Consider the following 70341-nt stretch of genomic DNA (forward strand, 5'->3'; position numbering starts at 1 on the left):
GTAAACGAGAGTTCTGGGGGCTGGCCTGAGCCCAGCAGTTAGGTAACCTGGCTTGCTATTCAAGCCCGATGGTCTGAATTCAATCCGTGTAACCCATATGGTGCATATGTGAGCTGTGGCACGTGTATATTTTCATATGCACACAAAACAAATACATAATTTAAAGTGAAAGCATTGCTTTAAAAAGCAGGTGCAGAAGCAGCATTGTTGCAGGTGAAACAGATCGAACAAATTGTTTCCGGGGTTAAACACTGGGATTAAATAATTGTAGAACAGCGTTGGCATGGTGGCTCAGTGGGAACTATGCAAGCCTGACTGCCTGAGTGCCATTCGCAGAACCCATAACAGAAGGAAAGAACTAATTCCTGAGAATTGTCCTCTGACCTCCGCGTGTGTGCTGTGGCACATGTGTGAACCAATTAAACACAATAATAACAATAACAATGATAATAGATCTAAAAATTAAAAAATCATAAAATGTATTGAGAGTTCCTTAGAATTTTGGATGATTTCAAATATCATCAAAGTTGTTTTTTTTAATTAAACTTTCTTCTTATGCCTGTTACAGATTGTAATTTAAAACTACTCTACTCATAGCCTGTAGCTGAGAAAGGAAGTCGTTGCAACTTGCTAATATTTCACTGTAGAAAAAATTTATTGGTAGAAAAGGAAAACATTGTTTTCTTTTATTCCTCCATTTTTTTGAGATCGGGTTCACTATATAGCCCTGGCTGTTCTGGAACTCACTCTGTAGACCAGGCTAGCCTCGAACTCAAAGAGAAACTCTGAGATCTCCCTGCCTCTGCCTCCTGAGTGCTGGGATTAGAGGCATGCTTCACCACTGCCCAGCAGGAAAACATTCTTATAAGTCATACTACTTAAAGTACAAAAAAATAAGATGTACTTATTTCTTAAGTTAAAAAAAAACAAAAGAAGAATCTTTTTCAAAACTTCAAACAATGATCAGCTTCCATATAAATTCCAAATTATATAACGCTCAAGGATTTTAATGGAACGCACAGTTAATGCTAATTAATTTACCAACACCCCTGTGGTAAAAGCCTTTTTATTCCCCCTCCCCCTTTAATAGGCAAAGAGGCCAAACAGTGCCCCTGGGGATGTGTGGAAGAAGTTGTGGAGCCAGAAATGGGGACCCAGGAGGTTGGAGCATGGAGCCTGTGTTATCTATAGTCTGGAGAAGAGTCCACCCCTCAGGTGTGAACTTCCTGCTTCTCTTCACATGGCGGGTTTGGAGAGGAAATGAGTTGTCTGGACTACCTGGGCTTCTCCTAATGTCACCTGCTCATCTGCTGATCCCAGAGTCACAAACTTACTTTCAGAGGTAAAACTTCAATCCTTCAGATCTGAACTTACTCAGTAAGCTTCAAGTTGTTTCTAAAAGGGGATTAAAAATGGAATTTAATAAGAACAAGGACTGAAATTCACATGGAAAGATGAAATGGCCTTCCCCGCTTGGCAGACAAGTCCTTTGTCTAGTTATGATTTTACACGCACACATGCACATTCACATACTACATGCACACCTTTTCTAATGTTTTACTTTTTAAAAGTGTGTGTGTGGGGGGTTGTGTGGTGTATGTGTGTGTGGTGTATGTGGTGCATGCTGTGTGTTGTGTATGGTGTGTGTGTTTGTGTGTGGTATGTGTGTAGTGTGTGTGTGTGTGTGTGGGTATCTGCAGAAGCTAGAGGGATCAGATCACCCTGAGACTGGAGTTACAATTGGTTGTGAGCATATTGATGTGGGTGCTGGGAACTAAACTTGAGTCCTCCACAAGATAACTACACACTCTTGAGTCATCTCTCTCTGCCACCCCTCCCCTCTTTCTGTGGTGTCTTTTTGTTAATTGAACCCAGAGCCTCATGCATATTGGGCAAGCACTCTACTGCCGAGATATGTTCCACATCCTTATCATTATTTTATTGTTATTTATTATTGTTGTATATATATATCATGTGTGTGTGGACACCCACAAGTCATGCATGTATGTGGAGGCCAAAGGGCAGCTTGGTGGAGTTGACTCTTTCCTTCTGCCTTTTCCTGTGTTTTAAGAATTGGGTGTAGGGTGCCAGATTTGCATAGCAACCTCTGTCCCTGCTGAGCAATCTCCTGGGCCGACTTTTATTTTTCTGTCCTAACAGTTAGCTCGTAAGGGAATCCAGAATCACGTTGTGATTTCCACCACAGTTTCAACTTTGGTATCTGTGGAGAGTTCTCAGTGAAGACTTACTGGCTGAAACATGACACCCCAGGCACAGACGGACGGATGATTAGCACAGGAGAATGTAAGAGGGGTCGCACAATTTTAAGAAAACTTCACTCACTCAAGCCTTTGTTAAGATGATGTACACATTCACTTAAGCATACAATTTGTGATTTGAAGAGTCTAGAAATGAACCAGAAGGAGCTGGGTTGATGTCTGTTCAGTTATTTTGGTGAATGAATACCTAGTACTATTTTTTTCTTCAAAAACTAAACTTACTGTTAGGTCTTAGGAAGTGCATATGTCCAGAAATGACAGTCTTGGCCCAGCTCAAGCTAGACTACAGAAGGATTTCTTGTGGCTAGATAAAAGCCAGCATCTCAGCAACTTGCGAAAGAGCTATCATCTACCAAAAGGAGCTATTTCCTTGCCTCTGGCAGAAGGGACACAAGGCTCTCCATTGACATGCTTCTGGGTTTTTTTTTTTTTTTTTTGGTTTTTCGAGACAGGGTTTCTCTGTGTAGCTTTGTGCCTTTCCTGGAACTCACTTGGTAGCCCAGGCTGGCCTCGAACTCACAGAGATCCGCCTGGCTCTGCCTCCCGAGTGCTGGGATTAAAGGCGTGCGCCACCACCGCCCGGCCGCTTCTGGGTTTTTATATCAAAGTCTGTGCTGGCTTCCAGGCTCCCTCAGTCCCAACTCCTCTCTCCTAAATTCCCAGGCCTGCTCCTTCTCCCAGTTACTCACCCTCCATGATTTTTCCATGCCCTTCTTCCCTAGCCCCGACCATGGCCACTCTGCTTATTTTTCTCTCTGTTCTGGACTCTTCCAGATGCCTCTGGATATTTTCGTTCTCTTATCCACAATAAAAACCTCCCCCCCAAATCACGAAGGGGCCATTTTGCCAGCAAATTTCATGATGTCATTGTTTTAACAGCTGAGTAATACTTCATTGTGTAAATGTACCATATTTTTTTGAATCCATTCTTCACTTGACGGGCATCTAGGTTGTTTCCAGTTTCTTGCTATTAAAATAAAGCTGTTATGAACAAAGTTGAGCTAGTGTTTTCATAGTATGATTGAGCATCTTTTGGGTATATGGCCAAGGGTACTATAATTGGGTCCTGAGGTTCATTGAGTCCTAGTTTTCTGAGAAACCACCATATTGATTTCCAAAGTGGCTATACAAGTTTGTACTGTCCCCAACAATGGAGGAGTGTTCCCCTTGCTTCACATTCTCGCTAGCATAAGCTATCTCTTGTGTTTTTGATCTTAGCCATCTGACAGGTCTAAGATGGACTCAAGTGTTTTGATTTGCATGTTCTCTGTTGAGAATTCTTTGTTTAGTTTTGTACCCCATTTTTAATTGGATTATTTGGTGTTTTGATGTCTAGTTTCTTGAATTCTTTATATATTTTGGATATCAGCCCTCTGTCAGATGTGGGGTTGGTAAAGATCTTTTCCCATTCTGTAGGCTGTTGCTTTGTCCTTTTGACAGTGTCCTTTGGTTTAAAGAAGCCTTTAGTTTCACAAGGCCCCATTTGTTAATTGTCGATCTTAGTGCCTGCACAATTGGTGTTCTCTTCAGGAAGTCGTTTCCTGTGCCGGTGTGTTCAAGGCTATTCCCCATTTTCTCTTCTATCAGGTTCAGTGTATCTAGTTTTATGTTAAAGTCTTTGATCCATTTGGGCTTGAGTTTTCTGCAGAGTGATAGATATGGATCTATTTTCAGTCTTCTACATGCAGACATCCAGTTAGACCAGCACCATTTGCTGAAGATGTTTTCTTTTTTCCACTATATAATTTTGGCTTCTTTGTCAAAAATCAAGAGTCTGTAGGTATATGCATTTACTTCTAGGTCTTCGATTCTATTCTATTGATCAACCTGTCTATTTTCATGCCAATACCATGTGGTTTTTATTACTGTTGCTCTGTAGTACGTCTTGAAATCAGGGATGGTGATACCTCTGGAAGTTCCGTTCTTTTTTTTTTGTATTCAATTTTGTTTTAGCTATCCTGGGTTTTTTGTTTTTCCATATGAAGTTGAATATTATTCTTTCAAGGTCTCTAGAGAATTGTGTTGGGATTTTGATGGGCATTGGGTTGAATCTGTAGATTTCTTTTGTTAAGATTGTCAAAAAATATACTACTTTTTTAAAGCAAGAGTAAATGCTAGAAGCTGCTTGATTACTAGTATTAGGTAAGATGAAACAACACCATTGGGTAGGCTTTTTTCCCCCATAAAATTGCTATATTGATTTAGTTACACCCATACAAGCTTTTCCTATCATTCTTTTGGGGTTATGATAAATAAAACAACATCCTGAAATTGTTGAGTGTAAGACAGAAAAACACATTTGTGTTTGGTTTTATGTCATAGATTTCACATTTGAGGTTTCACGTCAGTGCACCACTGAAAATAAGCTTTGCTATTTTGCATTTCCAGCAGAATACTTATGAATAACTTAAGTGTCATTCCCCAGAGCAGAGTATGCCATGCCAGTAGCTGAAAGAGGAGGGTAAAAATGAAAGTTTGCAGCTTCCAGTAGAGAAACACACACATGCGCGCACACACACACACGCACGCACGCACGCACGCACACATGCACACGCACACACCACTTCTCTCCTTCCCAGCCCCACTGTAAGGGAGCCACATGTTAGAAACTGTCTTTGTGGCTCTTTCCGACAGACTATATTCTTTTCTAGGTGAAAGTGAAATAACTCCCGAGATTTTAATTTCCCAAAGCAGAAGAAAACTGTTGAACTGTTATTTCTAGAGCCAAGAATTGAGGTCAAATGTATCAAAAAGGCAATCAATCCCAAGTTGACTCTTTTGTTTTGTAGGTTAATACTGGTGAAGAAGGGGTATGTAGTTTATGTTCTGTTTTGTTTTTTATTGGTTTTAGAATGATCAAGATGTAGCCAGTTTATTCTGAAGTTGTGAGTTCTTGCTTATGTTCTTAAAGAGATTTCAGATCAAATGAAAGGAGACTCATCTAACTATTAATCATACTGTTACTGGAGTTGTTTGGGTCAGAGCCTGAGCCCTGGCAACCATAACAAGGTAGATTCAGCCATCCATCCTCAATAGGCCAATTAAAGAGACAGAGTGTAATGAACAAGTAGACTTATTCAAGGAGACCATAGGAGGAAGAACAAAGAGTTTAGGGACACCTCCAAGTGCACTTTCAGGTTCCTTACACCAGATTAGGTTTAAATAGAGGTGGCAAGAGGTGTGTGTAGCTAAACAGTCCTGATGAAGGTGTGGTCCTGTCATTGTTGTCTCAGGCCCAGTCTCTCCTGCTAGGTGGTCTGAACATTGTCAAAATGACGTGCAATCTCTCTGTTGGAGTCAGGTCCCCTCTGGATGGTCCCAGGCCCATCCTTCTTCCTTTTCTCACCAGGAGACTTCTGGGAGATTCTGGTTTCTTGGGGTTTATTGTTTTAATACTCCACAACCGACAGGAGAAGTGCAGGTGTCCGTTAGCGCATCCTTGTTGTTGCCATGGCGCTTAAACTAGTATTTCCAGCTTCTACTTCTTTGTAGGGAGTAACTTGTGCATTCCAATAAGGCCTTCCTCCTCCTCTTCCTCCTCCTTATTATTATTTACTTAATGGTGCTGGAGATTGAACCCAAGGGTCTCAGGCTGACTTACAAATGTGCTACAGATTCAGCCCCAGTAATGCCCTTCACACACAAAAACTGGTGTTTGAAAACATGCTAGATGCTGTTGCTGCTGCCTATAGCTATCTCTATAATGGGGTTAAAGGCCATTAAAATACACTTTAAGAGTATTGCCAAGTTAGCATTCTTTTAATCATTATGTTTTGCAGACCATTCTAAACCAGGAGATACATGCAATTAAGAACCTAATTTTAAAAATTGGGCAAGATATTGTTTCATTAAGCTGTCCTTTGCCCCTCTGGGGCTTATTAAGTCCTGTATAAACAAGACTGTCTCTTACCCTGGCTGATTTGGCTTTGGTCCACACCTTTCAGGCAACTGTAGAACTAGAACTGGCTGGTTTGTCTTGGATAGCGTATCATTCAGAGTTGAGGGATTTTTTTTTTCCCACACCTGTTTGTAATTCCACTTTATGATCAGAGGATCTGATACTCATGAAATCAAATGAAGGTCGATTAGAAAATAAACTTTCAGACTCAGACAATAGTGTTGGGTTTATATGCATAGTTTTTAAAAAAGGACAGGAGGATTGGGTACTGTACACTTACTAACACAAGTTGTATGAAATGTGCACAGGAGAAAAAAAAACAACATTTAGAAATATCTCTTCACCTCCTTCCCAAGGCTGTAATTGATCCCAGGTCTAGCACTGAATACAGAAGAAATGCCTTTTAAAGGTGTTTTAGATAACATGTGCACATGTTAGCATTTCGTTGGCTAAAATTCTCATTCAGCATTTGTCCTAACATGGAAGAGGATGGTACCATGAGGCAAAAATGTGTTTCATTTGGCCTCACGAAATTTATGCCTGGGCTAATCTCAGGGGTATAGCGTTTTCTGAATGTTCATGGGTAATGCCTGTTACTGTTAATAAAAGATAACCACATATGCAGAAAAGAAAACATGCCCTTTAGTACTGAACTTGGACCCTGGGGATGGAAATATGTCCCTTGATAATATATGATGAAAATTATAATCTTGAGTTTCATCCCTGCTGACCTGACATCATTGAATTTGGAGTAGCAGAGCCAAGTTCATCTGGAAGTAGTAGAGGAAAAAAAATGTTTTGAAAAAAAAAGTTGTGTGTGTGTGTGTATGTGTTTGTATGTATGTATGTGTATGTGTTTTTTAAGATTTATTTATTTATTATGTATATAGAAGCGGGTGCCAGATCTCATTACAGATGATTGTGAGCCACCATGTGGGTGCTGGGAATTGAACTCAGGATCTCTGAAAGAACAGTCGGTGCTCTTAACCTCTGAGCCATCTCTCCCGCCCAATGTGTGTGTATATGTTTTAAGTCAGTCCTTTAAATTACCACTGAATTCTGTGCCTAATGATATGACAAAATGAGTCTTAGTTCAAAGTTTCTAGGAAAGAATTTTTGTGATGTATTTATCCTTGTTTACTATTTTCAGCTAGCCACTGTTGAACAGCTTTTCCTTATTTTTTTTTTTTTTGTTTTTCGAGACAGGGTTTCTCTGTGTAGCTTTGCGCCTTTCCTGGAACTCACTTGGTAGTCCAGGCTGGCCTCGAACTCACAGAGATCCGCCTGACTCTGCCTCCCGAGTGCTGGGATTAAAGGCGTGCGCCACCACCGCCCGGCTCCTTATTTTTTTAAAAAGCATTTATTTTATTTTTATGTGTAAGTGTGTGTGTGTGTGTGTGTGTGTGTGTGTGTGTGTGTGTGTGTGTGTGTGCTTGAGTATCTGTCTGTGTACCACATGCATGCCAAAGCCCAAAGAGGTCAGAAGAGGGTGTTGGCATGCTGGATTGGAGTTAACAAGCAGTTGTGAGCCAAGATCAGCTTTGTGGGTCCTCTGGAAGATTAGTTTTTCTTGAAATAATAAAAATTAACACATTAAATAAAATTAGCCTCAACTAATACAATATTTCCATTTTTGTTTACATTTAATTTCTGGGGTAATTAATGAGGAAAACATTAATTTTGAGGAAAATATTTTAAAAGTGAGGAAAAAAACCTTTGGCTTACATTACTTTCCATAGAAAACATGAGTAGGGGCTGGAGAGATGGCCCACTGGTTAAAGAGCACAGCTGCTCTTCCATAGGACCCTAATTCAATTCCCAATAACCACATGACTATTCACAGTTCTGTAACTCCATTTCCAAGGGGTCTGAAGCCTTCTTCTGACTTCTGTAGGCACCAACCAGACATGCATATAGCAAGGCATATATTAAGACAAAACACCCACACACATTTTATATATATATATATATATATATATATATATATATATATATTTTTTTTTTCCACATGCCATTTATTGAAGGAGGGAGGAGGTCTTAAATACAGGGTTACAGCACAATGGGAGAACCCCAGAGGGCAGAAGTTCGCTACCAATGTTTTACAATCTTGTATCTAAACTGTTAAGGCCCATTATGCAGGATACACAGACAAGGAACTTTCCTTAAGCATTCAGGAAGGTGGAACCCAGCAGGGAATTAGCATAGAGAGGATATTAAGGCTAAGGTCAGCAAGCAAGGCAACAGTTACCCAAAACAGGGGTCAGGACCCTACAGGTCCCCCTTTTACTAGAAAATGAGCTTCTGACTTAGGTTGGTGGGACATCAGCAGGTCACCTTACCCATCATGGAGACTCCTGCCCAGGCCACACAGGCACTCTGTCTTAGGTTGGTGAGCGCCCCCCAGGTATTACCCATCTCTGAATACTCATTATCATACAGGCTCAATCGTGTGTGAGCTGCAGAGTTAACTGTTGCCAAAGATCTCAAAGTGGCGCTGGGCTTGCAATCTGTGTGTTCGACACAGAAAAGACCATCAGAATTCCTAAACCACCCATAGCCAGTAGGCTAAAAGCAACTGAGCCATTCCTTTCCTTAATGAACCTTATTGCAAATTGGAGTCCTTGTAAGATGGTATCCCAAAAGCAAATGGATCTTGAGTTTATAAATTCATAGTTTTCAAAGTCAATTGAACTGTATATAACTATTGAATTAAATTTATCATGCCCAATAGAATGAAATACAAGGAACATTCCTAAACCTAATAAAGGCAATTTACAGCAAGCCAACAGCCAACATCAAATTAAATGGAGAGAAACTCAAAGCAATACCATTAAAATCAGAAACAAGATAAGGCTGCCCACTCTCCCCATATTTATTTAATGTAGTACTAGAAGTTCTAGCTAGAGCAATAAGACAACAAAAGGAGATAAAAGGGATACAAATTGGAAAGGAAGAAGTCAAACTTTCACTATTTGCAGATGATATGATAGTATACATAAGTGACCCCAAAAATTCTACCAGGGAACTTCTACAGCTGATAAACTCCTTCAGTAAAGTGGCAGGATACAAGATCAACTCAAAAAAATCAGTAGCCCTCCTATACACAAATGATAAAAGGGCTGAGAAAGAAGTCAGAGAAACATCACCCTTTACAATAGCCACAAATAATATAAAATACCTTGGGATAGCACTAACTAAACAAGTGAAGGACCTTTTTGATAAGAACTTTAAATCTCTAAAGAAAGAAATTGAAGAAGATCTCAGAAAATGGAAGGATCGCCCATGCTCATGAATAGGTAGGATTAACATAGTAAAAATGGCAATCTTACCAAAAGCAATCTATAAATTCAATGCAATCCCCATCAAAATCCCAACACAATTCTTCATAGACTTGGAAAGAAAAATACTCAACTTCATATGGAAAAACAAAACATTTTTTTAAAGTTAAAAGATAACTTTTAAAAGTAAAATATGTGCATAGGTTAACCCGCACCGCCCCCCCCTTTTTTTTTTGCCTTGACCTTGTCTTCTCCCTTTGAAAACGACGAGTGAGGAATAATGGGGAGAAAAGGTCAAGGCCCTCAATAGCCCATTAAGTGACATATCAAAAGGCCTTTGAATACTCAGAACCTTTAACTATCTTTAGATTAGGAAGACACATTTTGAAGCAGATAAATCTGAGCTGGGCCCCTTTAACTCTGTGCTTTTATATCTGTGAAACTAGAACAATAGTTCTACTTTACAGTGTGATCAAGAGCATCAAAGAAACAAAGCACCTAGAGCAGGGCATATCAATGAACAAGAATTTGAATAAACAGTAGCTTCATTGCTATCAATTATGGATAGTGGTTGTTCATTTAAAATTTAATATCCTTTGAATGGAATGCTCCTGACTTTTCTCTGAGATTATTGATGGCTTAACTGGGCATGCAGATGGTCAATTACTACTCTTTAAGAGACTAGTCAATCTCCTCTTTTGGGGTAATCTAAAAAATTGACTCAACAAATTACCCTGATTGAGTTGTGTGTGTGTGTGTGTGTGTAGCTTGAGTTTTCCTGCCTGGCCCACAGTCAGGACAAATCTCTATCACCTGCCAGTCCCACAGCCGCTCAAACCCGACCAAGTAAACACAGAGACTTATATTGGTTACAAACTGTATGGCCGTGGCAGGCTTCTTGCTAACTGTTCTTACAGCTTAAATTAATCCATTTCCATTAATCTATACCTTGCCACATGGCTCGTGACTTACTGGCATCTTCACCTGCTGTTTCTCATCTTGGCGGCTGGCAGTGACTCTCTGACTCAGCCTTCCACTTCCCAGCTTTATTCTCCTCCTTGTCCCACTTGCACTTCCTGCCTAACCAATGGCCAATCAGTGTTTTATTTATTGACTAATCAACAACACATTTGCCATACAGAACATCCCACAGCATGTGTGTGTGTGTGTGTGTGTGTGTGTGTGTGTGTGTGTGCAGGGAGGAGGGGTGAGGAATGGGCCATCAGAGGGCAGTATAATGCCAGCGTGCCAGTGCAGGCATCACACTTGGCTTTGTGTTCCCTGTGGCAGGGCAACTCTATGTGTGCCAGGCAGGTCTCAGTGGTGTTCCAAAGAGACTACATAAAAGCTTTTACTGCATCATTCCTATGCTAAACTTACTTTAAGACTGGGATGCTAAGGCTCTTGGTTTTACTATGAAGTATTGTTTTGGAGCAAGGGACAACATGCTAGCTAGTTCAGTTCATTCAACGACATGAAGAAATAGGCCCTTCTTAGAGAGAAAATGCTCTAAAATGAAATCATACATGCAGCCTCATAATAGGTACATGCAGACAGCAAGAAGATGCAACACTTTTACCACGCCCATGTCAGTTGAGGTGATGGAAGACACATTAGTTTGGAACAGTGAAGGGAAGGGGTCAGGAGAGGTCTAGTCCTGTAGTTGGAAAGTCAAGTGAAGGGTGCTGTCAGTTGTCCGTGTGCATGTATTTAGACTGTCATGGGAATATCATATAGGTGGGAAACTTCATCACGACATATGTACCTGAGCTGTGTCAATTAGATTAATGCAGAAAGTACATTAGAATCTTGCATCTCATATCTGCAGGAGAAGAAGGGGAAGTCCAGGGGCTCTCCGCTGGAAGCTCTGAAGACACACACCAGTAGTAGCCAGCAAAGGCATTTGTTTCACTCTATAGTATTGGAAACTTAGACCCACAGCTAGGCCCATACCCAGGTGTCATGGATGAACAAGGGACGCTTAAAATTCGTCCACTCTGTTCTACCACTAGTACCACCTAGTGGTAGCCAAGATGTGTAAGCATCTTTTTAAAACATTGCTATAAAAAGTACTTTTAAAAAATTGCATATTACATAAAAATTTACTAAAACAACTAGAAATGTATAAGAAATTAGAGTCTACTGTAAAATGTCCTCCAGTTCTTTCTCTCTCAACCCTGCTGCTCTTCCTTATTAACAGTTACTATGCTTTTCCTCTTCAGTCTCCCAATTCTCAACCTCTCTTTCCACTTAGTTTTTAAAAACATAGGTGGAAATATACTACATACGGTGGTGTCTTTAAACATAGTCTCTGTGGGGCTAGAAAGATTGCTCAGTGGTTTAGAACGCTTGTTGACCTTGCAGAGGACTTGGGTTCCAAGCACCCATATGATGGCTCACAACCATCTGTACCTCCAGTTCTGGGAGATCTGACACCTTCTTCTGGTCTCCACAGGCACCAGGCATGTAGTCAAAACATTCGTATGCATAGTGAAAATCTAGAATTAAAGACAAGAGATTGGCATTTCACAAGTAAAAGGCTAGCCGGTAATATAGTGCTGATGAAAAGGTCACTAGAGATCCCTTTATTCAAACCTGTGAACTTTGAAGATGAAAGGCCGTGAGAGTTTCCTGTCTAATCTATTAGCTCTAGAGAAAGTAGAGGCGACAGGAAGGGATGGGGAGGAGCAGAGAGCACCTTCAAGATTTTAGGGTAGAAGCCGCCATTGCTAAGGTGTTTTGAATCCCCAATGCACTGTTTCTGGGAGTTTCTCCCACAGTGTCTTGGGTTTGTCTCACACATTTTATGAGAAACTTAAGGGGGCTTAAAACACTGGGTGACCAAACTTCAACCGTTTTCCCAGTGTACAACAAAGTTCCATCCAATCTAGGACACCTTTATGATAGGATCTAGAAGATTATTTTCATCTTCAGTGTTAGTGGTACATGCCAAATACTAAATGGGTCTCTGGAGAGAACAGAAGCAAAGGAATCCAAGGCAACAGGCAAAGTATGCTTAGCAGGACAGACCAGCCAATGACAGGCAAGCTCACACTAATTCTTTAAGGTTGTTTTTACATGACCCACTGCCCCACACTGTTAGTGGTGAGGGTATGGAAACATAGCTCCATACTTTAGTAGCCTGAGGAATCCTCCCTGATTCCTGGGGACTTCAACTTAGGCTAAACTGGATTTGTGGCTTTGGTGTTGAAAATAACTTTAGGATTCATGGGCATAATATGATCTTTCAAAGCGATAAAGAATTTGGAGGAGACACTTAAATGTTTCTAAAAGAACATATTTTAAATCATCACATCAAGTCTGAATCTCAATTAACAAAGGTATGGCTTCATTGTATGATGAATTTTTCAGAATACAGACTTGTCAATAGCAGATATGATAAATTTTAGAGTAAAGGGTGTTTGTTTTAAGGGATAAAGTAGTATGGGAGGAGAATAAATATGAATTCCTTCTTATTGAATGATGTTGGCCATGTTCCTCATATTCAACATATTTCAGAAGTTGTTGCTTTTGGTTGATAACTGTGCATTCTGATGAAATCACAGCATGATGGTGACTCATCTTACATTGTGTTCACACAATCTGCCTGACTGGAAACGAAAAGGCCAGATTATCAAGAGAGAGTAGCCTTAATGATTGTAAGTGAGGGCACAGGGAAGCCACCGAATTAAAAGCTGGGACCACTCCACGAGTAAGAAAGAAACATTTATTGGGGGAACAAATTGCGGGTTTGCCTCCAACAATAGAGGACGGCACTTGGTGATAGACAGCAAGTAGATTTTATATGACAGTCAGCAGGATGGGAGTCTTGAATCTGATGTAGGATGTTCGGATGAGTCAGGAATGAGATGCCCTTGCCTGAAGTAGCTGACACTTGGGGTGGATAATGGATGTAGTGGCTTTCTTGGTAAACAGAAACCTGCCTGAGGAATGCTGGCTCTGGTCTTCCATTCATCAATAACAACCCTTCTGCTTACCCAGTCAGAGTCCTACTGTTTAGGGGGTTGTTACCAGCACTGGCATTTGGGGGGCCTGCTTTGGACTAAACAATGCTCACTGGCAGAATTAAAGGGGTGTGGGAGGACCCACTAAGATTTCTTTAGCAAATATCCAGGAAAAACCACATCTCAAACACTGTGGGATGCTCTAAATGGCTAATTAGAAGTCTGTGCTCCTTGCAAGAGGGGACCAGTTTAAACTCAGTTGCCATCTTATTTCCATGACTTACATATCCATATTTCACCGTGGCAAGTGACTTATAAACATAACTATGTCATAATTGCATAGTTAGATGAGGAATCTGTCAGTGGAGCGCATTTAATGCGTTTCTGGTGGGAAGTCAACTATTTTGATCACTGGATGTATAATGAGAGATTATATTTAGAAGTCTGGAAAACTCGTGGCCCAAGACATATAAGTTTCTTCTACAAAAGAGTGGCTTTGTTAAAATCACTATAGGAAATGATGTCTAACACATCATCAACATGACCTGCAAATACATTTCAATAACAGTGACTTCACATCAACATCCTGGTTACTAAAATTAATGAGGTAATTTTGGAATAACAGCCTCTCTTACTCTCTTCCCCCCCTTTTAATTCCTCAATGCTGAATTTCACATATCCTTAAGCAAGATGTAATATCAAGAAATAAGAGTATGTTTTTTGGTTAAAATCCTTCAATTACATAAAATGTCTTGGCATGTAACAAAGCTATTCCAAAATCTACCTGAAGTTTGAACTTCATTTCCCATCTTCCTCACCATCACATTCATATTTTCAATTATGCATTGACTTTGTTTCCATTTGAAACACCAACTGATTTCTTAGTTGAACATGAAGCCTACCCATTTTGAAGTCAAGGTAATTTTTTCTAGTTTATAAGAACAATGGAGACTCATTTTTCAAGATGTTGAAGGAGGGATACATGACGCCCATGCTTGCAGCTTTGCCTAGGCTTTTGCTTTCTTTGAACCAGGTGGTACCTCAAGTATAAAAAAGCAAACAGTGCATCATTTCATCAGCTTCAAAGAAAGCATCATGCACTGGCTTTCATTGAAATTCTAATGCGGCAGGGGGGGGGGACTCTGTGGCTTGTAGACCGTTTCCGGGTCATTTTCTCTCATCCATGTCTGGTTTTCTCTTTGTTAGCTGCGATATATTTTTCTTCACACCCTATTTATTGACTTTTCAGAAACGAAGCCTATCTTGCTGTTTCTTTTTAATTGCCTTAGAGCTCCAGGAAGATAAAATCTATACAGAGACCACCAGTCTGGGAACAACGGCTTGTGGTGGTTGGAGTACTGAAGGAGTCTGTCAGGCAGCTGTAGCAATGGCTGGAGCACAGCAATGGGTGAAGCAGAGCTTGAAAGAGGAGGAGGGTGTAGGTTGAAGAGGAACTGTCCAAAGCCTGCACCCACCCTCTGCTGCTTTCAATAGTGGGGTCTTAAAATAATCTTTTTACTAATTCTTGGAGCCCTTCTCCTCCCATCTCCTCCCACAGTCACCCCTATCTCCCCACCCATCCATCTTTGTCTACTTTAAGATTTTTTTTTTACAATTAACTTATTTAAAAAAAAAAAAAACCCTTGCAAATAAAACCATCAACACCAAAAGTAAATGAATCCAAAACCTATACAATTTAATGAACTTACATACAGTTAGACCAACACCATTTGGTGAAGATATTATCTTTTCTCCATTGTGTATTTTGAGTCTCTCTGTCAAAAAGCAGGTGGTTCTAAGAGCATGGGCTTATATATGGGTCCTCAGATCAATTTCAGTGATCGCTGTGTCTGTTTTTATGCCAGTACCATGCTGTTTTTGCCACTATGGCTCTGTAGGATAACTTGAAATCAGAGATGGTGATACCTCCCACAATGTTTTTACTGTTCGGATTTGTTTTGTTTATCCCGGATCACTTGTGTTTTATTAGGAATTTTAATATTTTTTTCTGCTGCTGCTGCTGCAGGATGTAGGACTCCCCAAGCACCAATAGTTCTTATGGTATGTCGGAGCTGAACCATATCCAGGGTCCACAGCTTCCTCTGAAGTCGCTGGGAGAGACAGAACTGCTCCAGTGCCAGTGGATCCAATACAGAACCAAATCAAGTCTATACCCTGGATCTATAGCTTTTACTGAGGCCCCTGCAAGGTATGGAACTTCCCCAGGAGTTGTCGATATTTGAATTATTTTTAGCATTATAATTTGAAAATTATAATTTGTATCATTTTAGATGTTTTTGAATTCCAATGAAAGCAGAGTGGTCACTTATGACTTCACTTTTATTTTATTGCTAAGAACTTTTGGTTAAACCAGGTGGTGATGGGGCACACCTTTCATCCCAGCACTTGGGAGGCAGAGGCAGGTGGATCTCTGTGAGTTCGAGGCTAGCCTGGTCTGCAAAGTGAGTTCCAGGACATGCAGGACTGTTACACAGAGAAACCTTGTCTGGAAAAAAAAAAGAACTTCTGGTTAAACCAATTTATAGTTAGTAAATGTTCTGCATTCAAAGAAAGGTAAAGCTAAGTTGTCTTTATTTGGAGTTAGATTTTTTTCCACTTTTAGACACACGTAAGTGGAAGGACAAGCTCATTAAGCATAAAGCCAGCCAGAGTACCAAACAATTTGTTTTTCTCTGAAAAGGAAAACACTTTCTGTGAACCAGGTGTGGGAGAAGTCATCAGAGGAGAAACAGAGCGTTAGCAAATTAATGAACCAAATGGCCAGGACGAAATACCTTCAAAGCAAGCAAGCAAACAAACAAAAGGCTACCTTAAACCAAACGCTTCAGAGGGAACCAAATAAAGGTACCAACAAATAGAATCTTTAAACAATCTTTTTTTTAGATATATGGATATTTTGCCTGCCTATATGTCTGAGCACACATGCGTGCTGTGTCCACAGAAGCCAGAAGAGGGTTCTTGATCCTCTGGAACCAGAATTAGAGGTGGTCGTGAATTGCCATGTGGGTCCTGGGCCCTCTGGAAGAGCAGGAAGTACTCTTAACCACTGAGCAATCTCACCAGCTCCACAACAAATAAGATCGTAATCAACCAGCTGAGAATAAGTAAATGCACCATCAATCAAACCAAGGGAGGGCTAGCATTAAGCAAGAACTCACAAAAGTGTACCTGACGAGATAAATGGTTTGGACACACTGGGCTCGTGCTAGCACCTGACTCCCTCCCAGGTGATAAGTGAATCATTCTTGAGGTTCCAGTTTGGGGCACCATAGCTGATAATGCAAGAAACATCTCTCAAATCCAAGGGACAAGAGACAGTTTATTCTGGAGCCAAATACGAGTGATCACGGCCCAGGAACACAGCTTCAGGTTGCCCCCAATTCCATGTTCCAGCATGTTAACAGCTTCATAACGTTTTATAGCAAATGAACAAAGAAAATCATAAATCATGACGTCTTTGGAATCCATTGGTGGAAACAGCAGATTGGCACATTATACAAAGGCAGGGAAACCTCTGTTGTTGTCCTCGATGCTCTCTGAGGACATCCTTGGCTTTTGGGTGGGTGGTAGACAATCATCTATGAATGCATCCCAAAGAGTTTCATGTGATGGTCAGGAGGACATCAAGAAACTACACAGAGGAAGAGGAGAACAATGGGTAGTCAAGGGGCTAAGATGGCCCAAGGTAATTTATATTTAGGCCCCTAAATTATAGTTTCCTAATCTCTCCTCAGTTATGGGACTTCTCATCAGCCTGTTGTAACGTAGGTGTGTCCCCTCTCTGGGAATTTTCAACTATAAACACTTTAAGCACATTGTATCATTATCGATTTTCTGTGGGCAATTTGGTTACTTACCATTACATTCCAATGCCATATTTTACCTCAGAATACTAGCCACAGCAATGCTGGTTGAATGAATAAATGCACATATGAAAGGGCTGTAGTGAATAAACCCTAGGGTAAAGCTTTCTATCCTATCATGTGGTGAGGATCCCCCAATGTGCTTATTAAAATGCAGGCACTTTGAACTTGTTCTCTGAAAGTCAACAAAGTGAAGCTCATGGATCTACATTTTAAGAAGCATCTAAGATAATTCTGATGATTTGGAGAACGCTTCCTTTAGAATACAAAGTCAGTCATTTGAAAGGGGTGGGGAAAGCAAAGAACATTTGTTCCTGGAGGTGGCACACACTGAAGAAAGTGCTTGTTCCCCCGAGGGAGCCCTGGAAGCGGTTGTTCTCTGCAGCCTGGAGAATAAATAGATACCAGCCTACTTAGAGGAAACCTCAGTGAAACGAAGCTCCGTGCTCTACGTACAAGGGCTTCATTGTTTCTTCTTCGGGCCAATTGCGTCCTTGGTTTGCCAGAACAGTCAGTGGTTGGCCAAGCCGGCTACCCCTGCCCCCGTGCAAACGATGGATGCGTGTGTCAAACTTCTCTTTGGATGTTCTCCAAGTATTTTTTTTAGCAGATGTAAGCCTGTCTTCCCTTGTTCCCTGAAAGAGGAACAAGTATCGGTTCCCGCCAACTCACTTGGAGAGGCATTGCTCAAGAGCAGCTCCCGGGGTACCAGATACAAGGAGTGAGGATGTGGGATCATTTCCAGCCCCCTCCCCTCTGCTCTGTCTCATTGTCACCACCCACCTTGCCAAATGTTCCTGTTATCTTCAGCAGGTGCTTCCCCAGCTGTTTCGATCATTTCCCTTTCAAGAGCGATACATCCCAAAGGATTCCTGGGTTCTGCTCAGAGCCAAGGAACCGCACTAGACAAGGGAGAGTCTTAGACAGAGTCTAAAATGGTTTCAGAAAGTGGTAAATAGAGATTGTGTTCTAGTTCCAAAGGCAGAAATTTCAGGTAACACAGCTGTCTTAGTTAGGGTTTCTACTGCTGTGAAGAGACACCACAACCACAGCAACTCTTAATAAGGAAAACATTTAATTGGGGCTGGTTTACAGTTTCAGAGGTTTAGTCCGTTATCATCATGGCAGGAAGCAAGGTGCTGGAGAAGGAGCCCAGAGTTCTACATCTGAATTGGCAGGCAGCAGGAAGAGAGAACGACACTGGGTGTGGCTTGAGCTTCTGAAACCTCAAAGTGCACCACCAATGACACACTTCCTCTGACAAGGCCACACCTCCTCCAACAAGCCCATGACTCCTAATCGTGCCACTCTCTATGGGCCTACGGGGGCCATTTTGGTTCAAACCACCACAACATCTCTGCTAGGTGCTGAGACTCAGTGCCCCCAGAGACCCAGGAGCTCCAACTGTAGCTACTTGGATACACTTGGACTTACCTTGGGTCCTCACTCCTATGATTTACCCCTTCCCCACCCATCTCAATTCTGAATGTTACATTTTCCAGACTCCTTTTTTCTGGCCTTACCAAAAAAAAAAAAAAAAAAATACACTTTAAAAAAATTCTCTGAGCGTTTCTTACAGGGTAGTTTAATCATATTCACCTTTCACTCCTCCTTCAGTCCCTCCTGGATCCACCTCTACTTCCCTACCCACAACTTTATGTCCTTCATTGTGTGTGTGTGTGTGTGTGTGTGTGTGTGTGTGTGTGTGTGTGTGTGTGTTCAAATAACCCATTGAGTTTAGTCTGTGCTGTCAAGTGGGAGGTTATGCACTGGAGGATGGTCAACTTCCAAGGGGCCACATGCTGAAAGAAAATTAACTCTTCCTCTCCCAGAAACCATCTACTGTCCCGAGCACCCCAGCTGGGGAGGGGGCTTCACGAGCCCCTTCCTCACCTCCTTTCTAGAATGGTGACTGTGCTGATGTTGTGCAGGTGACCACAGTTGCTGTGAGTCTGTGAGTGCAGTGGTTCTGTCAGGTCCAGGGGACACTGCTTTACTCTTGCCCTTCACCTCTGGCTCTCACAGTCTTCCCACCCCCTCTTCCATGACGGCCCTTGGGGGAGGGGTGGTCAGCTGTGGCTGAGCATTCTCTTCTCTCCGCGCTTTGACCAATTGTGAGTTTCCACCACGGCCTGCTGTATAACAAACATATCTGTCCTCAGCTCCAATGAGCTTAGCCCGCTTGGGTTAACCTAGTTTGGAGACAGTGTTTCTCTGACTCCAAATGTGCAGGTTTCCCACTTAGCTGTGATCTCCACAGCACCCTCATTCTTCAGTTCCTTAAGTCCAGACTGAAGAGGACAGAGGACCGAGGCAGCCCTCCTGCCATCATTATCTTCCCCTTTGATACAGAATCCACTCTGCTGGGTGATCAAGGAGGGAGAGGCAAGGTCATGAGAGAAGAGATGAGAATGGGGGAGGTGAGAACTGCTAGATTTCTCAGAATTTTTCTTTAGATCTTACATAAACCCTAAAATTGTCTTTTCTTCTCTATTTTATTTTTTTACATCTTTTTTTTTTTTTGGTTTTTCGAGACAGGGTTTCTCTGTGTAGCTTTGCACCTTTCCTGGAACTCACTTGGTAGCCCAGGCTGGCCTCGAACTCACAGAGATCCACCTGACTCTGCCTCCTGAATGCTGGGATTAAAGGCGTGTGCCACCACCACCACCGCCCGGCTATTTTATTTTTTTTAAAGATTTATTCATTTATTATGTATACAGTGTTCTGCCTGCATGTATGCATGCCAGAAGAGGGCATCAGATCTCATTATAGATGGTTGTGAGCCACCATGTGGGTGCTGGGAATTGAACTCAGGACCTCTGGAAGAGCATCCAGGTCTCTTAACCTCTGAGCCATCTCTCCAGCCCTTCTTCTTTATTTTTAACACTATTTAGCTTACATGTAGTGAGATCAGCTAGAATCTTTGTCTTTAATGGCTTATTATTTAAGCTTCTGCTTTAATATAGGTGTGTGTGTGAGAGAGAGAGAGAGAAAGAGAGAGAGAGAGAGAGAGAGAGAGAGAGAGAGAGAGAGAGAGAGACCTTTTGAGTGTGAGCTGCCTTTTTCATACTGTCAGGTGTGCACTTTTAATGTGGTGCCCTGGAGACAATCCACTTTTTACTGGAGGAGTCAGCAGGACCAGAGCCAGGTAACAGCCTGGGCCCCTTGTATAGACTGGTATAGACTCCCAGAGTAGAAGTTGGTCTGGGACCCCCTTTGATTGATGGTTCATTGGTTTATTTTGAGCTGGTTGTTTGTGATACTGTTTATGAGCTATCTTTTTTATTTATTTATTTTTTTTAATAATTTCCTTTCAGAGCATTTGGTTTATTTATCTGGTTTGAAAGTATTTTGGTTTCCAGCAATTCAAGGTTCTTTGTTTTGTTTGTTTGTTTTGTTTACCTTCAGACACCTGAAAGCATTTTGGTTTTTGACCATTCAGCTTGTTAATTTGTTACTCCAGCTGGTTTTATGTTTGATAAATCTGCTAATTTGTCTTCTAAGTATTTGGAGAAAAAATGGGGAAAAATCTAACTAAAAATAACTTGGCTTTGCCGTTCCCCTCACTTCGGGGGGGACATTTAGTATCTCTAAATTGTTGACTTTATTTTCTTGCATGGTTAATTAGAAATCCTAGGCAATAGAATTAAATATTTATATGTGGGGGTCCTTCCATTAAATTTAAAAAACACCTAAAAATGTAAATGATTAAATTAGTACTTTAAGCCAGATGTGGCAGTTTACTGGTAGCGCTTGGAAGTGGAGGCAGAAGGACTGGATTTGAGGCTAGCCTAGGCTACGTGGTGAGTTTCAAGTCAGCATGGACCATACAGGGATGTCTTGTGTCAGTGAAAAGAGCATGAATGCTGGGAGAAGGATCTGCGGGTAAAGCACTTGCCACACAGCCGTGCGGACTGGAGTTTGATCCCCAACACACACGTGAAAAGGCCAAGTGCAGCGGTGTGCATGGGAAAGGCAGAGAAAAGTGCATGCTTGGTACATGCATGGGAAAGGCAGAGAAAGGTGCATGCTTGGTACATGCATGGGAAAGGCAGAGAAAGGTGCATGCTTGGTACATGCATGGGAAAGGCAGAGAAAGGTGCATGCTTGGGGCTTGGTGACCTCAAGATTCAGTGGGAGGCTTTGTCTCAAAAGAATAGGGTGGAGAGCCTGCGGTGGAGGTGCATGCCTTTAATATCAGTACTTAGGAGGTAGAACCAGAGGACTGATGTGAGTTTGAGGCCAGTATGGTTTGCATAGTGCATTCCAAGACAACCAGGACTAACTACGTAGTTTGACCCTGTCTCAAAACAACAGCAGCAATAACAACAACAGCAACAAAAGGTTGAGAGTGATAGAGAAAGACACCAGATTATAGCCTCTGGCCTCCACACATGTCCACGTGCATGGTCGTATAAACGTGAACACATACACACCCACCAATTAGTGTTTTAAAATGTATCCTTCTGTTAGAAACAGCGACTATAATGAAGGTGAAAGGCAAGGCAGCTGTGTGAGCTTTGGAAAATTCACATGCTTCTATATTTAGTCCGTTGTTGCATTTTCCTGAGCTGGCAGAAAATCTTGTAATTTTGACATTTTAAATTTGGCTTCAAGTAGGAGAGAGGTTGCCTCCAATACCACTTGTACCTCTCAGGCCACGGCTTCATGGGAATGGCCATCTTAGGGTGAAGAATGGTCAGCTACTAGGTGTACCAGAGACCCAGGGTTTAGCAAGTTCTAGAGAAAGAAGGGTAAGTGTCTTGGACTCACACTGATTGGAGTTCTCCCTCTGCCTCCTCCGTGTACATTAGCTGTGTGGGCAGGCCCCTTCACCACTGGAAACTTAATAGTTCCATTGTTTTAGAGATTTATTCCTATTATTTTTAATTATGTGTATGTGTCTGTGTGTGTATGTGCACATGAGGGCCATCACCCACAGGGGCCAGAGTCATTCGTTTGGTTCAAGGCCTCTGGCCTCTGTTAGACCATCATCACTGGACCCTCACTGAAACGCCTCTTGGATATCCTGCTGTTGCTCTGAGTCCTGGAGACCCTGTGGCTATGGTTTTGTAGGACCAGTCCCTTCACACACTCCAGCAGGTCACAGATGGGGTAGGTATTAGGGTGGGACAACCAAGGCCTAGGATGTGGGCCTGAGGGGTAGCTGAGCTGGCTGGTCCTTGAGGCTGGGACTCAACCCTTCCCCTCAGGTGAGGGGCCGAGCCAGTTTTCCCACACCCATGGTAAGGGGTAGGGCCATGGGGAGAGAAGCTTATTCTTCATTTGTGCTATATGTCCAAGAAAGGTTGTCTGGGGGGCCACTTCTTCCATCCCAGGACCAGGATGATAGTCATCCATGGTTGTCATGAAGAGGCCAACTGGATCTCCCCTGGGCATTGGAGAGCCACCCTGATGACTCATACTGTATCTGCTGCTAACTCTTTGGCCTGAGCTACTGGCCCGTGTTCCATCACAAATCCTGTCCTGTGCTTAATCAGGGAGAGCTAGAAGCATTTGTTCAGTGACATTATCCTGACAAGAGTAAACACATACATTTCTTCAAGGACCTAATTATCATAAAACAGCAGGCTCACCGGAAGTGATTTCAGTAAGCGATCCATCCCCATCCACTTTTTTTTTCTTTCAAAAGTCTCTTTCAGATGGACCGGTTCTAGCCAGTTGAGGGCTAATCTTTTCCAAACTTCTCTGCTGGCGGGTGCTTTAGCCAGTGAGCCAGCCAGCTGGCTAGCCAGGCAGCTCTTTCTAGAATCGCGACACCTTTTTATTGAGTCAGCTAGTTTCCAGTGAGACAGTAAGGAGATAGGGATGCTGTCATGAGAGAGAGAAAAGCAGAAGTGAGGTGGAGGGAGGCTGGTGAAACTTTTAAGAAATGAAATAATAAAACCGAACACCTGAATAAACTAAAATTTGAACATTTCCCGACTCAACCGTTTACAGGAGTTAGTAAAGACTTCAAAGCAGCAGTGATATTTAAGCTGTCAGATGAAGGCATGTGCTAGGTGGGGCATTCCTAGCAGGGGATAGGCCGGCCGTATGATGACCAGAAAACTGCTGGACTTACAGTATCCAAAAGAGCTGGGGTGACTGTGCCCATCTGGAATACATTGAAATTCTAGTGTAGGACATCCAATATTTTCATTTGTTGGGAGACAGAGGATGAGGCACCTTATTTGCTAAGTAAAAATGCTTGATTCGTCATAGCCATCACTAATAGAGATTGTTTTCATGTGATTTGCTGTAGGACGTGTAATGATTTGTTTATTCTAACTTTTACTCTCTACAGTGTCAGTTACCCATGGCCAGTGGTGGTCCCAGAAGATCAAACAGGCGTTTCCAGAAATAAACAGCTCATACATTTTAAACTGCCCGCAGTTCTGAGCATGATGTGATCCCTCTGTGACATTAGGTTGTGCTTTTACTACTGTGCTATTTTATTATTGATCTTGTTAATCTCTTGTTGTGCCTAATTAAATTTTACCACATGAATAGGTATAGCAAGCAAATAGAATATATAGGTTTTGGTGCTATCCAAGTTTTTGGGTATCCACTAGGGGGTGGGTCTTAAAAAATATCCCATATAGATAAGAGAGGACAGCTGTATTATATGAAATGACCTCCCAGGAAAAGAATGCTTCTGTTCTGGACAAAATTTGTCAGGTTATAGGTGTTGTAACACACACACACACACACATACACACACACACACACACACACACACACACACACACACACACACACACTCACAGAGGTTTCTCTGGGGACCGCAGATGATCTACTAGGCTGAGTCAAACCAAACCAAACCAAAGCAAACTCAACAGGTTTTTAAGAAACAGTACAGGGGTGCGGGTATACAAAAACATATTTTAAAAACAAAACGTGTTTGTCAAGGGGAGAGTGAGGGGAAGAAGAAAGGCTTGTGGCCAATCAGCGTTTTATTGATCAATCAATCATAGCAATACATTCACAGCATACAGAACATCCCACAGCAGGCTTGCTCTGATCCAGTTTGTGAGGTAGATATTATTTTACTAACTCATAAAGGGCAAAACCGAAAGTCAAATAAAGGGGTTTCTTGTAGCAAAACAAACTTGAGTCTTATTTTTTTCAACCTCTGAGACTGTTTTTCTGTGCAAAATAGAAACAGGATAAACACTGCCTACCTCACAGGGACAAGATGATTAAAAGGAATAGTGAATAGAAATTTGATATAACTCTTGACCTTTACTGAATTGAACTGCTCTGATGCTGTTCTGATTTTGCACTTTATTAAAAACCGAGTCTTATTAGGTGTGATGGCTCACACCTTCAATCCCAGCACTGGGAGGCAGAAGTAGGAAGATCTACATTCCCTATTTCCAGCCCTGGATAAGGTTTTGAATTGAGGCATCTGGTTCTAGAATCTGAGCTCCCAAGCATTGAACTGTGCATTATACACTGATAAAAACAGTGGACCAGTTTCCTTAAATGAATCCATGTTGTGGGATGTTCTGTATGCTCTGAATGTGTTGCTCTGATTGGTTAATAAAAAAAGTGCTGATTGGCCAGTAGCCAGGCAGGAAGTATAGGCGGGGCAAAGAGAGGAGAATTCTGGGAAGTGGAAGGCTGAGTCAGGAGACCTACCGCTGCCACGAGAAGCAGATGTTAAGATATTGGTAAGCCAGGAGCCACGTGGCAACTTGTAGATTAATAGAAATGGGTTAGTTTAAGATATAAGAACTAGATAGCAAGAAGTCTGCCACAGCCATACAGTTTATAAGTAATATAAGCTTCTGAGTGATTATTTTATAAGTGGGCTGCGGGACTGCGCAGGGACTTGGCGGGACCCGGAGAGAAACTCTCCAGTTATAAACCCGAGCCATGATTATGTACATCCATTTTGATTTGGTACCAGCAACCACACCTTGATTTAGGATAGGGTTATGTCTCTACTATAGATGGAGGTTACTACATTTTGACTTACTATGATATGTGCCTTTTTGATAAGTGAAATGATACCTGAAAAAATTATTCTCCATTTAACTAACCTCTATAAATTGTCCTCTTCCCTCCAATTGTTCCTAAGAGTCAGACACTGGATCACTGCACATGGTAACAGTATGTCTGAGCTAGGAGTCACAGGCCATTGCAGAAAACTCGATCTGTAGTGAAAAGATGTGGCACATCTGCGGCAGCATCTGTATTTTTGTCATGTTTTATGTTCTTGTTGTGGTCTGTATATGTTACATGGCTAGACAGATGACTTCTCAAAGAACGAGGTGCCACACAGCATAAACCCGAGGCAGTTCTACCCTTCTGCTTGCCCCAAAGTGTTTTCATCATCACCCCAATTAAAAGGATGGCCTCATTCCTCAGGCTTCCAGGGAGCCATCTGATGCTGGAAGTAAAGAGAGAGGCTACCATGTATAAAAATAGCTCTCCCAGGTGGTTGAGGGACAAAGTTACAACTCAGCGTCTTGATACAGCTGAGCACTTACATTTTTGGAGTAGGAGAACCAGAGAAAAACAGCCAGAGAGTCTGGGCTGGAGTCCACTCCTAAACAGAACAGAAGATGCCAGGAGCCATCATTTAACATGCAGATCAGCTGTTAGGATTTCCTGTTGCTTCATTCCCATCACTGGCCCACCTCTTAGCGTCTACCTTGTCTCTGGACCAGCACGAATATCTCTCTCTCTCTCTCTCTCTCTCTCTCTCTCTCTCTCTCTCTCTCTCTCTCTCTCTCTCTCTCTCTCTCACACACACACACACACACACACACACACACACACACACACACTTTTTTTTAAAAAGTACTGAAAAGAGGCGCAAGCCATAGCTTTTAAAAGATTTTGAAAAAACTCTAGAATATAAGCTGAGGTGACCATAAGCTTAGAAAGAGCCGTAGTGGGACTCACACCCTGACTCTTCATCCAGGCTCAGCTTTCAACACCTCTGGGTGAGACTTATGCAGTTAGACCAGCCACATTTCCTCCAGTCTCCTGTTGACTAGTCTCCAATTTGCAATGAAGCCTCTTGCTTCAGAAAGCACAGACTATTTGTAAACATTATGACACCATTTACAATCTCCAAACAAATGCTAAAGCTCTGAGATCATGTACTGGTTTGAAACTTACATTTCACAAACACAAAATTGATGAATCAAGTATTTATAAAGACTGAATTGTGCAGCTGTCCCCTCCCCTTCTGTTGCGTTCAGATTGCCCCACATTCTGGAGGGAGACTGAAGCCCCTGTAATAAACCCACTTTTAGGAATAGTTCGACGTCTAGCCAATAATTGAAGTTAGACTTTCAAAATATGTTAATTGAAAACAGGCTTGTGCTTTTATGCGGCAAATGTAATAGATGCTATTATTTTTGAACAAGCTCACCGAGAAACACATTGAGCTCTTTAAAAATTTATTAGCCCAAACCCAGGGAATTGCTGTTCCCTGGTGGCAGTGCAGACTCATTGCAGGCCAGCTACTTATTGATGGAGGAAAGGCTTCCCAATTTAGTTCTATAATAAATAAATCAACTCTTTAAAATACTTCCATTAACCTTGCATGCTATTGGTGTTTTGAGACAGGGTTATACTGTACAGACTGGTTATACAGCACAGGTTGCCTTGAACTTACAATCCTTTTGCCTCATCCTCCCACGTGCTGGAATCGCAGGTATGGGCCATCATAATCTCATATGAAAGGTTTACAAGTATAGAGAAAATAAATGGAACCCTCAGCTGACTTTCCCCCAACATAATAGGATTTTTACTGGACAAGTGAGTGATAATATGGAAGGTAGGATATTATTTTTTTTTAAGAGGAAATTCCTCATGGAATCGTGAGGGAGCATAGACTTTGTGCTATGTACCTTGAAGAGTCCTGTGAGCAGGCACTGAAGTCTCAATGCTGGTGTCCATGCTCTGCTGCAGCACCAGCATCTCTGGCCATTGCGTTAAGTAGCTAACTAGTGCAGTAGGTGATATACAGGGGAAGGAATAAAGATAATGTCCAACCTATTCTGATTGCTTAGTAGGTGCTTAGACTCCTGTTGCCATGTTAGACCTTGCTGGAGGCTACCTGGTAGACAGGTATGGTAGTTTTATTCTCAGTATACTACCCTTACCCTTCAGCATAGAGATTTGGGTACACTGTCCTAGAAAAGAGATTGACCTGCTAGACAACTGTTGCACAAGTTGGGGCACGATTTTCAATGTCTTTATTAAGAAATATCAAAAGTTGATTACCATTCCAGACACGATTGTACAAAGTTCAAGTGAAATGGTATGTAGGGATGCCATCTCTATGCATGTTTGGTCTATGGTAGCTTGCCAAAAGGGTGATCCAAAGTTCCAGTTCCACAACAATGTCTTATCCCTCTTTCTGCTAGCCACAGCATAACACCTTGCTACTTGAAAGACTATTAATACATTATAAATGTTTCTTTATAGATTCATCTTTTTATTCTGCCATTTTCTTTCTTTCTCTTAGAAAGCTGGGCTGTTGATAGTAAGTTCAGCATTCGAATCCCATTTACTGCTGATTGTGTTACATTTCCACAAAGTCTGCTTTGGATGCTCACAAACATTGCATGCTACATGTTACAATATCACACACACGGGGGACTCAAGCACATTGTTATTTTAATTTGACAATGAACACAAAAGGGAGGCATTGCTTCTCTTGAAAACAAAACACCATGGTCCTGCGGACCTTTTGGGTCTAGGACAAACCTGCTAGTCCCATCAAGCTCCAGTCACACTGGCAGACAGTGTGATGGAGTGTGGATAGATGCAGGAACACCAGCATAGAGTAGTGGACGGAGAACTTTCAGGGATGTGACATCATCTTTCATGTCACAGCTACTGTATCAGAGAGGAATCACACGTTCAAAATAATTGGGGTTAGAAGGTCATTGGGAAACAGCCATGGTGTGGTGTGCCTTGGTTAAGGCTTGTGCTGGTCTGTTTAAACGTAGATTTCTGGAGATTGTCTAGCAACATCGAAGGAGCTGTATTCAGAGGAAGGACTCCTTGTTCACCCACATGAGGCTGCGTGTCTCGTTGGGCTTGCATTCATACTCAATGACAGAGAACGGGCTTCCCCACTGGCAGTGGTCTCGCTTGTGGTAATTGTAGAACTTGACTTGCCACACTGTCTCAAAGGTCCCAATATCTGTGAACTGAAGGAAGAGAGACACCCATCAAAATCTTATCCTGCCACAATCCGTGGGTGCCTGCTAACATCAGTGACACACACAAGCGGTGAATGCCTGCTAAAGTCAGTGACACACACAAGCAGTGGATGCCTGCTAAAGTCAGTGACACACACAAGCAGTGGATACCTGCTAAAAAGTCAGTGACACACACAAGCAGTGGATTTCCACTAAAGTCAGTGACACACAAGCAGTGGATTTCCACTGAAGTCAGTGACACACACAATGGATGCCTGCTAAAGTCAGCGACTCAGCCCCCCATAATCAGGTCTCAGTAGCCACATCTCTCTTAGTCAGCAAAGCTCACACATTTCCTTTTAGGTACTACATTCCTAAGATATTGAAGATGTTTTCCCCAAATCCCTTTGGCATTGGACTATTTCATAAATTTATCTTGTTTTCCAAGTTTAGTTTTCTGAAGAGCCAGCCTTAGACTCTCACAATTTCAGTGCTTTTTAAAAAATTCCCCTTGCCACAGAAGGGAGCTGGAAAGAGAAGAAAGGGAATATAGTGTTGACTGGCCATCTTCTGGGTTCTGTTTCAAAAGACAGTAGTACAAGAAAATGTCTATGTTATGTATCTAAGTGTAAGGTATAAATAATTGTTCTTTTATTGCTAGTTTCGATTCAGGGAAGGACATTTGACTGAAGGTGAAAAAAAACCACAAAAGATTTGCTTCAAAGTATTGGATTCATAAAGACTTATTTGTCAAATATTAAGGGTGTGTAGGTTAGACGTATATGCCCAAGTCTCAAGTTTAGGTCCTGTATCACTCAAACTATGAGTTGCCTATTATGTACCTTATGCATATACGAGTTGTGTAAGGTGTGATAATTGCTCTTAAGATGTTTGCATTCCAGCCAGGTATGTTGACTTACACTGAAATCCCGGCATATGGCACGCTGAGAGAAGAAGACTACTATGAGTTCGAGGCCAGCTTGAACTGCAAATAAAAGTTATCATTTTACTAGAAGGTTGGAAGGTAGGTTCAGTAAAAATCACTGTACAGAATTCTGAGCCATAAAGATGAGTTTGTCTTGTAGCCATAAAGAGGGCATTGAATGCTCTAGAGGCCACTGGGCAGATAGATGCTCAGGTGGCCTGGGGTTTGCCTGAGTACTGCCTTCTGTGGCTATTTAGAGGATCTGGCATTAAACAGCATTATGCCTGTAGTTATTTTCTCCACTGATCCTCCCATAATGGGAAGGGGCAGGGACTGACTTGGCAGGAATCTTAGACTCTCTTAGAGCCAGGAGACATAGAGAGAAGGGCAGTGAGCAAGGCAAGGGTGTATGCTTTGCAGTTGATATGAGAGGAGGGTAATCAGGTGCTTTGCAGAGAGCTTTCCAAGGTGCTCAGAACTTATTCCCTGCACCATTGCCTCACCCACTAACTTGGTCCCAAATCAAGACCTGGGCTTTCCTTCAGGAAATGTGCCTGATGTGAAACACAGGATGATACCATTAGAGTCTGCATACTTCCTAGGTATGAAGAGGAAGTATCTCTTTTTGGAGAGTCCTGGCCTAAAGATCTACGAGCCTACAGCAGCTTGTTTATAATAACCCAAGGCTGGAATAAACTCAAAACACCTCACTATTCAATTGATGGGAGGCAAGTTTTGGTATATGTGACATGTGACTGACCTATCGATAGGACATGCAGATTAAGGTTAAGAACAGGGATGGATCTTAAGACACTATAAACAAAACAATCTAGATTCCAGAGAACACATACCATATGGTTCCCATTACTTTAAAACTATATGATAAAATAAAATCTATACTAACAGAAAATATCTGTGGTTATCTAGGGACTGAGATGGGGAGATTGGTGAAAATGTGTAAGACAGAATTTTTGGAGGACAATGATAAAAATATTCTATATCTTGGTTAATGTCAGCCAAAACACATTGAACGGTATACTGATCTATTTATTATTTGTAATCATGTCACATAGTTGATTGCTTTTTAAATCAGTATCCATTTGCAGTAAGCCATGGGAAGGTAGGCTGCTGAGTACATCATTAAGGAGTTCTTTGACAGGCAGGTTAAAGGTGTGAGTGAACGTGGGTCCAGAAATCGTACTTCCTATAAGAATGTTATAAAGTTCAGAGCAGTGAAAACTGAACATGAAAATATTTATTTATAGAATAAATATATTATTATATAGAAATTTTAATGTAAAAATATATATTTATTCTCACATAAATCAAGTACAGTACAATAATGAATGCATAGTATTGGGACAGGGATATAGTTCAGTGGTAGAGTATCTTCTCAGAAAACTTGAAAGACTCTAGGTTGATCCTCATTAAAAGATAAATTCAGCCGGGCGGTGGTGGCGCACGCCTTTAATCCCAGCACTCGGGAGGCAGAGCCAGGCGGATCTCTGTGAGTTCGAGGCCAGCCTGGTCTCCAAAGCGAGTTCCAGGAAAGGCGCAAAGCTACACAGAGAAACCCTGTCTCGAAAAACCAAAAAAAAAAAAAAAAAAAAAAAAGATAAATTCTAGGACAGTATTATTCTAATGTCCAATTTAATACCACTTACCTAATTGCAACTTAATGTTGAAAATTGATTGAATACATTTACTTCCCTATGTGCTTATTTGTATTTTTAAAATTTAATGAGAAAAAAGCCCCCTGAAACCCAAACTAAGTATTGGCAGTTTTGGTCAAATAATAATGTAAAATGCATAATAAGTAAATAAAATACTACATGAATTGTATGAGTTACTGTTAGGATAAAGGACTGAATCATAGTTCATTAAAAGAAAACTATACGGGCAGGGAAGATGGCTCAGTGGTTAAAGACGCTTATTGCTCTTGCAGAGGACCGGGTCCAGTTCCCAGCACCCAAACGTTGGCTCATGACCATCTGTAAATCCCAATTCCAGGGGATCTTAGGCCTCTTCTGACCTCTTTGGGATCCTACATTAAGGCACACATGCATACACATAATAAAATATTTAAAAAATTAAAACAGAAAACTATAATTAACGTTTGAAAAATTTTCAAACACACTATTAACAGTTAAGCAAATACAAGCTTTTACAGAGATACCAGTTATCTATTCAATTACTTTAAATTTCTAAGTCCTAGAAGCACTGTTCTAGGTGTCTGTTATTAAGAAAATATTATGAAAATGGTGGTGTATTGGGATGGGGGATTTGCACAGCCATTATGGAGTGACAGGTTATTAATATGATGTGAGAACATGCATAGAACAATCTTAACCAGAAAGAGATTAGAACAGTTTATACACATGAGCTCAAATATGTAAAATCTAAAGTATACTAAAGCAGAGTTTTAACATCTAAGTAATCAGAGTTTTCTATTTTTTTATCCAGATTTTTCTGTGAAAAAGAGCTATTTTCAAAATGAAATGACTTATCCTACCTCTAAAGTTAAGACTGACACATTATAAATTATATTAAGAATATGTACATTCTAATGAAAGTATCACAGCTCTGTTCAAAATAAGATAGTAGTGCTATGTACAAATTGCAATCTTATTTAATAACTCACTTTTAAAAATGAAGTATTATTAGTTTTAGCTGACAGAAGGTATTTCCAGTGGTAGGCACAACTGAATTACAAAATTTAGCTGGAATCCGAATCCTAAATTACAATGGCTAACTTATTTTGAGATGAGGTCTCCCTGTTTGGGTCCATCTCTCTGAAGCTTGCTATGTAAATCCCGCTGGCCTTGAAATAACAAAGATCTTCCTGCCTCGGACTTCTGAGGGCTGACCTGCATCTCTGGCCAATAAAGGTATTTTATAAAGTACATAATTCAGTAGCAGAACATTTTAGTATGAAATTATCTTTCAAATAAAACTAGTCATCAGAGAGAGGTGGCAACCCAAAGCCATGTGCCAGGTGAGTGAGGAGAAACGCTGAAACACTGAAGCTTTTGGAAATAAGAAAGAGCTGGATATAAAATAAAAAACAAAAACATAAATGAATAATATAGCCACACATAAGGGAAAACTTCGGTGTTATTAACTTACCTGAAAAAAATTAAATTAGGAAAGTCATTTTTAAAAATTTGTTTTCAGTTTATGTGTAGGGGTGTTTTGCCTGCATTTAGCATGTTCAGTGCCCTCAGTGACCAGAAGGGGGCGATGGATCCCCTGGAACTGGAGTTAGAGGTGGTTGTTAAATTCCATGTAGGTGTCGGGGATAGAACCCCGTGTACTCTGGAGGAGCAGCGAGTGTTCCTAACCACTGAGCTATCTCTCCAGCCCCTGGAAGTCTTAAACTAAGAAGATTCAGTAATATTCAGTAACACAAGAGACCAAAACAGAAATATGCTGATGGCAACGGTGGTAGCAAATACACGAGACGTAATTTATAGTCCTCGTTTGGTTTGGCTTCTCTTGATTACTGCTAAGTCCAAAGTCACGCTGAAGTACACCAATGCTACCTCTGCACATCTTCCTGCCTCCCAGGCCTTAGATTTTTATTCTTCCCACCGATTTTCTGGAGTTCCACTTCCTGGTCCTTACACTGCCAGCTCAGACTTTCTCATCTGTCTGAGAACAGAAGCAACCACACAGGCTTGCCCCTCCCACCTTATTTATCCTATGAGAAAAAATAATGACATTAAAATTTAGTGTCTTGAAAATGTTTAAATTGATAAACTTTCTTCTCATCTTATTAGTATTTTGAGAATTTTGAACAATGTATTTTGATCATATTCACTTCTCTCACAATATCTCTCAGATACACCCTCTGCCACCCATCCAACTTGCATCCTCTTTTTTAGTTTTTTAATGCACCAAGCACAGTTTGTGTTGCCCGTATATGCCTGGATGTGTGTGCACTGGATGTGGTTGACACATCGGGGCCACACCTTTAAAACGACTGATTCTCCCTTTCCCAGCAGCTATCAATTGCCAATAGCTCTTCAACTAGGGGTGGGACTTTGTACCTTCCTCTCCTCTCCATGCTGGGATTTTGCCTGGCTTGAGTTTACATAGATCTTGTGCACATTGTCACAACTGCTATAAGAAATTAATACATTCTTTTTTTTTTTTTTTTTTTTTGGTTTTTCGAGACAGGGTTTCTCTGTGTAGCTTTGTGCCTTTCCTGGAACTCACTTTGTAGACCAGGCTGGCCTCGAACTCACAGAGATCCGCCTGGCTCTGCCTCCCGAGTGCTGGGATTAAAGGCGTGCGCCACCACCGCCCGGCCAATTAATACATTCTTAACAACTGAATAAGAAGAATAAAAATTACCAATGTCATGGGTAAAAAGTAAAACAGAGCAGAATTACACATTACATAGACCTTTAGCTGTGAAATCTTTATAGCAGTAATTTCAGTCAAGATGGATAACTTGGCCTGGCAGAATCACTCAGTGAGTAGAAGAAAGTAAGCAGTGGTGTGCAAGCCTAGCAACTTGATTTTGATTCCTGGAGCCCACATAAAGGTGGGTGGAAAGAGATGACTACATAAAGTTGCCACCTGATCTCCACATGCACACCGTGGTGTGCACACCTATACACATCCTCCCACACACATCCCTGCACACACTAGAAGTAAAAATTTCCCCTGGAAAGACACAAACTTCCAGTGGAGTCATAGCTCCTAAAGGCATTGAGTTGAGGGGATAGCTCCATTAGTAGGTGCCTATGGTACAAACACAGGGACCTAAGCCTGGGTCCACAGTACTCATGAAAAACATTGGGCACAGATTTCTAAGTCCAGTGCTGTGAGAGTGGAGATAGGCAGATCCCTGGGCTTACTGGGCAGCTAGCCTAGTCAAAATGACAAGCTCCAGGTTTAGTGAGAGACCCCATGTCAAAAAATAAGGTGGGGAATGATCAAGGGAGCCATCTGGTGTTAACTTCTGGTCTCCATAGAGATATGCACACAGATTCACATGAATAGAAACACCACATGCGCACACACACACACACACACACACACACACACACACACACACACAGTGAGACAGAGACAGAGAGATAGAGAGAGAGACAGAGAGTGTTTTTGAGATTGAATCTAGGTTTAAATCTTTGATAAATCATTCATTCATTAATAATTTCAGAAACTTAAAAAATATATGAATTCTACATAAATTCCTTCAGATAAGAGTGGGAAAACTTTTCTGTTTTATGCATCTGACATCACCTGTCTTAGTTAGTAGAGTTTCTATTGCTGCAGTGAAACGCCATGACCAAAAAGCAAGTTGAGGAGGAAAGGGTTTATTTGGCTTACACTTCAGCATCGCTGTTCATCACTGAAGGAAGTCAGGACAGTAACTCAAACAGGGCAGGATCCTGGAGGAACTGATGCAAAGGCCATGGAGGGGTGCTGCTTACTGGCTTGCTCCCCATGGCTTGCTCAGCCTGCTTTCTAATAGAACCCAGGACCACCAGCCCAGGGATGGCACCACCCACGATGGGCTGGGCCCTCCCTTATTGATCACTAAATGAGAAAATGCCTTACAGCTGGATCTCATGGAGGCATTTCCTCAACTGAGGCTCCTTCCTCTGCTGACTTTAGCTTGTGTCAAGATGACACATAAAACCAGCCAGTACATCATTGTAACAAACAAAACTGGTAAATAAATTATAAAGAAAGGAGATTTATTCAGAAAATGTCATGGTCTTATAAGTAAATTTGTGTATTGTTTCTATTTTTTGAAATATTAAACTCAGAAATATATAAGAAGGATGTCAAGACCAAGAAAGTTTTTATTTTTTTAAAACAGAATAAAAGGTGAAAAGTCTATACAGATGCGTGTTAGATAACTATTTTAGGTGATAATGGACCTGATATGTACTGAATTGTGACATCACAGCCATCTCAACAAGTGTGGGTACATACTGTGATACTTTCATAATGAAATTGCCAAATGATTCATTTTCTCATTTTGTATTTTTTTTATTTAATTTGTGTGTGTACATGAATTTGGGTGCCCACGTGGAAAACAAAAAGGGAGTTGGATCCTCTGGACTTGGAGTTACAGGTACTTACAAGAAGCTCAATGTGGGTGCTTGGAATCAAATGTGGGTCCATCTCTCCAGCGCCACAAAACACTTCTTAAAACATATCTCCATTATTAAGTGACACATGACTGTAATGATTCAACAGATACAAGAAAGAACCTTGACAGAGTAGTGTTGTTTCTGTCCTCCGCAGACTAGAAATAGAAAAATTTTCAAACTTATTAAGGGGCACTGACAAAAAAAAAGTCCATGAAACATCATCCTAAATGGTGGGAGAGTGAATCCTTTGCTCATGAGATTAGAAAGCAAAGATGTAAACTCCTACCGCTACTATTCAGAACCGTACTGGAAGTTTTAGTAAGTGCCAAGAAACAACAACAACAACAACAATAACCAAATAGTGTGGTGTGAAATCAAAATGTTTCTGTTCAGATGAAAACTGTGTCCTGCAAAATACTAAGCAATCTACACAAACCTACAAGGATGAGTGAATTTGGTAGGTGTGCAGGATACAAAAATTCTTACTATTTTATAGCTGAGCTTTGGCATTGATATATTTATATTTTTTTTACTAATAGTGAAAGCAAAATCATATTCCTATATTTATGGGACAATTGTTCTCTTGTGAGTTGCCCACTCACATTTTTTCAGCTCACTTTTCCATGTCCATATCCTAATATTATTTCTTTCCTACTGGTGGCTAAAATTTGTGTGTACATTAATGTGACTGCTCTTGTCAAACATCAGACCAAGTAGCACAAGGGACAAATTTTATATCTGGTAGTGCATGTGTGAGGTCACCTTCCTCATCACACATTAGCTTCATAACCAGCTCATATCTTCTCTGCCTTATTCCTCCAAATTGCTACTGACAAAGGCCAAAAAAGGGGCATTTTAAGGATTCATACAGACAGAATCTCTGTCTACATGCTCTCCTAGGAAGGGCTAAATGAGCGAGGCTTCAGAAGCAGGAAGACCCATGAGCCTGAGATACACAGTATGTTAGTTTGAATGAGAATGGCCCCCATAGGCTCATATGGTTGAATACTTGGTCTCCAATTGATAGAAATTTTTGGGAAAGATTAGGAGGTATGGCCTTATTGGACGAAGCATGATATAGAAAAGCAAACAAGACACACAATGAAACATGTTTGAGGGTTTGGTTTGTTCTTATTTTCCCAAGGCAGTAAGGCCATTAAGTCATTAATTTGAGATCTCTCAGTTTTGCATGTAGGCATTTAGTACTATAAATGTTTATCTTAGGACTGCCTTCATTGTGTTCCACAGATTTTGGCTTGATGTGTTTTTGTTTTCATTAAATCCTAGGGATTTTAAAAGTTACTTCTTTAGTTCTTCCTTGTCACAATTATCATCCAATAATGTGTAGTTGGGTTTCCATGAATTTATGTACTTTCTATTACTTTTGATATATAGCTTTTTTCTATTGTGGTCAAATAAGATAGAGGATGTCATTTCAATTCTCCTAACATGTGGTCAGTCAATTTAGAAGAAAACTTTATAGGGGGCTGCTGAAAAGTATGTGCGTTCTTTTTTTGTTTAGGTGGAATGTTCTGTAAATGTCTGTTAAGCACATTTGATTTATGATGTCATTTAACTCCAATGTACCTGCCCCCCCCCAACACAAATTCTAACTGGTCTTAATAAAAACAAAAAAAACCCCCCAAAAACCCAGAGCCAGATATCAGGGTAAATGCTGAAAGATCAGAGAGACAAAGGAGCAAGCCACAGCCACTTCTTACTTCACCAACTCCTCAGCTCAGGGGTGAGCTCCTGTCTCCTCCCGCCTTATATTCCTCTCTCCACCCAGTCATATCACTTCCTGTCTCCACCTCCCTAGTGCTGAGATTAAAGTTGTGTGACTCCCAAGTACTAGAATCAAAGGCATGAGATCCCAAGTGCTGGGATTAAAGGTGTGTGCCACCACTAACTGACCTCTATGGTTAACTAGTAGCTAGCTTCACACTCTGATCTCCAGGGAAGCTTTATTTGTTAGAGCACAAACAAAATATCACCACACACACACACACACACACACACACACTCACTCACATTCAGATGATATATCTCCTGGTGAGAATGAGATATTGAAGTCATTCACTGCCACAGTGTTGAGGTCAATCTGTGATTTTTACATCTAATGGTATTTGTTTCATTAAATTGAGTGCACTTGTATTTGATGCATATATGTACAGAACTGTAATACCTTCCTAGCATATTGTTCTTTTAATGAGTATAAAGCGATCTTTGTTATCTTTTTTGATCTGCTGTGGTATTAAGACTATTTTGTCAGTAAAATAGTTATGACTACTTGTTTCTCTGGTTCTATTTGTCTGGAATACCTTTATTTTATTTATTTATTTATTTATTTTGGTTTTTCGAGACAGGGTTTCTCTGTGTAGCTTTGTGCCTGTCCTGGAACTCACTTTGTAGACCAGGCTGGCCTCGAACTCACAGAGATCCGCCTGGCTCTGCCTCCCGAGTGCTGGGACTAAAGGCGTGCGCCACCACCGCCCGGCTGGAATACCTATATATATTTTCACTCTAAGGTGGTATCTATCATTGACAGTGAGGTGAATTGTTTTTGAAGGCAGCGAAGTGATGGCTCCTGTTCTCTGATTCAATTTGCTGATCTGTGTCTTTTTATTGGGAAGTTGAAACTGCTAACATTCAGTCGTTGATAAAGGATATGTATTAATTCCTGTCATTTTATTGTGGTGCTTTCCAAGATTTCTTTGATTAACTGTTCTGGTGTTATTTATTTATTCCCTGTGTTCTCTTTAGTGTGTTTACCCTTCTCAGACTGAAGTGTTTCTTTTGATGGCTGTCTTAATTAGAGTTTCTCTTGCTGTGAAGAGACACCATAACCACAGCAATTCTTATAAGGGAAAAAATCTAACTGGGGTGAATTGCTTACAGTTTCAGAAGCTCAGTTCATTGTCATCATGGTGGGACATAGCGGCATGCAGGCAGACATGGTGCTGGAGAAGTAGCTGAGAGTCATACATCTTGCAGGCAATAGGAAATGGTCTGAAAGTCACACTGAGGAAAACTTGAGCAGAAGAGACCTCAAAGCCCATCCCCACAGTGACAAACTTCCTCCAACAAGGCTAATGCACTTCAACAAAGCCACACCTTCTAATAGTGCCACTCCCTGTGAGATTGTGGGGGCCAATTACATTCAAACTACCACGTTCCACTCCCTGGCTACCATAAGCTTTTGATAATATCATAATGCAAAATGCATTTAGTCCAACTTCAAAAGTTCCCATAGTCTATTACAATCTCAACAATGTTTAAAAGTCCAAAGTTCAAAGTCTCTTCTGAGATTCATGCAATCTCTTAACTGTAATTCCCTATTTAAAAAAAAAATATCACACACTTCTAACACATAATGGCACAGGATATATGTTACCAGTCCAAAACGTAGGGAAGGGAGCATAGTGAGGAAATACTGGACCAAAGAAAGACCAAAAACCATCTGGGTAAACTCCAAACTCTGCATCTCTATGTCTAGCTTCAAAATGCTATTCAGATCTCCAACTCTGTTCAGTTCTGTTGAATGCAAAGAACTTCTTTTTCTTGGGCTGGTTCCACCCCCTGTTAGCAGCTTTCCTCAGCAGGTATCCCATGGCTCTGGCATCTCGCACATTTTGGGGTCTCCAAAGCAATCCAGGTTTCAACTTCACAGATTCACACAATGGCCTCTCTAGGCTTCCATTCAGGGACACCCCTGACACATGCCTGGCCTCAGCGACTTTCCTTAGGCAAAGAAGCAAATTCCATATAACCCGTTTCTTCTGTCCTTAACTCTAAAGACATAACAATGTGGCTAAAGCTACCAAATTCTGCTGCTTGCTGGGACTGGAACATAGCTACATCGTCACTAGCTTTTTTCTTTTCACCTTCCTGAAGCTTGGTTGTCCTGAAACTGGATCTGTAGACCAGACTGGCCTCAAACTCAGAGATCTGCCAGCCTCTGCCTTCCTAGTGCTGTGATTAAAGGCATGCACTACCACACCCAGCTCTAAGATTTTCTTTAGTTCCTTTTCACAAGTTGGAAATTTAGCTGGATGAGATCTTGCCCTGAGGTCACCACTCCCTTTATTCCATTTCTTAATCTGTTTATCTCCCTGAACACAGGACTTAGTTGCATTCCACTATTTGGTGTTCCTTTTCTCCTTATATTTTACATTTTGTAATTTACCCTGCTCAGCTTGCTCCTTCTCATTATAAACCACACAACAGAGTCTATACTAGGCTGTTTTGAGATCTCCTCTGCCAGTGGAGTTAATCCCAAACTCCTCACTCTTCAGTGTCTGTTGTAGAGCTATCTTAGTGATCATGAATTCCTTTAACCAGTTTTTATCATACAAAGTTTTCTTTTTACTTCTCCTTCAACGTTAATAATAGTCTGAGTTGACAGTTGCTGTCCTTCAGAACCTGGCAGAGATCTTTGCACATACCTCTCCCTTTAAGTTTCTTTGAATAGTCCATCATCTGTTATTCTGATGAGCCTGCCTTTATAAGTAACTTGGCCATTCTCTCTTTCAGCTTTCAATACTCTTTCTTTATTCTGTGTTTTTAATGTCTTAACTATAATGCTATGGGTATTTCCTTTCTGGTCCTATCTAATTAGTATTCTGTTGGCGTCTTGTACCTGGATAGGAATTTCTTTCTCTAGGTTTGGAAAATTTTTCTTTTATGCTTTTGTTGAAAATATTCTTTATGTCTTTGGTATGATATTCTTATTTTTCTATGCACACCATCCTAAGGCTAGATCTTTTAGTGGTATCCTAAATCTCATCTGTGTTCTATAAATATATTTTTAACAATTTGTCATTAACTTTAATACATGACCCAGTCCCTCTACCTTGTCTTACAGCCCTGATACTTTGTTTTCTAAGTGATCCATTATGTTGGTGGGGATTTTTAAAATTTTGGTTTGTTGAAGATTTTCATGTCCAGCATCATTTCAGCTTGCTTTTCTTTAGTAATTCTCTTTTATAAACTGTATTTTCATGTGTTGTATTGGTTCCCTTATTTGATTCAGCTTGTTTCTATTCTCTTGTACTATATCCATGCTTCCTTTGAGTTGTATGAATATAATTAAAACCACTGTTTAAAATTCTATTCCTGGAAGTTCTTCCATGTTGTTCTCATTAGGGTTCATTATTATGGGATTAATAAGTTTTGGAGGAGAAATATTTTCTTGGTTTTTAATTTTGTTTTTGTGTGGGGATATATGCATCTGAAGTTAATTGGCTGGGTCATTCTTTCTTTTAAAATAGATTTATTTTTATTTTAATTAATGTGCATGTGTTTGAGAACATGAATGTGTGAAAGCTGGAAGAAAGCATTTAATTCCCTTGAGCTGGAGATACAGGTGGTTACCAGATACTTGAGGTGTGTGCTAGGAATCGAACTTGGGTCCTTTGGAAGGGTAACAAGAACTCTTAACCACTGAGCCATCTCTCCAGCCCCCCTTTGTTCAAGCCACATTTCTTCTTTCAATGGAAGTGTGTACAATATTTAGAAGTTGCTTAAGTCTTAGTATGTTTGAAATAATTTTCCATTGTGTGGCTGGTATTGAGGGCTGCAGGCTCTAACTCTCTTTTTTTTTTTTTTTTTTTTTTTTTTTTTTTTTTTTGTTTTTCGAGACAGGGTTTCTCTGTGTAGCTTTGCGCCTTTCCTGGAACTCACTTGGTAGCCCAGGCTGGCCTCGAACTCACAGAGATCCGCCTGGCTCTGCCTCCCGAGTGCTGGGACTAACTCTCTTTTTCTTCTGAGAGTTAAAGATTGTTTACAGCAGTGGTTCTCAACCTGTGGGTTTCGACCCCTTTGCAGGTCTAATGACCCTTTCATAGGGATTGCCTAAGACCACTGGAAAACACAGATATTTACATTATGATTCATAACAGTAGCAAAATTGCAGGTATGAAGTAGCAACAAAAATAATTTTACGGTTTGGGGGGGGGGCATCACCACAACCTGAGGAAGCAGCATTGGTAAAATAGAGAACCACTGGTTTAGAGTGAAGTCTTGGTGCATGGGTGGTCCTAAGGAGAGAAAGCCATGGTTCCTCAGCTGCTACAGAAAGCTGTGTGGGTTGGACTCCTGGAGAAAAAATCCTGGGTGGCATAGATGGGGCTGATAGTCTGGGCACATAGAGTGAGGTTCCAACTGGGCTTAGGCAGACCTAGGCAGGGGAAGCTGGAGGTCTCTCATTTGATGTAGCTGGTTTTCAGGTATTATAAGTGGACCGAAGCAGGGAGATGTGGGTTCCTTCATTTAGTACAGGAGATAATTTCACAAAATAAATACCAACCGATTTAAAAGATCTGCTTGGTCCTTATACAACAAGGGTGGATTATTTTGATAAACCAGGCTCATTTCTAGGTAGGTCCTCTAAACTAAAAACCAACCAAAAAAAACCTCAGAGTTAAACTATACTATAGAGAAAACTGACTTAGCAGGTATCTACAGAATAGTTCATTTATCAGAAACAGATTTTTCTCAGCAGCCCATGAAACCTTTCTTAAAATAGATCACACTGTAGGCCGCAAATCAAGATTTGCCAAATGAAAAAGAATTGAAATAATTCCTTGTATTTTACTACACTGTAGTATAATAAACTAGAAATTAATAGAAAAAACTATAGAAAGTACATAAATACATTGAGATTGAGCAATGTATATACTTGAAGTATTAATGAGCTGATGAATAAATCAAGGATGAAATTCAAAAATTCCTTAAATCAAGCTGCTGAGGTGGCTCAGCGGTTAAAGGCACTTGACCTCAACCATGTCACCCTGAGTTCAATTCCCGGTACCCGTATGGTGGAAGGAGAGAAGCAACTTCCACAAAGCTGTCCTTTGACCTCCACATGTGTGCTGTGGCATGCCCTGGCATACAAATCAATTAACCAATCAATCAATACAATTTCATAAAAATTGCCTATGGGCTGGATAGATAGCCTCGTCAGTAAAATGCGCACTGCACAGCGTGAGGACATGAGTTTGCAAGCACCTATGCAAAAGCTGGACATGATCACACATATCTGTAACGCTAGTGCTTGGGGGCCAGGGTGGGAGGGACAGGTGGATCCTCGGAGACTACAGGTCAGCCAGTCTGGTCAGTCAGCAATACTGTGCAGAATTCAGTGAGAGACTCTGTTTCCAAAATTATGATGGAGAATGATAGCAGAAGACAGACATCGGACCTTAACTTCTGGTCTCTACATAAACACACACACACATGGCTACATGCACATTCACACACACACACAAACCTGTATGTACATATACCAGACACACACACACACACACACACACACACACACACACACACACACACAAATGTGTATGTACATATACTACACAAATACACAATAAATAAACCTAGCCAAGGGTACTGAAGATCTCTAAAATGAAAACTTTAAGGCACTAAAGAAAGAACTTGTAGGCTAGAAGATAGAAAATACTTTCATACCAATAGGTAGGTTGAATTAATATTATGAAAATGGCAATATTGTCAGAAGCAATGTACAGATTTAATACAATCCCTCTTAAAAAATTCCAGGGGCATTCTTTCCAGAACAAGAGAAAACCCTAAAATTCACAAAGAAAGACATAAGATCATGAATAGCCAAAGCAATCCTGAGCAGAAAGAACAATGTTGCATGCATGCATAGCAATACCTGCCATGTAATTATACTATAGAGCAGTGGTTCTCAACCTCTGGGTTATGACCCCTTTGGGGTTGCACATCAAATATTCTGTATGTCAGATATTTACAATATGATTTATAACAGCAGCAAAATTTCAATTATGAAGTAGCAACGAAATAATTTTATAGTTTGGGGTCACCACAACATGAGGAACTAGATCAAAGGGTCTCAGGATTAGGAAGCTTGAGAACTGTGCCACAGAGCCACAGTGACAAAGATAGTGTGGTACTGGCTGAAAGACAGACACACAGAAAAATGGAACAGATTAGAAGATCCAAAAATATACTCACATGTTACAGTCTCCTAAACTGTGATAAAAGGTGCTTGGGATGATTAACTTTTTTGAACTTGTGGGATTTAAAATAACCATGGAAACAAATCTCTGGGCCTGTCTATGCGATTGTAAGCTTCACCCTAAATGTGGGTGACACCATTACATGAGTTGGGGTCCTAGGCCAAGTCAAAGGGAGAAAATGAGTGGAGCACCAGCGTTCATCTTTTTCTGCTTCTTAACTTGGGATGCTTTGCCACCAGCTGGCTGAAGCTCCTGGTACTCCTTCCCAGCCGGGATGAGCTGTGTCCTCTATCTCTAAGCCAAAACAAACTCTTCCTTCCTTGATTCGCTTTAATCAGGCTTTTTGTCACAGTAACAAGAAAAGTAACTAATCCAGGTCCAAAAACATTCTCTGGGGAAAGCGCAGCCTCTTTAAAATGATGTTGGGAAGACTGAATTTATACGGACAGACAGTATAAATTAACTCTTTAACAAATTATGCTGGTTGGTTTTTGTCAACATGACACAAATTTAGACATATATGGGGAGAGAGAACCTGTACGAAGAATGTCCTTGTGCTCATGGACAAGCACTAGGGGAACCAGGAGTGTTAAACACACAGGACTGTCTCTTCAAAGGGAGCGATGTATAAACTGTTTTCCATCCACAAGACTGGGGATGGATGTAGTTCATAGCCTGGTGACCTCTGTGCTATCTGTAGGGCCAGACCACAGCTGGCTTCCCCAGACCCTTATCATGAGCTTATTTACCTTGATCCTGTTTTCTCAGTTAATCTATAGAACCCATCTTTATGGAAGATGTCACTTGTACGTTACAGGAGTTTTGGTGTAATTCTGTCTTAAGATTTGTTGTACACATGGGATTAAGATAATTATCACCAGGAAGCCCCCCCCCCCACCTAAATTTTGCTGTGCTAAATATGCCTAAAATAAACCACCTACTGTCAGATTCTTGAACTTTGAACCAACACCGGATACTGAGTCATGTTCCCTTCTTGCCTCTCATGGATTGACATTCTGCTGATTGGGGTGTTTGCAGACTCCCACCCTCCAATACCTCAATTGAGGAATTGCCTCCATCCAATTGCCCTGAAGGTAAGTCTGTGATGGAATTTCTTGATTATTTATGTGCAAAGTACCAGCCCATTGTGGTTGGTCCCACTCTTGGATCAGGTGGTTCTGGATTGTGTAAGAAAGCGGGATAAGCAAGTCACGGAGAACAAGCTGGTAAGCATGCTCCTTCACTTCAGTTCCTGACTCCAGATTCCTGCCTTGATTTCCTTCTGTGACTTCCTTTCATGATGGACTACAATTGTAAGATGAAATAAACTTTTTTCTTGGTAAAGGGGTTTATCATAGCAGCAGAAACTTAACCAGGATAGAAATGATGCTGGGAAGAACAAATGATGTTTCACAGGGCAAGGATTAGACTGGAAACAGATCTCTCACTGTACATAAAAATAAACTCAAAATGGATAAAACAAAACAACAACCCCTCCCCCCCAAAACTTTTTGTCTTAGGTTTCTATTTCTATGAAGAGACATTATGACCATGACAACTCTTATAAAGGAAAACATCCAACTGGGGCTGGCTTACAGTTCAGAGGTTTAGTCCATTATCTTCAGGGTGGGAAGCATGGAAGCAGGCAAGTAGACATGATGCTGGAGAGGCCGCCTAGAGTTCTACATCTGGATCAGCAGCCAGCAGGGTAACAGAGTGACACTGGGCCTGGTTTGAGCATCTGAAACCCCAAATTCCACCCCAGTGGAATAACTTCACACCTATTCTAAAAAGGCCTCCTAATAGTGACACTCCCTGTGGGGTCCATCTTCATTCAAACCACCAGACTATGTAAGAACAGAAACTTTGAAATGGATAGAGGAAAACACAGGTAAAATACTTCAAGGTGTAGATACAGGCAGAGAGTCTCTAAACAGGATTCCAGCAGCACATAGAGTGAGCCCAAGAGTTGACAGATGGTAGTCTACAAGATTATGATGCTTCTGCATAGCAAAGAGTATTGATATCCGGACTACACAAAGAACTGAGAAAATGAAACACTCCAAACCCAAATTCTACCATCAAAAAAATGAGCCAATGAACTGAATAGACAAGACATTCAGATGACAAATAATTGCTTGATCAATTGTTCAATATCCTTAGCTACTAGAAAAAAACAGTTAAAACTGCATTGAGGTTCTGCCTCACCCCAGCAGTATGGCTGTCACCAAGAAAACACAAGACAACATATGCTGGCCAGGATGTGAGAAAAGAGGAACCCTTCCTTAACCACTGTTGATGGAGATGTAAACTTATGTAGCCACTGAGGAAATAGTAAGAAGGTTTCTCAAAACACTGAAAATAGAACTATTATATGACCCAGGTATAGCATTTTTGGGTATATGCCTGAAGGACTCTAGGCCAATGTACGGTAGAATTACTTGTATATCCATGTTTATAGCTACAGAGGCAGGCAATGGAACACACTTTGATGTTCATTAACAGATGGATGGATTAATAAAATACAGAACATAAACAGAATGGAATTTTATGCAGCCATAAAGAAAAAATAAATAATGACATTTTCAGGAAGATGGATACAACTGCATATCATCATGTTAAGTGAATTAAGTCAAACTCAGAAAAATATTGCTTTCTTTCTCAGAGGTAAGACCCAAATTTAAAAGTATATGCGCATATGAAAATAAATAAACTGCAGCCCAAACTTGAGAAATTGAAGTTTTACTGATTTTCAGTGCAAAGCTAAGAATTTAGAAATGATAGTGAAGCTGGATATTTAGGGGCAACTCAGGGTAGACAGGTCTAAAAATCTCAGTATAAAAATCTCAATTTGGGACTAGGAGGCTGGCTCAGAGAGTACACTTCCAAGCCTGGTAACCTGCGTTTGATTCCTGGGGCCTTACGTGGTAGAAACTGAGAACCAAATCCCATTATTGCCCTCTGACCTTCGCCTGTGTCCTGTGTCCTGTGTGCTCATACACAAAATAAATAAATAGAATGTAGAGATAAAAATCTCTAGTACTGTCTGACTGTTGTATCCCATGGGCACAAAGGGATGTCAAGTGAGAAAGTCAGCAAACAGAAGGTAACAAGGCTGATAGAGCTGTCAGCTGCTACACGCGACCTGGAAGACAGAGCTTGAAGTTTGAGTCAAGCGGTTCAGTGCTTGCTAGGACGTGAAAACACCGTAATACAGGTTGAACATCTCTGACCTGAAGATAAAAAAAATCTGAAACTCTGTGCCAGCCTGACCCTCGGGAAGTGTGGGGTTTGAGCTGAATGTGGTGATACTTGCCTGTAACCTTGGCACTCAATAAGCTGAAACGAGAGAACTGTGACTTCAAGACCACCCGATCTCAAAAGGCAAAACAATTATTTTTAGTCTGAAAGCATTTTGGATTAAGTTTGTTCATCAAATTAAGTTTGTGAAAATAATCTCCAGTTCTCAAAGCCTCTGAAACTGGGAAAGGGCTGACTTTTGTATAAGGGACACAATTTATACACAGGAGAATAAAAGAGAAACTACAACAGTCAGTGTTACTAGCCAAAATTACCAAACATGTAATGACACAGAGAAGTGTACACCTAGGGGAAATCAGCCCATAGCTGCTTATAAAAGTGGAGGCAGATGTTGGACTTATCAAAGATCTCAAACCACAATTACAGCCAGGTGTGACTTTGCTGCCACCCCAGCTACCTAGGAAGCTGGAGTAGGAAGATCACAGGTTCAAGGCCTCTTTGGGGGTACAGAATATGAAAATGTTTCATGCTAGTCTAGGCAACTTAATGAGACCCTGTCTCAAAATAAAAATTAAAAAGAGGGCTGGGATAGATCATTGGTATAGAATTTGTCTAGTATTAGAAGGGCCCTGAGTTTAATTTCCAGTACCACAAAGAACAACAAATCAATAAAACAATCAAACACCTTCCCAGCAGTTATAAATGTTCAAAAGTCAAGAAAAACATAACTTGAACATGTGGGCATTTAAAACCCTAGAGTTGAAAATAGGATAGCAAAGGTTTAGAACAAAATGTGCAGCTGAAAATTTCAGGAGAACCAGTGAACGTAAACACACGTAATTACAGCCTGGAGAAGGAGAAGTAACCTCCGCCAGGGAAGAACCCACTAACTGGTTGTCTAGTGCAGGGTCCTCAGCTCTGAATTATATACATACCACCAACAAAAACAAACGGAAGAAGTTGTATTTATATACATTTTACATACACTACACATACACATACGTGTATATGTATATAACAATAATAACAAAAGAAGAAGAGGCTGCCAGCTTGAGAGTGGGAGACACAGGAGGGGTTGGAGAGAAGGTAGTTTGTGGGGGGATGCAAGGAGGAAAGAGAGGGGAGAAAGTGATGTAATTCTATTTCAATAAAAACATTATTTTTTTAATTAAAGAAGGTTGAACACAGTCTCAAAGGCTTATGAGATAACACCAAGCTTCCTTACATATGTGTATTTGGAATCCTATAAGAAAAGGAGAGACAAAGGATTGCTATGAAAAATTTTTGCCAATGAAGTCGACAACTTAGTTGAAATGAATGACCTCAAATGCAAAATACAAAAACAAAAGAACCCTAAGGAATAAATGTGGATAGCCCAATACTAAGAAATTTTAATTGAAAACCTTCAATAAAAATAAAATTTGTGGCTCTAGGAGAAAAAGTGTTTAGCAAAATAAAGGCTCATAGTACTCTAAATTTTGGTAAAAAGCTTATAGGTTCAATAAATTCAATGATTCCCAATAAAAACCAATACAAAGAAAAACACAATTAGGTGCACCACAGCCAAACTACTTAAAACTAGACTGTACACTATATAAAGGCATCATTTTACTTTGTATTATACCTCAATTATATGTCAAGGCAAACAGAGAAAGAAAATATAGGCCCAGAATCATGTAAAAGCAAAGGCAGGATTTTGAAAAGGTTGTTAAAGGCAATAAATGTCTAGCTACACTGACCAGAAAAAACAGACATTTTGAACATCAAGAGTTAAAGAGTGGATCTTGTTAGAAGTCCTAAGGATGGGTAAGAATTACCATGAGGGGCAGGAAAGATGGCTGAGCAGTTAAGAGTAAGCACTGCTCTTCCAGAGGACCTGAGGTTGGTTCTCAGCACCCACATCAGCCAGCTTCCTTTGGCTTCCTCAGGCACCTGAACACACACACACACACACACACACACACACACACACACACACACACACAGAGAGTTAAAATAAATTGAAATAAAATATTAAAAGAAGAACTACCATGAACAGTTTTATTGAAGTAAATAAAACAACAATAAAATTAATTACTTCAAAGGCAAAGTCTGTAAATATGACTAATCTGATAAAACTGAATTTTAATGGAAAACTTTGGTGAATTCTATTCAATATATTATGAGATCTGTAAGGTGTGAAAGCTTTCCAAATCATTTCATGCAGCTAGCACTATCTTGATATTGAGACCAGATAAATACATAACAAGAGAAGTTTAGACCAATCACTTGCAGAAACATAGATAGAAAATTCATCAATAAGATATTAATATGAGAAGATATTCTTCTCATATAGAAAACACACCATAATCAATTACTACTTATCTTGGAATTCAAGGTTATTTCAACATTGGAAAAAAGAAATATAAACAAAACAAAGAAGAAGATGATTAAACTCTGTTAATACACAAAGATCTTGAAAACATTCTATAACAATATAATGAAAGTGCTCAGGAAAGCAGAAGGGAATCTCTTTAATACTGAGTTTATATTAAAAACTAAATAGCTAATATCATACTGTTAAAAAGTTGAACTCTTTCTCCTGAAGATGGAGAGACAGGGAAAATGACTCTCACCATTTCCATTCAGCATCACACTGAAGTTCTTAGCTATTATAATCAAGCCATAAATAAAAGGAATAGAGATGGGAAGGAAAGAAAGAAAGAAAAACGAATTTTTCCATGACAGCACATGTAGAAATTAACAATGATTCCACAAGAAAAGCTACAGGATGAATCAACCAGATTTGCCAGATTTCAGGATTGAAGATTAATGCAGAAACCTATTTTATATCCATATCAGCAATGAAAAGAATTCTATTTATAGTAGCATAGAGAATTATGAAATAATAGTAAATTAAAAAAAATCATGAAACCTGCATAGGGGATATTGTAACCTATTACACAGAAGATGAGAGAAAATGAGGACTTTAAATAGATATATTAATGGATTAGAAGACTCAATATAAAGGTATCAAATTTCTCTAAAGTGATTTGTAGATTTTCATCACTGATTTTTGTTTCCTGACACAGCCTTGGTATGTTGTCTAGTATTGTTCCTTCTCCCTTGGCTTTCCAATTGCTGTGATTACACATATAGACTACCCCTCTCTTTCTCCTCCTTTTCTCCTCCATACAGTGCCTTATGTTTCATAGCCTCACCTTGAACTCGTGGGCACAAGCTATCCCAGCCTCTTGAGTAGCTGTGATTAGCAGGTGTATGCTATCACACCTGGCTGACCTATAGACTTAATGCAAATATGGCAGCCCAATTATTGAATAAATATACAAGATAATTTTAAAATCTCTATAAAAATATAAAGGGCTCAGAATAACAATCCAAAGTTTTAAATATAAACTTGTAGTTCTAAAGTAAGAAATCAGTATAGATTGCAAAACGAAATTTTGTTGGATATTCTAGGTCTCTTTCATTTTCAGACTTAAAGATGGGCATCTACAGAGAGTCTAAAGCAACCAGGATTCACACAATACTTCCAGTGGGAAGAAAAAGTTACAACAGTTTGGGCATTTAAAATAGGATTTATTTTATTTGTAAATGGTGTGTGTGTGTGTGTGTGTGTGTGTGTGTGTGTGTGTGTGTGTGTGTGTGTGTGGTGTGTGTCTACGTGCACATGAGTACAGGTGCTTCTGGAGGTCAGAAGAGGATGTCAGAGCCCCTGGATCTGGAGTTACAGACAGTTGTGAGCCATGTGGTGGGGGCTGGGAACCTAACTTGGTCCTCTAGAAGAGCATTACACACACTTGACTGCTGAGCTATCTCTGTGGCATCCTCCCTTAAAACTTCCATTTTTATTATTTTAAATTATGTGTGTCTGTGGGAGGTTGTGATATGAGTGCATGTACCTGCAGGGGGATGGAAGTATCATGGAAGTATCAGATCTTCTAGAGCTGGAGTTACAGGCAGCTGTGAGTCCCTGATATCAATGCTGGGAACTGAACTCTCAAATACTTTCTGATAAATGAAATAAATAAAAATTAATAATATGAAAATTCTAAATGTAATCTTATACCATTGAATTTACGAATATATTTAATAAAATATTTAAGTTAGGCTTATTTTAGGAATTAATCCCTACATTATCTTCCAATAGAATGATAGGAACTGAAATGATATTTAAGTCTAATTCATCCAAAATTTCACAAATGAAACCATGAGAATCCAAATAAAAATATACAAATGTAGTTGTGTTTATATGTATGCACAATTAATCTCAGAATTAGGAAAGATTTTCTATTCTGGATTGGTGCTAACTGCAAAAGCCATAGAAGGAAAGATTAATATGTCAGGCTATATTTTAAAAAATTAAATTTACATTGTGACCAAAGTTAATACACATGATAATTGATGAGCACATTTAAAATACAGTAAGAGATCACTTTAAGATTTATTGAAGTCAGTAAGAAGCACAGGTTGACATGGATAAAAGATATGATATGTAATTTATAAAGGAAGCACAAACAGCAAATATTTCAAGCCAGCAGTAATTAGAAACAAAAATGTTAATATATTCTATTGTTGTTAAAACATTTAAAAGTGGTTTTTAATTATGTTTATTTATTATTATTAAGTATCCTATCATTTATTGTGCAGGTGTATGTCTCAGGTGCAGCCTAAGTCGGATTTCTTTCTTTCCACTAGGTTGGCTCTGGGGATTGAACTCAGGTTGTCAGGCTGGCTGGCAAGCTACTGAGTCATCTGTCCAGACTCTCCTTGCATTCCTAGAGGTCAGTGTTTGTAAAAATCCCCTAGCATGCACGTTTCTTTTGGAAATCTATCCCAAGTAAACAATAACTTTGCAGACATGAGTAAAACTTAAAGTAGTTTTCCTTACAGTAGTGAGAAATGGAAATAACCAGTAGGTAATAGGAGATATTGATACACTCACATAATGGACTTCAAAATTATGTTCCATATTTACATCTTTGGATGTATATGTATATAAGAAAAAACCTATGCATGCATGCAAAGACATAGCAGAAGCAGCTTTCTAAGAACACGAACTAAAATATTGACGACAGTTGTCTCTAAGAGAAATTAGTATTTTCCCCACTTTTGTATTTTCCTCTGTTGACTCTCTAGTGGAAAATAGAATTCCTGACTAAAGAAGTTCAAATGTATCTCTCAAAAGAATGGGCTCCTAGATTCTTTCCTTATGTTACCACTGTAGCTGTTTTGAGGATTTTGGACACTGTGAGGCCTTAAGGTTTTGTCAGATGGGATGGATAAGACCTTAGATCCGTGTCTCTAAAGGGGATTCCACAGATCGTCTTTATCAGGGTTGATGCTCTGTAAGCATGTCAGTTTCTTTGGTCCTAGCTTACCCATCATTAAATTACAACAACAAAAAAGCCCAAAAAACTGGACATGAAAACTAGGATTGAAATCTTAAGTAACCTTCAGAGGAATTTTTTCTCTGTATGGATATTTGGGAAATTCTGTGATCTCCTCTGTGGAGGCAGAGGGCACACAGAGCAAAACTGCTCTTTCTGAGGGAAAAGACTGACCAGTTTTTACAGTAGTCTGCTGGGTGATCTTCCCTTTTCTTATATTTTAGCAAGCTTACTGCATCATCTATTATATGTGCGTGTACAATTAACTAACTTTATTGGCCAACTCTATCCTTTTATCTATTCAACGTCAATATTCCTTGGTGATAAATGTTTTCTTATAATATGCACATGTATTCTATGTGAATAGACTCTACATCCGTGGATTAATCAACCTTGAACTGGAAACACTCAGAAGAAAATTGTGTGTGTATTGAACATGCATGGACTTTTTTTTTGTCATCATTCCCTAAAGAATACAACGTAAGAGATATTTAAATAATGGTTACAATCTAAAGATGATTTAAAGTGTACGCAATGGCGTGCATGGCTTATATGCAAATACTGAGCCATTTTCTATATAAGGGAAGAGCACCTGTGGATTCCAGCATCTGTGAGTGATCTTGGAACAAATCCCCCATGGATACAGAGGAATGACTGATTGAATGTGGTAGGACTAACATCTTATTGTCCACCATAGCAGTCACTTTTTAGGTTCCTTCAGGTGGAGTGCATTTAAATAGCAAAATGTCATCTATTTAGAGATTTTTTTTCACATTTAAAGGACTATGAGCCATGTAGAATCACAACCTTTTCAGAGTGAATTATTTAAACAAGTCCTTGTGTAGAACACACCAGAGAAAATGGCAACATAGAGACTATCTCTCCCAGAACCATTTACCTGGCTTCTCTGATGTCTGAAAGTTCAGTCCATCATGCAAAAGAGCATCAGTTACATTACTCTCTCTCTCTTCCCACAGGTCCATGAGGGAAACTGAACCCAATTTCTGTAGTAACTGGCTCCAAAGCATCTTTTTTTATTCTTAAAGAGGTAGTGATTTTTTTCCTCCTGTAGTTTCTATTTGTTCTGGAACCACACCCCTACATCCCCAACTTGGACTTACCGGCATGGTGATCTGGATGGGTTGTCGCTCACCACTTTTGGTAGGAGCTACACCTTCTGTATCATATATCCCCGTGTAGACAACTCTCTCCCCATCAGGCTCTTTACACTTCAGCTCCAGTGGGACAAGCACACCACCAATGGAAATGTTCCTGCAATGGACTTGAGTTGAGCATAGATGGTAGGAATTAGCTTAGGTATCCTGTTCTAGTCTAAACCAAAATCCTAGAGAGGAAACCCACAGGGTTTGGCTAAGGAAGACATGGTAGAAACTTCTGAAAGTTTAGGAGGTTACAGTTATCCAGCCACGCAGTATTATGATCATAGACCAACTACTTCCACTCTCTGGACTGACTTCAGTATTCTCATGTAGAAGAACTCTTTTCTCATTGAAATCATCTATGGAATTAAAATTCCGCTTATGCTCAGCCTGACTCCAAACTCCAGAGATCAGGATTCTATTGCTCTGGGATGTAATTTGATACTGGTAAATCTAGGATATATATATATAGTTTCAAAGACTCCTGACCTCTCTAATGGGTTTTATTATTTTTTGTTCCAACAATCAGAGGTTTTCCTTCAGATTTATCACATTCTAGAAATTCTCAGTGGTATCACTCCTGATCTCCTTTATCTCAGGATACCTGTTCTCAATGCAAAGTCTGAGTACCAACTATCAGAATGTAAACATTTAGGCTTCACCATGGAAATATCAAACTAGAAACTCTGGTGAGCCCCAAATGACCAGTCCTTCAGGAATTTGATACCAACTCAATTTGGGAGTTCCTGGATTAGAGCACTGAAGAAATCCTTAATAAAACTTAAATGTTAATAGAGAAAAACTTTACCACCATCCAATTTGCTTTTAGATTAACTCAAAATCTAGAGAACTACCCCCAAAAGAAGGGGAAATAACACTTATAAGTGAGGGCAAATGTTGTCATGGTGGATGAGAAAGGAAAAGCCTGGATACAAGTGCAGAGACAATTAGGCAGTGTAAGGACACTGGGTACAGGGACCTGTGAGGTGGAGGTTTGTGGGGTGGTGGTGCTGATGAATTCAATGGACTGGGAATGCCAGAAACCATCCAAGCGTGTCTACAGATCTTTGGGCCAAGAAGACTAAATAAAATAACTTTACTGAGTTCAAACTAAAAGTATCTGATGGATTCAAAGCCCCTTCCTCCCTCAGCATATGTTTGGTATGCTAAGTTTTGGGTTGTTTTTTCTTACAATCCAGACTTTACACAATGTTTAGGTGAAAGGTAAGTGTAAAAAACCCTGTGATGGCTGGTTCCAATTGTCAATGTGACACAATCTAGAACCACCTGGGAAGGGATTCTCAAGGAGGGACTATCTCGATGATGGCTTGGCCTTAGAAGATCCATCCTAAAAGTGGAGGGTACCTCAGAGGGCTGGACTCTGGAGCTAAGGAAAAGGAGAGAGCAGCTGAGCACTGGTGTGCAGGTACCCATTCTCTGCTCTCTGTTTTTGACGGTGGATGTAATTATGACTAGCTTCTTCAGGTTCCAGCTGCCCTGACTCTTCCACAAGATGGACTGTAACCTCAAATTGTGAGCCAAACAAAACCTTTCTTCCCTAAGTTGATTTTGCCAGGGAATTTTATCACACCAACAGGAAATGAAACCAAGACTCATGTATGAAATATTTTCCATACGCCACTACGCTGCTTTACACCTGTCTTGTTAACCATCACAGGTAACATCACCAGGCTGACCGAAAAATTTAGCCAGCAAAGAAAGAAAAGGCACAGTTCATGGAAAACCATAAAGGTAGGCCAAAGCACAGGCGGTGTCCTCTAATTTGTGCCGTTAACTCTGGAAAGGAGTAGTGGGGAGCACCCCTCGGGGAAACCAGTGACCATCTGTCCTCTGAGGCTACTCATTCCTCAGCCCTCCCCCACCCGCTTCAGTCTCCCCAGCAGAAGCAGGAGAGCTCCTAGGATCCAGGAGAGGAGGGATGGGATTGCGGTTGCTGAACCCCTCCCTGTCTTTCTACCAACTGCCCCACCCTATCTACCTGTGGTTCCCCGTTGTAGCTGGACCGAAGAGAAATTCACAATAAAACAAAAGCAAACCCCAAAACACAACAACAACGAAAGCCCCAAAGCCCTGGCTTCCTGTCGTAGATTTAAAGGCTCTTGCTGAGATGGGTGGAAGGAAGATGGAATGCAGGGCTACAAGCTCGGGGCATGAGAGTAGCTGGGGGACAGGGCGTTCACCTCTTGCCCTCACCCCAGGTCCCGCTGAACCCGGGAGAGACTAAGGGAACCAAGTGGAGGCTAGGGATGTCCTGGGGCCTCCGCGCTCCTCCCATACCCGGGGTATCAATGCCTTGCCGCCCGGCGCGCCCCACACTCACTCGACCTGCAGTGTTGTGGGTTTGATCTTCACCTCCACCTTGTAGGAGGAGCCGGTGAGCAGCTTGATTGTGCGGTTCTGGCCAAAGCGCTGCCCGTCCACCTTGAAGAAAACAGGGCCGTCATTGGGCTGGATGCGCAGCGCGATGGAAAGGCGCACGAGCCCCGGTAGGTCCCCCATAGCTGGCAGAGGGGCTGGCAACCCTGGCCCTGGTGATGATGGACAGTGTGGGTTGGAGGGAGCTGCTGCAGCGCGATGGGCGGAGGGGACAGGCAGGGAGGAAGAGGGAGCAGATGGATGCAGGCCACAGCTAGCAGCGGTCGCCTCCGTCCACCCCAGATTTTGAGCAGCTGCTGTTGAGGCTGTGGCCCTCCACCGCACTCAGCCACGGAGCCAGCCCCAGACACAGCACGGAGGCAGCTGGCTGCCCCATCCCCCGCTCCACGCTCTGGGCTCTGCACGCACGGCGAGGGCTCTCGGGGACTGGACTGGCAGGCTGCCCCGCAAATCAGCACAGCTGGGGGCTAGAGAGTTAATCCTGTTTACGCACCACAATCCCCTTCAGCAGGACTGACGTGTAGGCTCCTCCTAGAACAGCACCGGATGCGAGGAGGAGGATGGGGCGGGCAGGCACTGGGCGAAGATTAATTGCTACACCAAGGAGCAGAGCCCCCAGTGTCTAGGCACCAGGAGATGTGGATTTCCTTTCTAGAGTGTCTGAGCTGAGATTTGGAGTGAAGAGGCTGAGATGGGAAATGGAGGCGAGGCAACTGACGGGAAACGGGGTAGAAAACTGCTAGCTAGTGATTTAAATTTCAGGAAATGAGTGTATCCTTTCTAGAGCTTAGGGCAAATGGCCCGGGAAGGCAGAGTTCCTTCTCATGTGGAGCGGAAGCTACACTAGATCAGGTGCGGGTGGAAAGACAGATGCGGGTTAGGCAGAAAGGGGTCGGGGAGAGGCCGAGAGAGTCCTGTATGTCCATTTCCATTGTACATTTCTTGCCTCAAAAAAGACACCGTAGTCAATCACATATATTTACGCGAATCTGTAAGGGAGAACTAACTGGCTCTGTCAAAGGTAAACTAGTGTGGCACTTAAGGTGTAGGTCGTGACAACCTCCAAGAGGAAGGATGAGCCAAAGGACGACCGCCGAGTACTTCAGACGACACTGCGGGGTTTGCATTTGTAAGTTAAATGTGGTTTTGAAAGGCTTTCTCATAGACATTGACGGCTGAAGATTCTGAGCGGCAAAGGGAGACCAGGTGTACGGAACTGCGTTCCGATGGAGAAAATGAGTTCCTTCTTCAGCACCACACAGGTGGATAGTACCAGAGCCTCCGCATACCGCATACCTGGGAAAGGCAAGATCCAGTTAGAGCATCCAACTGGGAAACACAGACTTGTTGGTAACTTTGTACTCACCCAGGTTAGATTTTCCCTTAGAAATAATAATCACTATTTGTGCATATAAATTATACGCACGTGATTCTGTTGAATTGGTGTTTATTGTAACTATGATTGCAAAAATCAAAACAAAATCTAAATGGACTCTCAATTCACAAAGAACGGTTGAAAAAAGACCCAACAACATAACGAATAGTTGAATATACTCTCACATTTCTATACTACAGATTGCTATACAACTATTTAAAAGATGTATCATATGTTACATTTGGTAATACTTGCTAAAGTCTAATTACAAGAGCAGGTGTGTGATGAGCAGTGGAAACATGAGGGTGGGATTTGAAACACAAGGATGGGGTTTTCTCTGTTTTACTTATTACTGAATACTCAGGACGCGCAAAACAGTGCCTGCACATTTTACATGCACCCCCAAATGCGGAGTGACTTGAATTATTGCTGTTTTAACCACAGTCACATGTAAATTCTTCCACATCTAAAAGTAATTAGATTTATGGCGATTCACCTAGGATGAGGGCAAAGAGACACAAGTCCAATTGTAAACAATATCTGTATAATTTTATTGTCTATCTTGAATTATCTTTAATTTGTCTTTCTTGAAGCTCAGGAACAACTTTGTTAGTTTAAAAGAAAAACCCTAGTGCAGACTAGCTATAATCTTGGCTGGATGAGGAAGGCGGAGAAGAGAAAGAAAAGCCATGCTGTTTCAGGTAAGCTGCTGTGGAGGTCAGCCACATGGTGAATAAGTAGTTATGTAGATGGGGAGAGGAGCTTTAGAGAGAGAGGGAAGAAGCCCAAAATACCAGAGAAAGCATGCTTAGGCTCTGGCTAGCATCCAACAGAAAAAGAAGAGAAGAAAAGGGGCCATGATGCCTTTCTTCACTTAGAAAGGCAGACAGACCCAAGGGAAACTTATGGTGGCTGTGCATCAACTACAGAGGACGGGGACCCTGGAAGGAAAAGGCAATGGTCCTATTAGAGAGACAGTTATTCCTTCTATCTCTTAAGCACATATTCAAGTGGATCCACCTTCCTGGGGGGTGATCCCTTAGCCAGGCTGTTGGCCTGCCCAGCTGGATTAACTCTCAAGGGAGGGGACAACTGCAACTCCCCAACTGGAGAGAGATCCCATTCTCTACCGCCACATTTCCCCTTGGAAGTAGTAACTCTAAACTCCCGCAATATGCTGGAATTGGGGACTGGATACAACCCATCCTCACCAAAAAATGTAGAAATTCCATTCCAAAACTGTTCACCAGACGGGATCTATGTTTGGATGGCAGTTCTTGTCCTCACCCCTGAATTTAGCCTGTAGGCAGGGCTGCTCATTTAGGAAGAGATGAGAAACTGGAGCTCTGCTGTTCGTGGCCAGAGGAATGAGAACATTTCTGGAACTACTGATTTAGGGGCATCTCTTTTCCCATGTAAGGTTAAACATTATGTACCTCCCATTCTCATACCCAAGTCCACACCAAGAGGTAACCCTAACTGCTTTCTAGGGAGTTGGGATGTCAATCTTTTTTTTTTTTTTTTTTTTTGGCTTCTTAGAGCTGAGTGGGGTCACTGAGTGTAGCAGGTGAGATATTCCTTCAGCAGGACTTTCTCGGGGACACTGAAAGTATATAGATAGTTCCATTTGATAACAGCCAACTATAGTGAGGAAGACAAGTCCTTGAATAGTGTCTGGAAAGACCCAGGGGAGGGAGACTACAGGCAAGAGTTACTAGTATTGCAAGCCGCAGGCTGAGAACCAGGAGAAGCCAGAGCAAAGGACAGTTTAAAATATTTCCTGCCCTTTGGGGTTTAAATGAGTTGCCTCAAGAGCTCTTTGATGTCAAGCTATTCCACCATAAACGTTGTAACACTTTTGACTCATCTCAACATTGTCACAATACTGAGTGTTATTCTTTTTAAGTGCTGAAATTATTACGAGGTAAAAGATGATTTCTTTACTTTATGAATTATTCAGTGAGTATGAATATATTAAGAATCATTTAATGCTTTCCATGCCTTGTAGCTGAAGGGACAGAATGAGCTGGCTGGGCAGTCAGGAGGATGTGAAGGAAATGACGTAAGGAGGAAGATAAAAGCTTGTGTATGATGTTAACAGTTTATATGTGATGTCTGCATTATTTCTGAGGAAGTGCTGAACACTAACTAATAAAAATGTCTACAAAGTGAGTTCCAGGACCATCAGGGCTGTTACACAGTGAAACCTTGTCTTGAAAAAAACAACAACAAGAAGAAATGTATTACAGAATGAAATAAAATTTAGAATAGAAATTAGAAGAATTTTGCAAGTCCTAAACTGATACTTGAAAAGTAGTTGAGACGTGAATAGAACCAATACCACAGTAAGTATAATGTGAAGGCAAAGAATGAGCCAGTTGTTCAAGTACATGAGTCAAATCAGGCAAAAAAAAAAAAAAAAAAAAAAAAAGAGTCTGAGTGTACAGGTTCTTGCATTCTTTATATGAATCCATTCTATTACCTACCACATGACTTACTAAAATCTTTCTTAACTTTCTTTTGATTTATTCAGTGTCTTTTACATCATGTATCTCTATCCCATTCATTTCTCCTCCTTTCACATCTGCCTTGTACCCATGCGCACCCCCCAATAAGACAGAATTTAAGAGAAGAAAGGAAAATAAAAGGGAAAATTTAAAAAAATCTCATCATGGAAGCTGCAGTATGACACAGTGAGTCACGCAGTAAACCCCTTTGTCCATCTATCTTCACTTGCAAGTGTTCATTGCAAAGAGTCATTGGTCTGGGTTGAGGCCTCTGGTTTCTACTACACTATTGATGATGGGCCCTTGATAGGACTCTTCTTGGATATCCTGTTGTTGCCCTGTGTTGTGGAAGTCCTGCGGCTTTGGGTCTGTGGGTCAGGTCCTTTTACATGGCCCAGCAGATCACAGATGAGGTGGATGTTGGGGTGGGCCAAGGCATAACCCTGGTTTTGGACGTGGGCAGCTGTAGGGTTGGTCTGCCAGACAGTTCTCCCCTGTCCTCACCACCAGGGGGAGCTCTCCAGCATTGCCCCAGCTAATTCACCTCTTGCAGCAATGATTGAAGGGTGGGGCCAGTTCTCCCACTTTCATGTTCTCTGAGTCAGCTCTCCCACACCTATACCGTTAGGACTAGCTCTATTGTGTTGCCCGGGTGAGGTACAGGGGCCACTCTCCTGAGTGCTGCAGCTGGTGAGAGGTAGGGACAGCCCTCTTACTCTTATGACCCCAGAGCCAGCTCCTCCACCTGTCTCAGGTGTTGATGGGCAGGAGGTGGGGGAGGGTGTACATCTCTCCTCCATCCACACTACCACATGTCAGATGAGTAATGGAGACAGCTCTCCTTTGCTCATAACATTGGGGCTGGGTCACACTCACCTCTGACCACTGGGCAGCTCTGCTGTGCTTTCTAGGTGAGAGCCAGGGCCCATTTCCTGAGTGCTGCATCTGGTAGAGGGAGAGTCAGCTCTCTCATTTGTTGCAGGCATTAAGGGGCAAGGGATAAGGGGGGCATCTTTTACCTTCCCACACCACCACACGACAGATGAGTAGTGGGGACAGCTCTTCCATACTTACAACTTTGGGGCTGGCTCACCCACACCTCCGCCAACAAGGCTGGCTCTATTGTGTTACCCAGAGGAGGTGCAGAGACTGCTCTTCTTGAGTGTTGCAGCTGGTGGGGGGCAGGGACAGCTCTCCCACTCTTGTGACCTCAGGGCCAGTTCTCACACCTGCCTCAGGCATTGATAAGGGCGTGTGTGTGTGTGTGTGTGTGTGTGTGTGTGTGTGTGTGTGTGTGTCAACTCTCCCCTGCCCATTCGCTAGGAAAGATGGGTGATGGGGACAGCTCTCCATTGCTTAATACTTCAGGGCTGGCTTACCCATACCTGTGCAAACAGAGTTGGCTCCATTGTGTTGTCCAGGAAAGGTTCAGGGCTTGCTCTCCTGAGTGTAGTAGCTAGTGGGGGTCAGAGACAGATCTCCTCTTCTTATGACCACAGGGTCAGCTCTCCCATCTGCCTCAGGTGTTGATGGGTGGGTGGGAGTAGGAGGGCATCTCTTTCCTGCCCATGCCACCACAAGACAGATGAATGATGGGGACAATTCTCCAGTGCTCACAGCTTTGGGGCTCACTCACCCACATCTGCACTAACAGGGTTGGCTCTACTATGCTGCTCTAGCAAGATGCAGGGCCTTCTCTCCTGAATGTTGTAGCTAGTAGAGGTCTGGGACAGCTCTCCACTCTTATGACCACAGGGCCAGCTCTCTTGCCTGCCCCAGGCATTGTTGGGTGGTAGGTGGGGGAACACTTTCTTAAGAAACTAATCACAGAGGGAATTAGTATTCCAAGAACTATAATTCACCTAAGTGTTCAGAAACAGCATTTGGTAATTAACAGGATATCCCTTATTGAAAAGTATGAGGCAGAAGTAGACCATTCACTATTCACTTTTAGATTTAAAAGAACAAACCTTTATTTTGCTCTAATTATATATGTGATGGTTTGAATGAGAATAGCCTCTATAGGCTCAAATATTTGAATGCTTAGTACCCAGTTAGTGGAACTGTTTGGGAAGGATTAGGAGGTGTGTCCTTGTGGGAGGAAATGAAGATGGGCTTTGAGGTTTCAAAAGCCTATGCCAGGCCCAGTTTTCTCTCTCTCTCTCTCTCTCTCTCTCTCTCTCTCTCTCTCTCTCTCTCTCTCTCCTACCTAAAGATAGATGTAAAGCTCTCAGCTACTGCTCCAGTGCCATGCCTGTCTACTTTCCACCATGATGAATGCAGACTAACCCTCCGAAACTATAAGCAATCCCCAATTACCTTCCTTTGTAAGAATTGCCCTGGTCATTGTGTCCCTTCACATCAACAGAACAGTAGCTAAGACAATATATAATGAAGCAAAGGGGATAAGAGCCTTCTACCCCATATAAACTTCTCCCTTCTCCAGTGATCCAGTCATCATCAGTAGAGAAAAGGGTGGGAAGAAAAGTGGAGGCAACAGATAGCTGTGGTCCCCAGCAACTGAGGCCTGTGTGGGAAATCTTCCAAGAGTCAAAGCTTTCATTTTTACCGTAGTGGTGATATTTATTGGGCTCCATACATTTATAGACCCTTGGATATGATCATAGATGAAGGACTGAAAAAGTGCATTTCACGTATATCTATGTTTACAGGGATGACCATTTATCCTTGGACAACCAATTGGTGTGCTCTTCCCTGGGGAAGACCACCTCTCCTGTTTCCTGCTTTACTTAGTTGCCTGTAGTTCTTTATGTGGGGTTGGGGCCTAGTGGGCTTTTCCCCACACAGTTTGGAATATTCATTGGTATTGTTGCATGAGAAAACTTTCCCTCATGAGACACAACACATATCTACTCTATAGAGAACTTACTACATATCAAAGTATAGATACCCCCAATGTCCAATTTGGTGAACCAATGAGTTTTATTGGGGTTACTTTTTTTTCTTTTCATTCAATTTTTTATTAAGAAAGTTTTTATTCATTTTACATACCAATCACAGATCCTCCTCTTCCCTCCTCCTGCCCCTCCAGCCAACCCCCCAACCCACACCCTATTCCCTCCTACAAGAAGGTAAGGTCTGCCATGGGGAGTCAGCAGAGCCTGGTACATTCAATAAAGGGAGGTCTAAGCCCCTCCCCCTGATTCAAGGCTGTGAGAGGTGTCCCACCATTGGTAGTGGGCTCCAAAACGCCCGCTCATGCACCAGACATGGATCCTAAACCATTGGTAGGAGTGCAAACTTGTACAGCCAATTTGGAAATCAGTATAGCAGTTTCTCAGAAAATTGAGAATCAATCTTCCTCAAGACCCAGCTATACCACTCTTGGGCATATACCCAAGGAATGCTCAATCATACCACAAGGACACATGCTCAACTGTGTTCATAGTAGCATTATTTGTTATTGGGGTTACTTACAGGGATTTGGGTAAGGAATTACTTACAGTAGCAAAAATGACTCAAAGACAGTTGTATCACCAAGGCCCACCCCATCATGCAGGGCAGATCACAGATTCTGGGAAACCTGGAGCATAATGCACAGACTGCAGGCAGCTGAGCAGGCTGGAGAGCATCCTTTCAAAGTGACTCAGGTCTAAACCTCTTCCAGGCAGCTCTGTTGCTTTCTCCTTCAGGGCAGCTGGTCTGGTCTTAGAGTTTTCTTTGCATCTTTCCTCCTCTGAAAGTGTTCTTTGCAGCCTAGCTGTGCCAATCTGAGGAGGATTCTTAGCTTTTATTGCTTACTCTGGCAGGGAGGGGCCTAGTGAATCTGGTCCCTTTTAGTGACTTCCTGAAGCTGTTTTAAGTTGTTTGCCTTACTGTTTAAGGAGCTTCCTACAGGATGGAATGTTTCAGCTCTCAGAGGAAACTGTTACACAACAGGTACACTGTTCAGCTCACATATGAGTGGTCACATTGGTAAGACTTTGAGTATAGCTTTTGAAAGGAGAGAGAGGAGTATATGGGAGGGCTTAGAGGGATGAACAGGAAAGAAGAAATGTAATTAAATTACAATTTCAAAAATAAATAAAAGGGGCAAATCTATTGTTGAAGATGCCATACACTTTGGATACAGATCTTGGAGGAATCATGTTGGAATGTTGGAATCTACCTGAAAATCCCCTCCATGAGGAATAGATCTCAGTATTATAAGGGGTTATGCAAGTTGTCAAGAGTGAATGCATTTGTAAAGACTATGAACTACAACAGTGAAAATCTCAGTAAGAATCCCCAAGAGTGTAATAGTGGCACTTATATCTTGAGGGTAACCAATAGCTGTTTAATTGGACTTAGGGCCTGCTAAATAAGAAGTAAATCATTCTTGGTACTGTAAGCCTAGCCAGCTAGCTGTGGCTGGTTAGGACATGGACCTGAGGGGAGAGTGTGCTACTGACACTTTCCTAAACCAGTATAATACCTAACTGCATTCTAAATATCTGTCTTTTAACCCACAGATGAGTGAACTCTTCCCTCATCAAAAGAGCTTCCTTTCTGTAACAGATAGAGAATGTGGCAGGAATTCACAACTGTTCAAAATGTAGAGAACAAAAATCCATGGTGCTCAACCCCAGATGATCCATGTGGTTATACAATATCTACATCTAAGGATAAGAGAACATCATGAAAGAGAGGGGCAGAAAGATTCCAAGAGACAGAGGACTAGAATGTCTGATACATATATATGACTAAAATGTCTCATTGTGTATATATATGTATGTATATTTGTATATATATGTGTGTGTGTATCTATCACACACATATACATATATATGAATGTATATTTGTATATATATGTGTGTATCTATCACACACACACATATGTATGAATGACAGGGTCGTTTAGCCTGTGAAATCTTAACAATATGGTCACCAAAACAAGATGCTCACATCATAACATGGATGAGGAAATATCACAGTCCCTACTGCTAGATGAAGAGGAATAATCAATTAATGGCTGCTGAGAGAAAAAAATCAGTCTTCTTCAGGAACGAGTGCCCTAATAGTTTATCACATCCCCAAATGGTCAGCCCTAAACACATAGACACATAGGCCATACTAAATGGACTCTAAATGCAGGGTGTATTTATACACACACACACACACACACACACACACACACACACACACACACACACCACACCACACCACACCACCACCACCACCACTACCAAGAACAATTAAAAAAGAAGTCATGATTTTGAGGGAGAGTGTGGGGACATGGGAGGAGCTGGAAGGGAAAATGGGGTTTTAAATGATGTAAATACAAGTTTCATGTATGACATTCTCAAAAAAATTAGAAACTTAACTTAAAAAGGGCATTTGTTAAGATCAAGATAATTTCTGGTTCTATGATGTGAAAACACTTTTTATTAGACAGTTTTTTTTTTTTTTTCTTCAGGGGAGAGCGCGAACGCAGTCCCCCACTACCACAAATTATGCAGTCGAGTTTCCCGCATTTGGGGAAATCGCAGGGGTCAGCACATCCGGAGTGCAATGGATAAGCCTCGCCCTGGGAAAACCACCTTCGTGATCATGGTATCTCCCCTGCCAGGTAAGTATTATTAGACAGTTTTTAAAAATGGTAACTTAACCATTCTCTGTTATTCTACGTTGATAGTTGGCCCAGGACATCTCATATATGCTTAGTGGAATTTCATAAAATAGAGCTTTATGTTGATTGCCATTTAAGAAAAATAAGTACTCTAGATATGCCTTAGCCAATGGCAGGAACCTAAGAAGGTCGTTTATGGTTTCCATTGGTGGACAATAGCTATGGATTACCAAGCTACATGTGTGCCTTTTGAGGTCTCTGTGTTCTACATGAATAATGCTGGACTTCTAGCATCTTCTGATAAATACTTTATCTTGTTTGAGAGTTAAAAGTTAATTTTCATTTCTAGCAATAATAATAGATTCTATATCACAGAGCAGTGAAATCAGAGCATTTTTTCAAGTCTTTAAAATAAATAATTGTTCTCTCCCCTTTTTATTTTCATCTATATTTACTACAATGAATAATGAACATGTATTACTTCCATAATATGATATGAAGGTAATAAGTGTACTTTTGATAAAGCAAAACCAGAGAGAGAGAGAGAGAGAGAGAGAGAGAGAGAGAGAGAGAGAGAGAGAGACAGACAGAGAGAGAGAGACAGAGACAGAGACAGAGACAGAGACAGAGAGGTAGAGAGACATCCAAGCACCTATAAATTGTTGGCTAACAAAATCAGGCCTTCAGTACAGTCCTGACTTTCCTGAGAATTATGAAAAAGTGTAGAGACAGAAAATGAGCTCTTTAGTATGACAGAAAGAAGCAGGCATTTTTTTTTTTCTAAAGAGATGAAGTTCTTCCTGTCATTGAATTTAAGGAGAAATCTTGTCAGGACAGTCTCAGTCAGGGTTTCTATTGCTGTGATAAAATTCTGTGACCAAAAGCAACTTGGGGAGGAGAGGATTTATTTCATTTTTGACTCATCATGGAAGCAAGTCAGTAAAGGACCTGAAGGCAGGAACCTGGAGGCAGGAACTTCGTGAAGCAGAGGACATGGAAGAGTGCTGCTTACTGGCTTATGCTCCTCCAGAATTGCTGTTTGCTTTTTTACACACTCCAGGATCTCTTAATCAGAGATGGTGCTGCCCACAGTGGGCTGGGCTCTTCCACACCAATCATTACATACTAAGGGCTGAAGTAGCCCTTAGCCTTTCCCACAAGGCATTATCTTAATTGAGGGTCCCTCTTTCCAGATGACCTAGTCTATGTCAAGTTGAAAAAACCTAGCTAGCACAGGGAGGTACTTGAATAAAGTACACTGAATGATTCAATATATATCATGAAATATGTTTTTGTAGATGAATATTCTTCATAAGCATTTAAATGTTCTTTATTCCATTATCTTATGTCTATGGGTGTTTTGTCCTTGTGTATGCATGTGTGTACAGTGCCTGCAAGATCAGAAGAGAGTGTCAGATCCTCTGGAAAGGGAGTTACAGATGATTGTGAACTGCCATATGGATGATGGGAATCAAAGTTGGATCCTCTGGAAGAGCACTCAGTGCTCTTAACCACTGAACCATCTCTCCAGTCTCTCAAAAATCATTTTTTAATATTAATGCATAAAAACTAAGAGATTAACACTGAGTCTTAATATAGTAAAGATATTTCTATAAGAGACCAAAATGAGATCAAGGTAAGTTTCATTCTTTGGAATACCAAGCAAATGTAAGTCAATTCTCTCTTATCCTCCCACTCACCTTAAAGCATTATTTCTTAAAAAGGATATTCAAGCTCACAACATTATTTGTACAAAGTGAATGTCTGTGTGGTTTCATTTGTAATTCATATTCCTCATGAAACAATAGAAGTTCAACTGAACTGGTTCAAGTGAGTATGCTTTTTCTTTTCTTAGCTCTCTTCACTCCTCTCTCTTCCCTAAATTTCTGTAAGCTCCCTGAGATCCAAGTTCACTTTTTGTCCTCAACTGAGTAGAATCAATCTCTTTCCTTCCTTATTAAACAAAGCAAAAGTCTGGTTTGATTGGTTATATAATTTCTAACTGTTTTTGCCAGTTGGTTACCCAATATCATACAGTCAGCCCTGAAAACAGGCATACAAGTAACATTATGCAGACTGAGCAGGGTGTACATATGTATTTAGGAGTATCTGTGCATAGACATGTGCGTGTAGCAACAATGAATGAAAATAGAGCCCATGATTGAAAGAGAGCAAGGAGGGGTCTATGGAAGGGTTTAGAGGGAGGAGAGGAAAGGGGGAAATGGAGATGTAATTGTATTTTAATCCAAAAAATAAAAGAAATAACTTTTTAAAGGCCTTCATGCTTTCTTCTTTGTCTTAGGTTGTTTTTCTGTTGCCGTGATGAACACCATTAGCAAAATCAGCTTGGAGAAGAAAGGGTTAAGAGCCAAAGCAGGAATTCAAGGCAGAAACCTGGAGGCAGGAACTGAAACAGAGACCATAGAGGAAAGGTGGTTATTGGCTTGCTCAACTTGCCCTCTATCTAGCCCAGGACCATCTGTGCAGGGGTGGTACCACCCACAGTAGCTTGGACCCTCCCACATCAGTCACTAATCAAGAAAATGTTCCACAGACACACCCACACACCAGTGCGATAGAGGCAATTCCTCAATTGAGGTTCCCTCTTCCCATGCAACTCTGGTTTGTGTCAAGAACAAAAACTAACAAGCACACCAACCTATGACACTATCCCTTAAGAATTTCTGCTATGGAAATAATATTAAATTATATAGTTTTAAAAGACTTTCACCTTGTCCAAAACACCCAATCCTATACAAAACACAATTGTTATCATATTGCTTCTGCCACAGGACATTGGGAAATTTCCAAAGTAATGAAACAAACAACTCCAATGGGTCTTGGGTACCTTTAAAAAGGGAAGAGTTGAGAATGGATCTCATGAGATTATCCATCAGTTTTGAAATTCTGAGGCTTGGAAATAAAAAAACTAAAGTATAGACAGGTACCTTTGAAAAGTACTTGTTCTGTACTTCGGACATTTTGACCATGATGTGTGTCAGTGAAGTTCTGCGCTGGCCGTGTCCATATGGAATTGTGAAGCATTTAAATGTCCATTTCTTTCTTTTGATTGTCCCTTGTTCCTGTAATGGAACCCATAAGGTCTTTCTGAGGTCCAGAATGATAGATGTCTTTAACACAGAGATCTCAACTCTCTTAAAATTTCTTCAGTGATAATGTTTTTTATTTTTTATTTTTTGTTCTAAAGAGATGACTCTTTGTGGGATCTTTAATGATTCCTGGCCACCCAAAGGACTCAGCTAAGATTAAAGCTTGCAAATGTCAGCCTTTTACTCATAAACTGTATTAACCACCATTAACCATTGATTATATCTTCATGATGAAGCCCTAATAAAAATCTCAAAAATGTAAGGTTTGGAGATTTTTTGGATTGCTTAACCTGGGAATGGCTTGGAGGTTGTGGTGCCTGGAGAGGGTCTGGAAGTTTTGTTTCTTATTCTCTTGTAACTCTCTTCCATCTGAACACCTTACTACATGCCTTGTTATGCATTAGGTAATAAATCAATAAATGTAAGCATTTCTCTGTACTGTTTTTGTTTGAGTTTTTGAGACAGGATCTCTCTACATAGTCATGGCTGTCCTGGAACTCACCATGTAGACCAGGCTTGCCTTGAACTCACAGAGATTCCCCTGCCTCTGCCTCCCAAGTGCTGGGATCAAAGGTGTGTGCCACCATACCCAGCCTGTTTTCTGTATTCCTTAATCTGCCTTAGAAAATTGATAGAGTTCAAAGTGAGGGGTGGGAGCCTCCAAATTGTAACCAACTGAAGTGGGAAACCAGACCTTCAAATGGGGGTCATTTTTGTGGGTCTGAGATGGTAACTTGTGGGATCTGACTCAAACACTAGATAGAGCCTGTCAGAATTGAATTGGAAGTCAATTAGTTGACATCCACTGAGGCATTAATTACTATAGGAGACGACTCCCCCCATCCTTTTCATGGGCAGAGTTGAACTATAGCCATACAACTAACTGTATAATAGAACATTTTTTTCTGATCAAAATTATATTGAAGAAAAACATTTTGTTTATGTTCAATAAAACATTTTAAAAAATTTCTAAATGATCAGGAGCCCCAAACAACAGAAGGAAGAAAACACATTCTTCAAAACAATTACATGATGTTCGGTACACCTTTCTACACTACAGAACGTTTTTTTGCTTTTTATACCCGATCTTTCATTTAGTCCTCATAAAACCTTTATCAGGGAACTGCTAAGACAGAGAAAGAACCCGAGGCTTAAAGACTAACAAGTGACCATAATTGCAGTTACCAGGTGATAGAACTGAGATTCAGAGGTGGGATCCTGAGGTTACTCAGCCACAATTATTCACTCTCCCAATCATCATTGAAGAAGCAATGGACTTTTGCAGCATAGCTTTGTTTAGACCTCAGTAACAACCTTTTGAAAATCAGAAGACCAACTAATGAAGAAGAGTGAGTAAAGGTCTTTTGCAATTCTGTTACCTCTCTAGAAGAATACTTAAACAAAAGTGAATGTTTTATTACTCTTAAGCTTACAGAATGCAGATATACATTCATGTATGTGACCTTGCCTTATAAAAACCAGAAGAATGTGGAATGAGAACCTGGATGTGAATTGCTTTTCTCTCTCCTGCTATAATTTAATGTTTTCTTTTCCTCACAGAGATTTGTTGGTGTGTTTCATTGTAACTGGAACACGGTGGGTACTTTTAATGACCACATTTTTAATTACACGACAAGAACAGCAGTCAGGCTGAAATTGGCTGTGGGCCAGGCTTATGAGGACTGGCCTTGAAGATGAGGGGAACAAGGCATAAAGAACATGGGATTTGCCAGAGCTGTGGTAGAAGCTGACCCCAGGCAAGCATTGTGTGTCTGAGCTGGGTTTTGATGTAATGTTTTTCTTTTGATATGCCTTTGGCTATTTGTGACAGCTTTGCCACTCTTGAAGAAAGGTGCTTGTCTTATCCATTATTTTATGGACAGTCACTCTGGCTCTTCTGACAGAGTCCAGCTGTATTTTCCATTCATAGCTGGCTGTGGTTCTTGTCCTCAGAGAATTTAGAGAAATTTGTTAGAAACCCAGGACTGTGATCCAGACATTGCACTCAAGATATTATGTTAGCCTGAGGGGTCTGTCTTAGAAAGTACCACCT

General features: G+C 41.0%; 1 protein-coding gene and 1 non-coding gene across 3 annotated transcripts; both read right to left on the reverse strand.

The window, feature by feature from the left end:
• Window positions 1-27507: 27507 nt before the first annotated feature.
• On the reverse strand, window positions 27508-58493 carry Cnrip1 (cannabinoid receptor interacting protein 1). 2 transcript variants are annotated; one of them, XM_052734785.1, is made up of 3 exons: window positions 55672-58493; window positions 53292-53442; window positions 27508-28487 (listed from the first exon to the last, which is right to left on the reverse strand). In XM_052734785.1, exons 1-3 carry the CDS (start codon window positions 55848-55850, stop codon window positions 28323-28325), a joined length of 495 nt encoding a protein of 164 aa, XP_052590745.1. In that variant the 5' UTR covers window positions 55851-58493; the 3' UTR covers window positions 27508-28322. The 2 variants fall into 2 exon arrangements, with proteins under 2 accessions (XP_052590745.1, XP_052590746.1); XM_052734786.1 differs by having other exon boundaries at window positions 55704-55795.
• A 6529-nt stretch (window positions 58494-65022) lies between these two features.
• LOC128109200 (U1 spliceosomal RNA) lies at window positions 65023-65186 on the reverse strand. The gene has a single exon (XR_008217740.1). It is a non-coding gene; the product is annotated as a U1 spliceosomal RNA (small nuclear RNA).
• Window positions 65187-70341: the final 5155 nt, after the last annotated feature.

Source organism: Peromyscus californicus, unplaced genomic scaffold (assembly GCF_007827085.1).
Source record: "Peromyscus californicus insignis strain IS unplaced genomic scaffold, ASM782708v3 Scaffold_13__1_contigs__length_99412109, whole genome shotgun sequence".
NCBI classification, from domain to species: Eukaryota; Metazoa; Chordata; class Mammalia; order Rodentia; family Cricetidae; genus Peromyscus; species Peromyscus californicus.

Coding starts and splice junctions, on each gene's coding strand:
- Cnrip1 (XM_052734785.1), bottom strand. CDS start 55,850: ATGGGGGACCTACCGGGGCTCGTGCGCCTTTCCATCGCGCTGCGCATC. Junction 53,443..55,671: donor CCCACAACACTGCAGGTCGA/GTGAGTGTGGGG, acceptor AGTCCATTGCAG/GAACATTTCCATTGGTGGTG. Junction 28,488..53,291: donor CCATCCAGATCACCATGCCG/GTAAGTCCAAGT, acceptor CTCTTCCTTCAG/TTCACAGATATTGGGACCTT.